This window comes from Papio anubis, chromosome 2 (genome assembly GCF_008728515.1).
Source record: "Papio anubis isolate 15944 chromosome 2, Panubis1.0, whole genome shotgun sequence".
In the NCBI taxonomy this organism is placed as follows: Eukaryota; Metazoa; Chordata; class Mammalia; order Primates; family Cercopithecidae; genus Papio; species Papio anubis.
The window spans coordinates 139,934,440-140,006,528 of record NC_044977.1 but is presented as its reverse complement, the minus strand read 5'-3'; the positions used below and the strand labels follow the sequence as shown (position 1 = coordinate 140,006,528).

General features: G+C 36.6%; 1 protein-coding gene and 1 long non-coding RNA gene across 2 annotated transcripts; one reads left to right on the top strand and one right to left on the bottom strand.

Annotated features, from left to right (window-relative positions):
* Positions 1 to 25,005: 25,005 nt before the first annotated feature.
* LOC116273815 lies at positions 25,006 to 63,757 on the bottom strand. The gene is made up of 2 exons (XR_004182253.1): positions 60,180 to 63,757; positions 25,006 to 25,722 (listed from the first exon to the last, which is right to left on the bottom strand). It is a non-coding gene; the product is annotated as an uncharacterized LOC116273815 (long non-coding RNA).
* Positions 35,397 to 46,462, top strand: SUCNR1 (succinate receptor 1). The gene is made up of 3 exons (XM_003894942.5): positions 35,397 to 35,565; positions 41,653 to 41,708; positions 42,364 to 46,462. Exons 2-3 carry the CDS (start codon positions 41,694 to 41,696, stop codon positions 43,324 to 43,326), a joined length of 978 nt encoding a protein of 325 aa, XP_003894991.2. The 5' UTR covers positions 35,397 to 35,565; positions 41,653 to 41,693; the 3' UTR covers positions 43,327 to 46,462.
* Positions 63,758 to 72,089: the final 8,332 nt, after the last annotated feature.

The following is a 72,089-nucleotide window of genomic DNA, read 5'->3' as shown; positions in this document are numbered from 1 at the left end:
AAAATTCAGAAAAAGGAAATAAAGGCAAATGTATTCAGTTGGAACGGAACTCCACCACCAGTTAGTGACTACAGAGTATGGATTGTTTTCTTTCATACGTTCTTAGTCTGCCCCCTTGTGGGCTCCAGAAAGCTGTTACCCAGCATAAGCTAACGTGATAAAGCTAGATAGATATCCAATAAAATCATGTTTTAATAATTCCTTTAATGTGGTTTAGAAAAATGCCTACACTTGCTTTAGCCGATCAAATAAAAGCATTTACAATTATAAATAAATATCTCAAAACCTAGACCTCTAAATAAATTGAAAAAAGATATTTCCTTTAATTCCTAAATTTTTTTTAAGAATGAAATTACTCGTCCTGGGCAACATAGGGAGAGTCTGTCTCTAAAACAATTAGCCAGGGATGGTGGCATAGTCCCAGCCTCTCAGCAGGCTGAAGGGGGAGGATCCTTTGAGCCAAGGAGTTTCAAGCCGCAGTGAACTGCCATCATTGTGCTACTGTGCTCCAGCCTGGGCTGAGAGACGGAGACTCCGTCTTTCAAAATAAAAGAAAAAGAAAATAAATTACTATATAAGCCTCATAGAAATTGGAACTATAAAGCAATTGTCAAGAAATGTTATCTGAAACAATCTGGCTGAGGCTTTTTTTTTTGCGCATTTATTTAATGTTCCATGTATAGAATGGAAAGCATTTATGGCTTCTTTGTAAAAATAAACTGCATTACTATTATCGGAGAGAGGAATAGGCACATTAACTACAGTATCTTCGTGTAACTGAAAATTGCTCCGATGGAGATACTGCAAGTTTGAAGATCTGAACTTCATTGCCAATGTCATTGTCATTCCTTGATTTGCCTAAACTTAAAATTTCAATATTTGTAGATTATAAAAGGTATCCTGTGATAACCATCTTCTGGCATATTTATAACTAATAGCTAAATATTGTTGATGTGTTTTAAATTAAATTCTTAAATTTTTAGCATTTAAATAGGCAATCGCTAGGTAACTATAATCAATATGCTTGATTTTGTTTTTTATTACGTATCCATATGTTTCATTTTATCTTCTACATTACACACAGTTCTTCTATGAATTCAGGCATACGTTGTTTTTCATTTTTGGCAGTACAATACACTTTTGGCTTTCCATGTTTAATTGGATGAGTAGATTCTTACACATAATAAGACAAAGAATAAACATTAACACTTTGTTTAATTATAATACCATTTTCTCGAGTAGTGTTCCAGGATTCAGTATGATCATAACCTTTAAGTAAAGTTCACTACATTGTTTCAAGATATAAAGCAAAGTAAAACCAGGTAGTACAAACTATGTTACATGCTCATACAGGCCCGCGGGTGTGTGCGCGCACACACACACACAATTTTCTTACCGAGACATCTCCCTATAACTCTTTGGTGATCCTGGACAAGGTTCCCTTGCCTCTTTGGATTTAGTGTTCTTACCTATGAAATGGTAGTATATCAATATTTTTTTGAACCGAGGTCTACAAATCCGCTTGTGTATCCACAAGTGGTCCAGGAGGATTTTAAAGTACAGTTTTCCCTCAGTATCTCTAGGGAATTGATTCCAGGACCTCTCACAAATACTAAAATCCACTGGTGCTCAAGTTCCTGTTATAAAATGGCATAGTATTTGCATATAATCCAAGGAAATCCTCCTCTGTAGATTATTTGTAAATCCTCCTCTATACAGTCATGCATCACTTAACCATAGGGATACATTCTGAGAAATGTCGTTAAGCAATTTTGTTGTTGTGTGAATTTCATAGAATGTGCTTACACAAACCTGGATACACGACTATACACCTAGGCTATATGGTATAGCCCTATCACTTCTAGACTGCAAACCTGTACAGCATATTAGTGTACTGAATACCACAGGCAATTGGAATACAATTGTATTTGTGTATCTAAACATATTTAAAGATAGCAAAGGCGATGCCATGCACTATAATGTTAAAATGGCTGTGATATCACTAGGCAGCAGAAATTTTTCAGCTTCATTAGCATATTATGGGGCCACCATTGTATATGTGGTCCATTGTTGACCAAAACATCAATATGTAGCACATAACTGTACTTTAAATCATCTCTAGATTACTTATAATACCTCATCCACTGTAAATGTTATGTAAATAGTTATTATACCATGTTGTTTAAGGAATACGACAAGAAAAAATGTCTGCATATGTTCAGTGCAGATACGATTTAAAAAAATGTATTTTTGATCCAGGATTGGTTGAATCCACAGATGTATAACTCATGACTATGAAGGGATGACTGTGCTTTTTTTTTATAATTACGGTAATATAAATATACACAAATTGTGGATAATTTAGATGACCACTTTATAACTGGGCACAGCCATGAAACCAAAACCTAAAGTCGAGGTTTTGAATTTTTAAAATTGAAAAATCTTTGTAGTCCTCATAGGTACTCTTGATAGTCCACAAGTGCCCAAATTTGAGAAACGTTTCTCAGATTCCTTTCAGTATTTAATATTGATTTAAAAATATGATGTTCACTTGCTTTAAATGAAGCTATCAGCAGAAAGCAGCACACTGAAAAAAAAAAAGACAAAATTGAATTTCCTCTATTGGGTTTGCGTACTCAACTTCTACAAGCATCTTGAAAGAAGTAGAGCGATTTAGAAGATAATGCGTGTGATGTCTAAAGTCAAGCAGTAACAATGTTTGTGAAGGAAAACCTCCAGGAAGCGCTTGCTAAAATTTCTAACAAAATGATGTTAATCTATAGTGCTCTTTGTCGGCATGTAACAGAAAAGATGTCATAAACTCTGAGAGAAAAGAAAAGCCAAAACATTAAAAGGATTCATGACATCAATGATACAGAAGCAAAGAATGTTAAGCATTTCAAGGAAATACACTCCACAAGCACAAAAGTCACTCCCTTGTGGTTTCAAAATAATTGAACTTATGCAAAAATGAAGTTATGAATGGACTGAACATTATTAAGAGCAATTTATCAAAAGAAAGGTTGCTGATCAGTTGCAGAATGAACATACTCTAAAGGTAAAGATGGTTCAGAGTATTTGGACTAATCAGTTGTAATAACTCAAAACAGAAGGAAATAGATGGCAAGTAGAAAGACTAATATCTGTTGAGCTTCTACTGTGTGTTTATTTTAATCAAATAATTACTAAGATCATCTACCAATAACAATCATGGGTTCAAACACTGTCTCCACTAACAAATAATTCTAAAGCCCACAAATCTGTAAAGATCACTAAAAACAAAAGCAGAATTCAAAAATTGTCAAATACAAAATTTCTAATTTTTAGGAGCCAATATAATTAGTTACCAATATTTATTTTTTGTTTGTTTTGGGGGTTTTTGTTTCATTTTATTTTTTGTTTTTTGGCTTTTGTTTTTGTTTTTGTTTTGAGACAAACAAAAACACTCTGTCACCCTGGCTAGAGTGCAGCAGTGCATTTATGGCTCAGCCTTATCCTCCCCAGACTCAGGTGATTCTCCCGTATCAGCCTCTGGAGTGGCTACAGGTGTGTGCCACCATGCCAGGCTAATTTTTCTTTTTTCTGTAGAGACCAGGGTTTTGCCGTGTTCCCCAGGCTGGTCTTGAACTCCTGGGCTCAAGGGATCCTCCCGACTCTGCCTCCCAAAGTGGCTGGATAACAGACTTTAGTCACCAGGCACAGTCAGTTACCAACACTTAATTACTATATTGATGCTACTTTTGCGATCTAATTATTTGAGTGTTATTTAATTTGATCTGATATGTTGAGTATAATAAAGACAATCATGAATCTGTTACCAAAATATCTAATGATTATACTTTTTCATTAAAGAAACTAATTTAAAATTCATAACTGAGTATTTGTCATAAAATACATCATTATCCTATAATTAATATGTCCTATAATTGTATCCTATAATCCTTTCTTTTTTAGCATGTATGTGTTCTTTCTAGACATATAACAGAGGGGATATGCTTTAATACTAAAATTATAACTTTAATTTTTTTAAAAAATTATATTTCTTTATGAATCAGTCTTTAAAGATTTCAGACTCTTTATGGCACCATATATTCATTTCTGAACAAACACACCAAAAATAAAAACAAAAACCCAGATAAACACCAGAACTGCCCATCTAAGTTAGATCTTGCCCCTTTCTCTCTCGCGAATAATGGAAAAATCACCAGCTTTCACAACTTTGCAGAAAAGGTCAAAAATAAACAAAAGAACAGGCCCTGTGTTTTATTATGATAACACAAATAAAAGAGAAAGCAAACATTTCTCCCTCTGCTTTCATGGTACACAAGATTAAAAGCAACAGCTGGTTTTGCCTTCCTAAAGCTATCTATCATGTTCACAATTGCCTAACACTGACTTAGAGATAAACTGAGCTGAAGGTATATGGAGAGAAGGGGACTATCATAATTGTGCCGTGACTTCTGGCTGACCGAATTCTGTGAAACCTACAGCACCCCTGATATTCTCCCTCACTTCAGAGCAGTGTCTCAACACTTTACTAATTAGTGTACTAGCTTTGTGATTTTGCCATATCTATGTGTCATTCATACTATTAATTTTCTTAATGTTTTCTATTATTATGAAATTAAATACACCTGTTCTTAAGAAGTCAACTTTATATTATATCATAAGTAGGAAAGCAGTGTCTCCTGTCATGAATGTAATAGAAACAAAATACTAATACATACTATCTGAATACTCTTGCCTAACAAAACTTTGAGCCTAAGGTCTCATATGTCTTTTATAAAGGATAACAGCAAGTGTTACAGAACACTAAAAACTTGAAATAATCAAATAAGAGTTTCTTCTTGATGTATTTCACATTGGTTGAAAGGTAATTGTGAAAAGGAAATGCAAGATGAGAATTTGGTAATAAAAAAGTCAGGATTGAAAATGTTTTAGATTCTTACATTTCCAGGCACTTACGAAAAATATCAATTTTATGTCAAGTTCCAAGACAACCCAGAATATCCCATCAGGCCTCCCCAAGGTTGGAGTGAAGTCTGCTGGAGGCATAATAGGTTTCATCCTCCACAGACTCAGCTCTCCATCTGTCCATATCATTCCTTTCCCCTGATATACGATTCTCTCACTATGTTTCCTTCAAGTTAATAGGCTGTTAAATGTACACTGGCTACTATATTAGAGTAACAGCAACTTATTGGGTATAAATAAAACTATGAGACTTGACAGAAATATAGTTTGGAATTTGCTGTTGTTTTCCAGGTTGACTTCCATCCAATACTAGGCTGAGGTCAGTTACGTTTATTTTGTTTGCTTGTTTTCTCCCCAGTTGTATCAATTATTGAGCATTTAAGATCCAATTTTGTTTGCCTCCACAGTTTGCCATTGATCAACATATAATTCAATTTCTAGAAGCAAGTGATAAAACTTAACCGATCCAACGATGCCCAAACCACATCAGTTAACACCACTTGGCTGAATATAATTCTTTTCATTCTCTAAGGCTCAACTCAAAAACATTCTCTTTTTACTTTTTCAATAAGAACTTTATTTCATTGTTGCAACACTCAATTTTTGTCCTCTTTTAAAAAATTATTTTAAAAGTTATTTTTATTTCATATTTCCCTGTAGTACCTATTACAATGTTTTGTATTAGAAACTAAATAATTGCTGAATTCATTTATGAATAAATAGATAGGAAGTGACTATATTTGAATCAAACTCTATTAAAGACTTCCCAAACAATTATGTTGATTACATTAAAGAGAATATATATCTTGTTTTTTGCATACAGTATATTGAATCTCTAATGAAAACAAGCTTTGAAAATATATTTAGGAGATTAACTTTGCATTTTAAAATCCAACATGTGGAATTTTTATAAAGATGACAGTATTTTGCATGGAAATGTACTCCCTCCCTCAAAGGAAGAATGGAGAAAGTCATTGCTTTATCGTGATTCCATTTAATAAAATTTATATCTGTCCTCAGAGAATTTATGTAACTAAGTATTTAATTTTTATGTATTAAAACTGACATAACTATGTCATATAATAGCAACTTATATTTAAATGCAGAGACCAAAACTTTTAGAGTTGTTTTATAAAAGCAGACCTAACAAATACTTTTAAAATGTTTGTCTTTTTAACTTAGCTATAATTTATTACTGAGTAAGATATAAATCAAAGTTAATCATTCTCTGTATTTTTATTGCTTCAAAAGGCATATCTGAAATGGTGAATTATTTTCTCATTAGAATTTTAATCAATTAGAAAAGTTCCATTTTATGATTTATTTATTTTTGTAGTCAATATTTAATCTGCTATTATGTGTTAGGCACTTCAAGTGAATAATGATTAATCAGCTTTGTCTTTTCTGTTTAGTTGGGACTCTTGTTTTTAAGTAAAAGAAACACGTTTAGTCATTTAAATAATAAAGCAGTTTAGTGGGGATTTGAGGGAATATGGGAGAGTAATTTCTAAAATACAGCAAAGCAGCTGATAGAAAACCAAAGGCAGAAACTGCATAGAGTCAGAGATCATGGAAAAGTGAAGGTAACAGCTATCAGTGACCCAAGGGCCTCTCTCTTAGAGGGTGATTCCCCTACCTTGCTCTGGATTTCTGATTTAAAATGGAATAAATGACACAGCAACAACTTTTACCTTATAGAAATCTTGATACATGCTTTGACTTCTGCTCTTGATGATGCCTCATTTTCTCAGTTACCCAGTTTGAAATTTCCAAAGAGAAATCTAATATCTAGGTTTACTTTTCCAAACCAGATTATTTGGAGATTCAGAGGTCAAACCATGAGAGCCCACCCTTAAACATCGTGCACAATAAGGACTTACTTGCTCAGCATGCCCTGCGGGTTAGCAGGATCTCTTAAGTGTGACTGAGATTTCTTGAATAGTTTCCTCCAAAAACTTCTGGTTTCTAGAGGTAGATAAGCACATCATTCAGAGTATTCTTTGCATATTCACAGGTAGAACCTAATTTCACTTTTTAGTTTTTTCAAATAATATGTTAATATAATCATATATGTTTTCTTATCTCACTTTACAAGTAAAAATCTTGTCAGATTACATGAAAATTCTACTTATGTTATATTTCTTTTTTTCTTTTTTCTTTTACTTTAAGTTCTGGGATACAAGTGCAGAACATGTGGGTTTGTTACATAGGTATACATGTGCCAGAGCGGTTTGCTGCACCTATCAAGCCATCATCTAGGTTTTAAGCCCCACGTGCATTAGCTCTTTGTCCCAATGTTCTCCCCCGCTTCTCATCCATGCCCCTTACTGGCCCAAGTGTCTGTTGTTACCTTCCCTGTGTCCATGTATTCTCATTGTTCGACTCCCACTTATGAGTGAGAACATGTGGTGTTTGGTTTTCTGTTCCTGTGTTAGTATGCTGAGGATGATGGCTTCCAGCTTCATCCTTGTCCCTGCAAAGGACATGAACTCATTCCTTTTTATGGCTGCATAGTATTCCATGGTGTATATTACCACATTTTCTTTATCCAGTCTATCATTGATGGGCATTTGGGTTGTTTCCATGTCTTTGTTATTGTAAATAGTGCCACAATAAACATTCATGTGTATGTGTCTTTATAGTAGAGTAGAATGATTTATAATCTCTCAGGTATATATCAGTAATGGATTGCTAGGTCAAATGGCATTTCTGGTTCTAGATCCTTGAAGAATCACCCCACTGTCTTTCACAATGGTGGAACTAATTTACATGCCCACCAACAGTATAAAAGCTTCCCTATTTCTCCACAGCATTGCCAGTATCTATTGTTTCTTGACCTTTTTAATAATCGCCATTCTGACTGGCATGAGATAATATCTGATTGTGGTTCTGATTTGCACTTCTCTAATGATCAGTGATATTGAGCTTTTTTCATATGTTTGTTGACTTCATAAATGTCTTCTTTTGAGAAGTGTCTATTCATATCCTTTGCCCACTTTTTGATGGGGTTGTTTGGGTTTTTTTCTTGTAAATTTGTTTAAGTTCTTTGTAGATTCTGAATATTAAACCTTTGTCAGGTGGGTAGATTGCAAAAATTTTCTCCTATTCTTTAGGTTGTCATTCACTCTGATGATAGTTTATTTTGCTGTGCATAAGTTATTTAATTAGATCCCATTTGTCAATTTTGGCTTTTGTTGCCATTGCTTTTCGTCATGAAGTCTTTGCCCATGCCTATGTCCTGAATGGTACTGCCTAGGTTTTCTTCTAGGGTTTTCATGGTTTTGGGTTTTACATTTAAGTCTTTAATCCATCTTGAGTTAATTTTTGTATTAGGTCTAAGGAAGGGGTCCAGTTTCAGTTTTCTGCATATGGCTAGCCAGGTTTCCCAGCACCATTTATTAAATAGGGAATCCTTTCCCCATTACTTGTTCTTGTCAGGTTTGTCAAAGATCAGATGGTTGTAGATGTGTGGTGTTATTTCTGAGGTCTCTGTTGTGTTCCATTGATCGATATGTCTGTTTGGGTAGCAGTACCATGTTGTTTTGGTTATTGTAGCCTTGTAGTATAGTTTGAAGTCAGGTAGCATGATGCCTCCAGCTTTGTTCATTTTGCTTAGGATTGTCTGGGCTATATGGGTTTTTTTTTTTTTTTCATTTAAATTTTAAAGGAGTTTTTTTCTAATTCTGTAAAGAATATTAAGGGTAGCTTGATGGGAATAGCATTGAATCTATAAATTACTTTGGGCAATATGGCCATTTTTATGATATTGATTCTTTCTAACCATGAAGATAGAATGTTTTTCTATTTATTTGTGTCCTCTCTTATTTCCTTGAGCAGTGGTTTGTAGTTCTCATTGAAGAGGTCTTTCACATCCCTTGTTAGCTGTATTCCTAGGTATTTTATTCTCTTTGTAGCAATTGTGATAGGGAGTTCATTTACAGTTTGACTCTCTGCTTGTCTATTGTTGGTGTATAGGAATGCTTGTGATTTATGCACATTCATTCTGTATCCTGAGACTTTGCCTAAACCGCTTATAAACTTAAGTAGTTTTTGGGCTGAATCAATGAGGTTTTCTAACTATAGAATCATGTCGGCAAACAGAGACAATTTGACTTCCTCTCTTCCTATTTGAATACTCTTTATTTCTTTCTCTGGCCTGATTGCCTTAGCCAGAACTTCCAATATCATGTCTATGAGGAGTGGTGAGAGAGGGCTTCCTTGTCTTGATCCGGTTTTCAAAAGGAATGCTTCCGGCTTTTGCCCATTTAGTATGTTATTGGCTGTAGGTTTGTCATAAATAGCTCTTATCATTTTGAGATACATTCCATCAGTACCTAGTTCATTGAGAGTTTTTAACATGAAGGGATGTTGAATGTTATCGAAGGCCTTTTCTGCATCTGTTGAGATAATCATGTGGTTTTTGTCATTGGTTCTAAGTGACAGATAATGTTTATTGATTTGTGTATGTTGCACCAGCCTTGCATCCCAGGATGAAGCCAAATTGATCATGCTGGATAAGCTTTTTGATGTGCTGCTGGATTCAGTTTGCCAGTATTTTATTGAGGATTTTCATATCAATGTTCATCAAGTATATTGGACTGATGTTTTATTTTTGTGTGTGTGTGTCTCTGCCAGGTTTTGGTATCGGGATGATGCTGGCCTCATAAAATGAGTTAGGGAGGAGTCCTTTTCAATTGTTTGGAATAGTTTCAGAGCGAATTGTACCAGCTTTTCTTTTTACCTCTAGTAGAACGCAGCTGTGAATCCGTCTGGTCCTGGACTTTTTTTGGTTGATAAGCTACTAATTACTGCCTCAATTTCAGAACGTATTATTGGTCTATTCATGGATTCAACTTCTTCCTGGTTTAGTCTTGGGCAGGTGTATGTGTCCAGGAATCTATCCATTTTATAAATTTTCTAGTTTATTTGCATAGAAGTGTTTATAGTATTCTCTGATGGTAGTTTGTATTTCTGTAGGGTCAGTGGTGATATCCACTTTATTATTTTTTATTGTGTCTATTTGATTATTCTCTCTTTTCTTCTTTATTAGTCTAGGATTCTTCTCTCTTTTCTTCTTTATTAGTCTAGTTAGTGGTCTATATATTTTGTTTTTTGTTTTCAATAAAAACAGCTCCTGGATTCATTGATTTTTTGAATTCTCTGTGTGTGTGTGTGTGTGTGTGTGTGTGTATGTGTGTCTGTATCTCTTTCAGTTCTGCTCTGATCTTAGTTAATTGTCTTCTGCTAGGTTTTGGATTTGTTTGTCTTGCTTCTCTAGCTCTTTTAATTGTGATGTTAGGATGTTGACTTGAGATTTTATAGCTTTCTGATCTGGATATTTAGTGCTATAAATTTCCCTCTTAACACTGCTTTAGCTGTCCCAGTGATTCTGATACTTTGTGTCTTTGTTCTCATTGTTTTCAAAGAACTTCTTAATTTCTGCCTAAATTGCATTATTTACCCATTATTCATTCAGAAGCAGGTTGTTCCATTTCCATGTAGTGGTGTGGTTTTGAGTGAATTTCTTAATCCTGAGTTCTAATTTGATTGCACTATGGTCTGAGAGACTGTTATGATTTCTGTTCTTTTGCATTTGCTGAGGAGTGTTTTACTTCCAAGTATGTGGTTGATTTTAGAATCAGTGCCATGTCCACTAAGAATGTATATTATCTTGATTTGTGGTGGAAAATTCTGTAGATGTCTATTAGGTCCACTCAATCCAGAGCTTAGTTCAAGTCCTGAATATCCTTGTTAATTTTCTGTCTCAGTGATCTAATATTGGCAGTGGGGAGTTAAAGTCTCCCGCTATTATTGTGTGGGAGGATAAGTCTCTTTTGTAAGTCTCTAAGTATGTTTTATGAATCTGGTCACTCCCATATTGGGTGCATATATATTTAGGATAGTTACCTCTACTTGTTGAATTGATCCCTTTATCATTATGTAATGCCCTTCTTTGTCTCTTTTGAACTTGGATGATTTAAAGTCTGTTTTGTCAGAGACTAGGATTGCAACCACTGATTTTTTATTTTATTTATTTTATTTATTTATTTATTTTGCTTTCCATTTGCTTGGCAAATTTTCCTTCATCCCTTATTTTAAGCCTATGTGTGTCTTTGCATGTGAGGTGGGGCTCCTGAACACATCCTGAGCACATCAATGGGTCTTGACTATCCAATTTGCCAGTCTGTGTCTTTTAATTTGGTATTTAGCACATTTACATTTAAGGTTAATATTTTATGTGTGAATTTGACCCTGTCATCAAGATGCTATCTGGTTATTTTGCACACTAGTTGATGCAGTTTCTTCATAGTGACATTGGTCTTTATATTTTGGTATTTTTGCAGTAGCTGGTACTGGATTTTCTTTTCCAAATTTAGGGCTTCCTTCAGCAGCTCTTTTAAGGCAGCTCTGATGAAATCTCTCAGCATTTGCTTGTCTGTAAAGGATTTTATTTCTCCTTCTCTTATGAAGCTTAGTTTGGCTGGATATGAAATTCTCGGTTGAAAATTATTTCCTTTAACAATGTTGAATATTGGCCCTCACTCTCTTCTGGTTTGGAGAGTTTCTGCTGAGAAGTCCACTGTCAGTCTGATGTGCTTCCCTTTGTAGGTGACCTGGTCTTTCTCTCTGGCTGCCCTTAGCATTTTTTCCTATATTTCAACTTTGGAGAATCTGATGATTATGTGTCGTGGGGTTGATCTTCTCATGGAGTATCTTAGTGGTGTTCTCTGTATTTCCTGAATTTGCATGTTGCCCTGTCTTGCTAGGTTGGGGAAGTTCTCTTGGATAATATCCTGAAGTGTGTTTTGTAACTTGGTTCCCTATCTCTTTCAGGTACTCCAGTCGATCATAGGCTTGGTTTTTTAACATAGCTCCATATTTCTCTGAGGTTTTGTTCATTTGTTTTCATTCTTTTTTCTCTAATCTTGTCTGCATGCCTTATTTCAGCAAGACAGTCTTTAAACTCTGGTATCCTTTTTTCTGCTTGGTCGATTCGGCTGCTGATACTTGTGTATGCTTCATGAAGTTCTCGTGCTGTGTTTCTCAGCTCCATCAGGTCATTTATGTTCTTCCTTAAATTGGTTATTCTAGTTAGCAGCTTTTTTAACCTTTTATCAAGGCTCTTAGCTTCTTTGCATTGGGTTAGAACATGCTCCTTTAGCTCAGTGGAGTTTATTATTACCCACCTTCTGAAGCCTACTTCTACCAATTTCTCCATTTCATCCACTGTTGAGTTCTGCACCCTTGCTGGAGAGGCATTGCAATCATTTGGAAGAGAAGATCCACTCTGACCTTTTGGGTTTTCAGTGTGTTCTCATAGATTCTTTCTCATTTTCATGAGTTTGTCTAATTTCAATCTTTGAGGCTGTTGACCCTTGGATGAGGTTTTTATGGGGACTTTTTTTTGTTGATGCTGTTGTTGCTTTCTGTTTGTTTTTCTTTCAGTGGTCAGGTCCCTCTTCTGTAAGGCAACTGCAGTTGGCTGGGGTTCACTTCAGGACCCATTCACCTGGTTCATTCTTGTGCCTGGAGATGCCACTCGAGGAGGCTGGAGAACAGCACAGTAAGGTGCTGGCTCCTTCCTCTGGGATCTCTGATCTCAAGGGGCACTGACCTGATGCCAGTAGGAATGCTCCTGTATACAGTGTCTGACAACCCCTGTTGGAAGGTCTTACCCAGTTGGGTAGCATGAGGAGCAGGACCCCTTTAATGAAGCACTTTGACTGTCCCTTGGTGGGGTGGGTGTGCTTCACTGGGGGGGAACCCATTCATCTGGGCTGCCCAGATTCCTTGGAACTAGCAGAGGAAAGACTAAGTCTCCTGGTCTGTGGAGACTGTGGCCACCTCTATTCACCCTAGGTGCTCAGGTCCAAGGAGCTCAGGAGATCAGACTTCTGTCCCAGAGACCCTGACTGGAGTTGTTGGAGTTCCTGCGGAGAGGCCCCACCCAGTGTGGAAGGATGAGTCAGGGTAAGGCCCGAAGAGGCACTCTGACCGCAGTCTGCCACAGCCGGTGTGTTGAGCTGTGGGGCATACTGGTTGGGACCAAGCCATCCAGCCCTCCCTGGCTCCACTAGGGGAAAAGCAAGGCCTGGAGCTATAGAGATGGCTGCTGCCCTTCCCCCACTCTGGGAGCTTAGTGTATGAGGCAGCTATCAGTCCCAGTGTTGGCTGCTGCCCCTCCCACAAGGAGCACAAATGGCTTAGACATCTGGCCGCCCCTCCCCCCAGGAATTCGACAGGCTTAAGCAGATTGTAGCTGACTGGCTGTTGAGAATCTGTGTGACTCTGTGGTTGGGACCCTAGGCATCGGTGGCATGAGCTCACGGATGGGATCTTCTGATCCACAGGTTTCACAGTTCTGTGGAAAAAGCAGTTTCCCAGGCTGGGTAGCATGCTCACTCACCACCTCCCTTGGCTGGAGGGTGGGTACTCCCCTGTCCTGTGTGGCTCTCAGGTGCGCCGCTGCACCACACTGCTCTTCCTTCCTCTCTGTGGGTTATGCCAGCGGCCTAGTCAATTTTGATGACAGAGCCTGGATACCTCCGTTGCCAGTGCAGGATTCACACGCTGTTATGGTTCTTTTCGGTGGGAGCCTCCATCATCACTGCTTCTAGTCAGCCATCTTGGTCTCGCTCCTCCTTAAGATATTTTTCTACACTTTGTTATAAAAAGTTTTAAACTGTTTTCTAAGATTTTATCTCAGTTTTATGTATCTACCTTCATAATATACCAGTGCTAATGTTTTTCTTTCAGTTATGCTCTAGTTAGGACTGAGAGCTAAGACCAGATGGTTTTTTCTCAATAAAGGGAACCAAGCAGCACACCATGATTTTTATATTTTGGAGAAATATTTGTAACATAATAGTTATTCATCTCTAGAAAGTTTAGAAAAATTCCATGCAGTTTATTTTTGAAGTTTGTTTTATTGTTCTTATCACATCCTCTATTTGATGCTGTCGTTTTTGCTATGTTGGGTTTTTTAAGTAGTTTTCCATTTCCAGTAGGAAATAAACTTTGTATTTCTTAAGTATGGTATTTTGCCTGTCTATTGTATAACCTTTTTCTACCTCTTATTTAATGACATATCATATCCTATCTTTTATTAATTAGGTGATTTTGTCTAGCCAGAGATTTAAATAACCTGATTTCATTAGCTTTCAGATTATGTTTACTTCTGCTCTTTTCTTATAGCCTCTTTCTGGGTTCCTTTTTGGCTCTTTATTATAGATAGAAACATGGTGGCAGTGTTTACCCTTTATCTGTCTTACAAATGGAAACACCTTGGTCAATACACTACTCCTTAAGGAAGATTTGGTGAAAAGGCCTACCTTCTGTGAAAGGTTATGTTTTTATTTTTAGTTTTTGTCATTTTTTTTCCAACATTTAATATGATGATTTTCAAACACTCAGAAAATTTGAGAGAATTTAATAGGAATACTCATATACCCACCACCTAGATGCACCTGCTTCATCAGTTAGTTGTCTATCTATTCTCTATCAATCGGTCCACCTTTTTTTTTTTTTTGAGAGTCTTGCTCTGTTGCCAGGCTAGAGTGCAGTGGTGGGATCTCCGCTCACTGCAACCTCCACCTCCTGGGTTCAAGCAATTTTCCTGCCTTATCTTCCCAAGTAGCTGGGATTACAGGCACCCAGCACCACACCTGGCTAACTTTTGTATTTTTAGTAGAGACGGGGTTTCACCATGCTGCCCAGGCTGGTCTAGAACTCCTGACCTCAGGTGATCCACCTGCCTCGGCCTCCCAAAGTGCTGGGATTATAAGCATGAGCCACCACTCCCGGCCCCATCTTTTTTTTTTGGACGTTGCAGACATCAGTACATTTAATCCTTAAACATTTTAGCATGCATTTTAGTAACCAGAGTACAGTATTTATTTTTGTTCCTGCTCTTTTTGAGGTAAATTTATATACAATGAAAGACAGAAATATTATATAAAATATATATCATATATAAAAATATATATATTCTTACATATAAATATATATCATATATAAAAATACATATATTCTTATATATCATATATATATATATATGGAGAGTTTATAAAGTATTAACTCAAACAATCACAAGGTCCCACAATAGGTCATCTGCAGGCTGAGGAGCAAGGAGGGCCAGTTTGAATTCCAAAACTGAAGAACTTGGACTCCAATGTTCAAGGGCAGGAAGCATCCAGCTCAGCAGAAAGATTTAGGCTGGGAGGCTAGGCCAGTCTCTCTTTTCACATTTTTCTGCCTGCTTATATTCTAGCCATGCTGGCAGCTGACTAGATTGTGCCCACCCAGATTAAGGCCATGTCTGCATTTCCCAGCCCACTGATTCAAATGTTAATCTCCTTTGACAACACCCTCACAGACACACCCAGGATCAATACTTTGTATCCTTCCATCCAATCAAGCTGACACTCAGTATTATGCATCACACTTAGGCAACCCAAACGCTATCTCCATCAAGTTACAGAACATTACTATCATCACCTCCCAAAAAGTTTTCTGGTCCCTCTTTCCAGTAAATCCCAGTCCCATGGCCACAGATCCAGCCTTTGCTCAAATGTTTCCACAATAAATTTGTGTTTCTATACTCAGAAATCTTTTAATTTGCCCTAGTTTTCATCACAAATCAAAGTGTTGTTTGATAAAATACTGTTAAATTTCAATAATAGGAGCAATGTTATAGTAGTTTATAGCCTAAAGCATTTCAAATGTCGTAAACTATCTGATTTGACACTCCCCTACCACCACCAAGCAAATTTCTTTTACAAATGAAGATCTGATTACAGATGAACATCTGAGGCTGGTAGAGGTGGAAAAACACATTTGAGTGCAGTCAGAACCTAATCCCAGATTTGAAGATTCTGAAGCCAATGCTCTTTTCTGTTGTTTCATATAGTGTAGTGTTCTAATTTTATTTTATTATGAAACAAGAATGCACAGATTGGCTGTGAAATATAGAAACATAAAGTTTCCTTTTTTTAACAGAATGAACCTACTTATTTTTCATCATAATATGCCAAAAATGAAATTTTACTCAGTAAAAATGAGACACATGATGTGAGGCAGCACATCACAGACACCTGTGCAGGTTTGATGGAAATGTTGTGTGGATGGACTGTCTTCACTGTGGTTTTGTACAGCACCTTGACCTATGCATTGCTAGTGAGGCATAACGCACTGGACATGTCACTATTGTTATGAAACATGTCATGCATTACAATGCGATATCAATAATTTATATATATATTTGAATCTGTTCCTAAGTTTTACAGAAACACTATAGCATTTATACTTCTGACTATTAAGATTATATTAAGAGCAACTTTCCTTGCCATAATATAAATAATGTTTATAAATGATTTTTATGAATAAAAAATGATTTTACTTTACAAATATCAGCTATTTTCCTGTGTCAACCCAAATAAACCTCTAGAGATGTCTACCAGTGGCTAAATTTTGTATTTTTGTAGAGCCAGAGTTTTGCCATGTTGCTGATGTTGGTCTCCAACTCCTGGCCTCAAGCAATCTGCCCACGTCTGCCTTCCAAAGTACTGAGATTATAGCCACGAGCCACTGTGCCTGGCCCAATTTGGTTAATACTGATTTTAGTTTAAAACATGGTAGATATTAAGTATATAAATGTTGAATTTGGCTTACAAGTAAATTTAATAAGCTACTCTCATTCAGCATATGATTGGAAGAGGTGATGCACCTTCCCCAAAGATCTGTGATTATTTTACTTTACACAGAGCATTGAGCAAATATAAATTTCTCTGCAACTTCAAGAAATGTCACTAGATGAGGATGAAGAAATTGCATCATATAAATCTCCAAGAGAAGGATAACAGAAATGGAGAAAACAGAATTCTACATATTTTTGGAATATAGTAAGACTTGAGAAAGCTAAAACAGCACATGCCTGTTAAAGGCTAGCAAAGATGGCCATAGAAAAACCCGATCATTTCAGGAGTTTGATATGCAAGGTATTTTGAAACTCAGTGGTATTCAGACAGTGGATAAGCTACTTAGGAAAAATCAATCAATGCTGTTAACTGTTGGCTTGGTTCCAATATTTTGCCAAAATGGGCATATCTGATGCCATGGTATTTAAAAGCAAGCAGTGCAAGTAACCTGGAGCTGTGGTGATGCAGCACATATGTTCTCAGTTAATTTTTTGTTATCTGTCTTTCATGGGCCTGTTGTCACCAAGACTGGTGACTACTTATTTATTTTAATTTATCCGGAAAATTCATATCCAATCTTCTGTAAATTTAATATCTTATGAACGTTTTCATCAAATCCCTATGTCTTTACACCCTGCCCCCTCCACCTAACCATTGTTTCTGTGTGTGTTGTTGTCCTGATCGCCTCTTCTTATAAATACTCCAGTCACATTGGATTAGGGCATACCCTAATGACCTCATTTTAACTTAGTTTTTCTTTAAAGATTCTCTCCAAATGCAATCACATTCTGATGTACTGGGGATGAAGAATTTTTTTTTTTTTTTTTTTTTTTGAGACGGAGTCTCGCTCGGTGGCCCAGGCTGGAGTGCAGTGGCCGGATCTCAGCTCACTGCAAGCTCCGCCTCCTGCGTTCACGCCGTTCTCCTGCCTCCCGAGTAGCTGGGACTAGAGGCGCCCGCCACCATGCCCGGCTAGTTTTTTGTATTTTTTTAGTAGAGACGCGGTTTCACCGTGTTAGCCAGCATGGCCTCGATCTCCTGATTTCGTGATCCGCCTGTCTCGGCCTCCCAAAGTGCTGTGATTACAGGCTTGAGCCACGGCGCCAGGCCGGGATTAAGAATTCAGCATGTGAATTTGGTGATGGTGGGGAATTCAGCCCCTAACAGGAAGAAAAGATAATCAATTCACCAATGAAAGTAGGTGTATTTCCACACATACAGGCCCTACTAAGTGCCCAGCACATTCAATAAAAAATACTTACCCTAAGGTATGCTAACATCAAACTTAAAACCCATAGGGGAAGAGAAACTAGATGCAAGGTGCAAAAAATGTTACTTGTAAAAGACTGAATGGCATTGAACTTTTTAATTATTATTAGAGATGAGGGTCTTACTATGTTGCGCAGGCTGTTGTCTTTTTTGTTTTGTTTTTTGACAAAGAGTCTCCCTCTGTCTCAAACTCCTAGTCTCAAGTGATACAACTGCCTTCCAAGTAGCTGAGACTACAGGCATGGACCGCTGCACCCAACATGGCATTGAACTTAACAAAGGTTTGAGAGCTTAAATACAATGAAAATTTCTTTTAAAATTCTGAAGTAGAATTATTTTCAATCAAACATTTACCTTCTGAGGTAATTATATATATATATGTGTGTGTGTGTGTATGTGTATGTGTGTGTGTATATATATTATATATATGTGTGTATGTGTGTGTGTGTATATATATATAAAAACATATATACATATATATACGTATATACACACACACACACACACACACACATACACACACATTGGTAGTTAGTTACAATACATTGGTAAATACTGAATGGAGATCTAACAAAAATTGCAATCTAATTTTGTGGGGATGATGAAAAAAGATGTTGTGTTTAAATATCTATAAGAGGGTATATACTTATCTTGAAAAGAAAGTCAAACAATAGCACCTAAATTTGAAAAATTAGCCGAGGTGGGTGGATCACCTGAGGTCAGGAGTTCGAGACCAGCCTGACCAACATGGTGAAACCCCATCTTTACTAAAAATACAAAAGTTAGCCTGACATGGTGGCAGGTGCCTGTAATCCCAGCTACTTGGGAGGCTGAGGCAGGAGAATCGCTAGAAGAGGTTGCAGTGAGTTGAAATCATGCCAATGTACTCCAGCCTGGGCAACAAGAGCAAAACTCTGTTCCCCAAAAAAATGTAATTATCAAATTTAGAATTAGGGAAATACATACTAGTGTTTTCTTATCTACATATACTCTATATATATCTACACATACTGTATATATACATATACATATATATACATATATATACACATATATACACACACACATATATATATAATCCTATTAAAACATATTTTGAAATAGTATCTGTGCAAAGTACTCTTCTGACTATGACCAGAGGCAGGGTACAATATAATATATGTGATATAATCCTTGGCATTAAAAATGTCTAGTCACATATCGTTATCAATTGTCTTAAACTCAACATTTTTTATTGTATAATTAGATATCTACATTAGTGGCACTAACATAAGTATTGGGATTTAGTAGCAGAAGATTTAGCTCCAGCTAATAATGTAGGATTTGAAACTTGAAGAATAGACAGAATTATGACAGGAAGTGAGGGAGAAAGAATTCCCCACTTGTTGGGAATTTTATCATGGATTAAAGAAAAAAAGAGTGTGTCATCCAACATGTATTTGAGACTCAGTATGCAAAAGAACAAACTTAGTTGGTTAGAAAGATGGAGGGTGATAGATTGGTTGGGCTTCTTGAAAGTTAAAGGATTTGTACTTAATCCTCATGTAGTAGGTAGCTGCTGAAAGTTTTTAAATAGGAGAATATATGATGAAAGGAGTTGCTTTAAGTTTCTTAAAATTTATTTTGAGGATAATTTGAGCTAGAAACGAGAATCTTACTTTTTTAATTAATACATGATTGCCTATATTTGGGGGACAAGTGATATTTTGATACATGCTTATGTGCAGTAATATGAGAAAATCTAAATCAAAATGAGAAAGTGGAAAAAATGTGTGTGTGAGTGTATTTGTGTGTGTGTATTTGTGTGTATTGAAAGGCAGATTCTTTCAGAATGCAAATATCATTCTATCACATTTTTACTTAAAACATTTCTGTTGTTTCCTCTGCCTTCATATTATGAATATGTTTAACTGTTCCCACATGGTCTTGCACTAGGCAGCCCTGTATATGAGAGCCCAGTCTCTCATAAATTGCTGTCCTTTAAGAGTGAATTTTAAAATGTTATTTTAACCTATGTTATTTCTTATATTCAGCCAATAGAAAAGCAGCACCATCAGAAACAAATTTATTATTTAAGGAATTAAATAGTACACTTAATAGAGTTTAAATATATCATGTTTTGACTGCAGAGTTGAGAGTTTAACATACAAGTTGTTTGGAATGTTACATTGTAGTTGATATAAAAACTTGGTCAAAGTTCTTATTTTTGTAAAATAAATAAAAATACACAATGCTTTAAATCAATACGATTTGCTGAAGTTTATCATATGTCCTTTGGAACTCCTAATTAATGTATCCAAGAGTTTAATTCTGAAACTTATAGAACAAAGAAAAATGCTTTTAAAAATATGAAACAGAAAAGGTAACCTAAGATGCAGTTTAATAGTATTTCCATTTAATTCAAGTAATATTTATTGGGCTCTATGTGCCCATAATATGAGAGGTGCTCTAGAACTTTAACAATGACAATATTGAACTTACTATATTCACACAGCAGAATGTGTTATTTGCCCTATTAAAAAGTGCTAAGAGAAGGCTGAGCTTTGAATTAGTTAAGAGGAGGAAAGGTTAAGAGCACGGTACAAAATAGTAGCCAATAAGACAATTATTAACACATTTCCTCTAGAAAATAAATAACAGAGTTCATAAATCAAGGTTCTGTAATGTTGAATGGAGAATAATTTGTATGTGCAGTTCCATCTGTGTGTGTAAATGTATTGCTGCAAAATGAATCAGAAAAGTGGGACATTATAAAACAGTTAATAGATTTCTATATGAATCTGGCCAAGAATCAACATCAAATAAATTGTATCTTGGGCCATCAATGTCATAAGAACAAATATGTGAGAATTATACACTTATTGCTCAAGTTTAGCTAACAGAAGCTCTACTCTAGTTAACATTTTCCACTCTTCCCCACCCACACATTCTATATACAAACATATGCATGAGGGCTTGGGCCACACAATTATCATGGGCAAACAGTTATAGAGAAAAAAAAGACTTTTCTAGTCTAGATATTGAGAAAGAGATTGCAATGATTAATCCAATTTGAAATAAGACCCAAGACGGATAGGGAAAAGTTGAGTTGACAGTATAAAACTAAAATTTTAAAAGAAAAAAAAAATACAATGACCTGCCCCTACTTATAAAATATTTTTAAATATGGGAAAGATTAATCAATTGTGCCTCTTTCTCTGTTTTATTTCTAGCTAGCAGTACTCATAAGTTTACTTTTTAAAAAGGTTAGATGTATTTAAATTCTCCTTTCAACAGCCCTTACAATATCGAGACCAAACAGTGAAGAGAGCCAGACATTCTGGATATCGGGGATGGTAAGAAACCCTGTCTGGAAAAGGGAATGGAGGCAAGAAATAACACAGACATAGAGTGGAGTAGGTGTTCATTTATCATTGTCCAGCTGTCTCCCTTGAAGTTAAGTAAGGTAAAATTAATCAGTAACTTGCCCATTAAAGAGTTAGCATTAGAAGTAAACTAACTACAGCAAGTCCAGATGTCCTGAATCTCCTGGTTACAAATACTCCAATTTCCTGTTAGGCTAGGCAGAAACTATGGTAGTGATATTTCTGGAAGCAGAGTGCCTAGAACAAAAACCCAGTTCTATCTTTTACTGTCTAGGTCACTTTGAGTACGTTACTTAAGCATGCTAAGTCTCTGTTTCCGTATCTATAAAACATGGATACTCTATTAAATTTGAACTTATTTTCAGAAGTTAAAATATTGCAAATAAAGTTCCAGCAAGTGAACGGCACTTAAGTCATAAAATCAAGTAATCATAACCATTTAAGAACTGATTGAATGTGCAGGGGAGATAGGGAAGAGAAATCAGTAGTGTCTGCTATCCTCTTAGATTAGGTAACCAGGTAAATGATGATGCCATTCATCAATAGAAGGGAAACAAAGAGGACAAGTATGGTGTGCATGTGAGCTGAGGAAGGGTGTGGAGAAGAGAAAGATGATTCTAGCTTTAGGCATATTGTGATTTAGGTGCCTGTTTATAAGGTGTACGTTTAACTACCTACTTCATCCATATCCCTTTTTAAGGAAAACTACATTCATATACCATATTACTCTATGCCCTGCCTACTACTTACTCAGAGCCCTTGAACAATTAGACCACTCATTCAAAAACTGGGAGTTAAGTCATTTAAGCTAAGAGGTGCTGAAGGAACATGCAGTCCTATTGGCTAAGAGAACCATCAGAAGCCCTGCAGAAATGAGTAAGCTAAGAAAGCCACTAGAGAAAGAACAATGAAGTAAATATTGCAATGATACACGAATGATAGATAGATAGATGGGGTGGGGGGTTATACAGACAGGTAGATTAGATAGATAGATAGACAGACACTAGTTTCCATTCATTAATTGCCAGCTTTTAAAATTCTAGCTTTTCAATTAAGTCTAAATGGAGTTATATTTGTGTTTTCATTTATACAATAAGCCTCTTTTGTGAAGAGATATGTCCTGACTATAATACTGTGGGTGAATCTATTTAGTTGGTATTTCTTATTTTCTATAATCCCAACAGACTCTAATACATTTATTACTACATATGGTCAACAAAAATCACAGATGATCAATTTTAGCAAGCTTGGTATGATGATATGGCAGAGAAGTTCATATCACAGTTATGAACTTTGAGCTTAGATATGCATGTTCCTCATAACAGAGTAGGCCTGACATGAAGGGCCATGTTTATTTCACAGATTAGAATTCTTTTTTTTTTTTTTTTTCAGACAGGGTCTCATTCTGTCACCCAGGCTGGAGTGCAGTGGTGCAATCTTGGCTCACTGCAACCTCTGACTCCCAGGCTCAAGTGATCCTCCTACCTTAGTGTTCTGAGTAACTGGGACTACAGGCATACACCACCTGGCTAATTTTTGTATTTTAATAAAGACAGGCTTTGATCATGTTGACCAGGCTGGTCTCAAACTCCTGACCTCAAGTGATCCACCTGCCTCGGCCTCCCAAAGTGCTGGAATTACAGGTGTGAGCCACTGTGACCCGCCAACAGATTAGAAAATTATATGTCACTGAGTCTAATCCCCCTACCAGAAACCCAAGAAATCGCATCACTAAGTAGACACTTTGCTTCTGAAAATACTTATAATATCATGCGATATAAAGTTTAATAAAGAAAGCACATCAAAGATATAAACTATAATGTTCTTGGAAACCAAGAGTCACAGAATGATTTTATATTATTCTAAGTCCCATATTTAGTATTCCCATGTCAATTAGTCTTTGAGAAAAGGTGAGAGTCTTCTATTAAAAGTCTAACTACATTTACACCCTCAGTTCAATTCCTCTGTGGGTGCAAACTGAGAATCAAGGAAAATTTTAAGACAGGGACTTGTTTGACTTACCTATCTTTCCCTCACAACCACTGGCATAGTACTTAGCCATAACAAGGATAATTCAACATATCATTAATTTTTTCATTAGTTATCAAATGCACACGAAAAGCAGTACCTTTCTATATCCCAATTTACTGGAGGTGGTATGTAGTAGGCTATAATTTACTAGACAAAGGTTAGTGTGTTTTGTAAGTAACACTCACTTTTAAGAAGTTTGCCAGGCCCAGCACGGTGACTCATGCCCGCAATCCCAGCACTTTGGGAGGCCTAGGCGGGCGGATCACAAGGTCAGGAGATCGAGACCATCCTGGCCAATATGAGTTAAGACCCCGTCTCTACTAAAAACAACAACAAAAAAGAACTTTGCCAATCAAACACACATAGTCTACAATATACGTCTTTGGTTCACGTACTTAGGCAAGACATTCCATCACTTGCCTTACTTGGAACTCAGATTTGTGAGAGTAACAGGAGTCTCAGCCTTCATGGTCTTGGAAGGAGAATATCACAGAGTGTGAGCTTGGGAATTTAAAGATATAAGAAGTTAGAGAACAGCCTCTCACAGGACATGAAGACATAGCAACTGTGAAGTACAGGAAGACAAACTTTGTTAAAGAAAAAATATAGAAAGAACATGAAAATGCAAGTGAATAAAAGATCTTTGAAACTTTTATGCAAAATTTCAATTATTGATTGATAATATTACTATGTGAATGCTATTATTAAGAAAAACTCAAAAGGCCATTCTACCAGTAACAATGGATCTTTATCTTGGTCATTAACAAAAGTTGCAATTTTTAGCCTGTAATATTGTATCTCAGAGATTTTTAAATCTCAGAGGAACTCTGCAGGTCCAAAAAGAAACATCATATTAATAATTAAGTTCATTCTATTTAGTATAATTAACTCTAATCCAGACTAGAAAAACATGCCCATGGGACTCCCCCACATAAGGCTTGACCTCTAGTACATGAGAACTGTGTAATGGCCTCTGTGCATAGACATGTAGATACTGTTTTAGAGAAAGGTTAATTAGGTATTTTGAAATATCTTGCTGATTTATTGTAGGTCTGATAACATTCTGTTTTATAACTAAATATGATCCTAATACAATTTTTGTAAGGAAAGGGCATTGAGAGGTTGGCTGGATATTCAATCCATGTTCTTGCTATTGGTCATTACATTACTGGCCTGAGCCACCCTGGCGAGAGGGCAGAAAAAATCAAAGCGTTTATTCCCTTTATGAATGAAAGAATGCCTGCAATATGACATAGGATAGTGGAATTTCTCTAGTTTAAGAAACACTTGGAATTAAACATGGGCTTAATTTAGTGCTTCAAGATAAAGACTACCAATTTTTCAAAATAAAACACCCATGTCTCCTGGTCCTGATAAGGCCACCATCATTTACTCCCTAAGATTTTGTCTGGACATACAGGGACAAAGAAGGATTCTTCTTTCTTAGATGGGCACATTTGTAAGCACAGAAATGCAACATCCCTTTTCTAGTTTGAGTCAGACCTATATAGCACTTATGAGGCATTTGTGGCCAGAGTTATCAGGCCAGCTCATTTTACATTTCATTTCTTTTTCCTCACAGTACTTTCACAGTTTGTAATGAAACACATTAAATTGGCAGACATTTAAGAACACAGCCATATAAATGATAATCAGTACATTAAACACTATTAAGATAATATTTTATTTGGTATTATGATTTCATCTAACAGCAACATGTAACTTTAAACTAAGGCAGGTGCGAATCTGGATGTACAAAATTTTCCTTCCAAAGATGGTGCAGCAGTCATTTATGTCATTGCATAAACAATACTCTTAAATTTCATGATTCAAATAGGCAACACAATTTCAAGTCATTTATCATCTAGTTCCTGAAAGGCAACAATAAGGCACCGAAGCAGAATTGTCACTTTAAACTTAATGATCTCAATCATAAGTCATGTTTTCTTATTTGACAGATATTTTATTATTCTATATTTAGCTTATAAATGTGTGAAGGAAACATGGAATAAAATAAATCAATACTCAACACATTTAATATAGCATTTTCTCCCTTTAGGCCTAGATAGGTGGTTTAAGTCTGTCTGTATTAAGAAATTTAAAACTTCATTGCAGTCTGAGATGAGAGAAAGGGTTGTCTTAGAATTTAACGAGGGGAATAGGATTAAATAATATGATTTCCTTCAGCTTAAAAGGGATGCCATGAAGAAGATTGAGGAGTGTGCTGCGTTGAGATACTGTAGAGAAGAGGAGGCAGGATTCTCTTTAAAGGTTCCCAAACCTTTAACAGGACTCCTTCTAATGTCCACAGCCATAATTGCACAGATGTACCGGAATCCTCTATCCAAATAGGAGACATTCCTTATTCCTTGCTTGTGAGTGCATACCTGTGAGAAAAAGGGACTAGAAACTTTTAGAACATATGCTATAGTGCTTCGTATCACTATTATTGTTTGTAACTTACTGCAAGGAGAGAACTTGAGTGAACTCACCAAAGGGACTAAATAATTTTTCAGCAATCATTTCTGCAAATACTTGTTTAATTACCAGTCATTCACAATATTGTTTGTTATTTTTTTTCAACTAGATACCCCCTTGCAGATAAGGCAGCGTACTCCTTTAAGTCATGTTCGTGTTCCCTAATGCTAGTACAGTTTCTGCCAAAGAGTAGTTTTAAAATGTGCACTTGTTGGAAAAGTTGTGTGTGTGTGTGTGCGCGCGCGCGCGTGCGTGCACGTGCGTTGGATGTGTTTGTCTTATATATATATTTCCCATAGGCAGTAATAATGACAAATGCAAGGATTTATGGAACGATGTACTGATAAATGTTTAACAACCAAGTCTTTGTAAAAAGTAGAGTCTGAGGAGAGAATGGTGCTGTTTTAAAGGGTTTGTCAATTTCCATAGTATAAATACCATCACTGTGGCCATGTTCAAGATATTACCTTGACCTCAACTAGCTTGAAAAGTTCCTGAAAATTTAACAATAAGTTATTATCAACTGGTGTAAGTGATGTGATGAACAGATGAGTGCATTTTTTTTTTGGTAGAAAAATTTATTTTCTTTTGTGTATATACCCAGTAATGGGATTGCTGGATTGATTGGTAGTTGTTTTAAGTTCTTCTAGAAATTGCTAAATTGTTTTCCACTGTGACTGAACTATTTGACCTTTCCACTAGCAGTGTATAAGCATTTCCTTTCTTTATGGCCTCACCAGCATCGGTTTTTTGACGTTTTAACAGTAGCCATCTTACTGGTGTGAGATGGTATCTCATTGTGGTTTTGACTTCCATTTTTCTGATGATTAGTGATGATGAGCATTTTTTTCCCTATGTTTGTTGGTCACTTGTATGTCTTCTTTTGAGAAGTATCTGTTCATGTCTTTTACCAACTTTTTAACAGGGTTATTTGTTCTTTGCTTGGGAAAAGAAAAATTCTTGACACTACACATTTTAAGAGGAAAGGTTCATATGGTAGAAACAAATAACTTATAATTAAATTAGAGCTCCTATATTAAGCCAAGATATACTAAGAATGGCATTGTTATTGGTAGGAACTTCCTGGAGAACTGTGTTGGAAAATATTTTGACGTTAAGTTTGAACACAGCAGCAACAACAGCATGACTGATAAATAATGTCCATAGACTCAAGCATGGGCAAAGGCAGCCCTTATGCCTGGTATTTAACATCCATGACCCAGCCTACAAATTTGCTTCATATATGAGAAAATCAAGGCTTAGATAATGACATGAGTTTTCAAGATGTCATATTACATTTTATTTCATTTACCAAATCAATAAAATGGGGAGACTGTCAGCCAGGAATTATGAAAAAGCTAAATAGATACTTGATATTCACTCAATCTTTTAAGAATTCAAACAATAACAAGAATCACATTGTGACTAGCTGAAGTGATATGGAAAGAAAAAGGAGATGTTCATGTGCTATGAGAACTTGTTGAGAATTATTAAAGGTTTTGAGTATAAAAAGGTTGTAAGTTTTCTGAGGTCAGGTTTTATGCTTATTCTTTTATTTCACATGTTGCCTTGGACATAGCTGGTGATCAATATGTGTTTTTTTGAATTGATTATTGAAAAGAAGGTAGGATGTGAGAGATAATGAAATATTGATGTCTGAGTTAAAACTATGGAAGAGAAATTAGAAGAGAAATATCAGATATTGCATTGTGAAGGGCTTTATTAAAATTATACTTTAAGTTCTACATGTGCAGAACGTGCAGGTTTGTTACATAGGTATACACGTTCCATGGTAGTTTGCTGCACCCATCAATCCGTCATCTACATTAGGTATTTCTCCTAATGCTATCCCTCCCCTTGCCCCCACCCCACAACAGGCCCCCATGTGGGATGTTCACCTCCCTGTGTCCTTGTGTTCTCATTGTTCAACTCTCACTTATGAGTGAGAACATGTGATGTTTGGTTTTCTGTTCCTGTGTTACTTTGCTGAGAATGATGGTTTCCAGCTTCATTCATGTCCCTGCAAAGGACATGAGCTCATTCTTTTTTATGGCTGTGTAGTATTCCATGGTGTATATGTGCCACATTTTCTTTATTCAGTATAAAATTGATGGGCATTTGGGTTGGTTCCAAGTCTTTGCTATTCTGAATAGTGCTGCCGTAAACGTACATGTGTATGTGTCTTTATAGTAAAATGATTTATAATCCTTTGGGTATATACCCAATAATGGGATTGCTGGGTCAAATGGTATTTCTTATTCTAGATTCTTGAAGAATCGCCACACTGGCTCCCACAATAGTTTAACTAATTTACACTCCCACCAACAGTGTAAAAGCATTCCTGTTTCTCCACATCCTCTCCAGCATCTGTTGTTTTCTGACTTTTAATGATTGCCATTCTAACTGGCATGAGATGGTATCACATTGTGGTTTTGATTTGCATTTCTCTAATGACCAGTGATGATGAACTTTTTTGTTCATGTTTGTTGGCTGCATAAATGTCTTCTTTTGAGAAGTGCCTGTTCATATCCTTCACCCACTTTTTGAGGGGTTGTTTGTTTTTTTCTCGTAAATTTGTTTAAGTTCCTTGTAGATTCTGAATATTAGCCTGTGAAGGGCTTTTCTAATCATGGCTTCTCCTCCTCCTTTCATAATGCTTGGTATTTAACATTCCAGAATCTAATGCTACTGAAAACAGTTTTGTTTTATTTTCCCTGTATTCTAATCTCTGCTACAAATTAGCATTTCACCAGTTCCTGATAGATAAACCTACATGTCTTTGAAAAATGTAGAGTGAAAAGTGGGGAAATAGTAGAATAAAAGGAAGGGCCATTTTCACTCAAAAAGTATGCTTCAAGTTTGAGGATGACAGGCTTTTTCAGTGACAAAACAAACTGATGCAGCTGTTGCATTTCACTGCAGCCACAGTGAACAAATGCAGACTTTTGTTTAAAGTAAATGGTCTTTTGGCAAAAGTTTCTGTGTTTCGAGGTCCTTTGACAGGGAGAAGACTTGTATCCCTTTCCCCAAGATGGGTGCGTGGTGGAAAGTCAAACTGCTGTATTCTCTCTCTCAAACTTGCTATTGTTTTTCTTTCCTTCTTCTTCTTCTTCTTTTTTTTTTTTTTTTCATGTTTTTTAGAGTAGACATTGCTAAGTCCTAGCCTGAGGATGGGTAAGAGTGACTTTCTCCTTTAACATCAGGAAGCAGCGTATACATACATACATACATACATATACATACCGCTGTCTAGGAGGGTTCTCTGCCACTCTCTGTTTCCCTAGGGTGAGCCCTAGCATTTCCATTGTGCACAAGACATTCTTCTTTGTTCCCAGGGTCAGCCTTCCCAGCCATATCCCCTGTAACCACTCAGAGGCTGATGTCCTTGTTCTGATGATGAGGGATCTAAAGTGAATGACTTATAAGCACTTTTCTAGATCTGACAGTCCACGCATACTGTTTTGACTGGCAATAATTCTTTCAAGTAGCACAAGTCATGTTAGGATTTAAAGTTAGATTAATCTGAAAAGATACAACGTATGGACACATAAATAATAAATATAGGATAGGGAGATATTTTTAAAGCAGAGAATGAAGTATTTCCTTAACCCTTTACATTGTTTATAAAATTGTCAGACTGCTACATTCTGAAAATTCTTTTTTTGCTTTATTACAAAATTAACTGAATGGTGAAGTCAAATTTTATCAGCTTTACGTAAACAAATCAGCATAAAATATGTTTAAATTTAATGAGTACATTAATTATTATATTATAGCGATAAAGATACTAATACAAAGAAATCATGCCACTAAGTGTGTTATTAACAGGGGCAGGTAATTTTCTTTAATTCATAACACAGTCACAAGCCACTTAGCTCGCTTAATGAACACATACTCTTGTACTCCAGGGAATTTTGAAAACCTCTCAATTCAATTACTAGGATGCTCAATGAGATTCAATCAGATTGACTTCTTGTTCTTATTTCAAGGACTAATAATATATTCAAGCAAGTAAGATGAAGATTGGTTAATTAGTAGCCAATTGAAAAAGTACATCAAGACGATAAACTAGCTGCTTTTTTGTTTTTATAAATAATGTAAAATATTCCAAGAATCAAGCAAATTTGTACAAAGTACAGTAAATATGACTGGAAGAGACTGAGTAGACGAGTAACCAATTAGCAAATTAATAAATTACTTTAATATTTTAGGCAAACTCTTTTTTAAAAAATAAAAAAAATGCCTTGATCAGATCAGCAACAGTTTAGAATGAAATGTGGCCTGGTGTGATGCCTCATGCCTGGATAGCAAAGTGCTATCCATTACTTTGGGAGGCTGAGGTGGAAAGGTTGCCTGAGCTCGGGATATCGAGACCAGGCTGGGCAGCACTTTCTCAACAAAAAAACTTAAAAAAAAAAAAATTAACCAGACATGGTGGTGTGCACCTGTAGTGCCAGTTACTCAGAAGGCTGAGGGCAGGAGGATCGCTTGAGCCCAGGAGATCAGGGCTGCAGTGAGTTATGGTCGCGCTACTGCACTCCAGCCTGGGTGACAGAACAAGACCCTGTCTCAAAAATAAATAAATAAATAAATAAATAAACTAAAAATACATATATAGAGAGAGAGGGAATGAAATCTGTCTCTAATTTTACACAAATGCCTGAATTTCATATACTGCTATTTCTATTCAAGGAAACAAAACAACATTATTTTTGTAGAGAAACACCTGTGATTAAGGTTCACTACATATTATTAAAAATGAATTAGCTGTGGCATTTGAGTATAAACTGAAAGATAAAAGGTGAATTTGCTGTATTTCTAGGTTAATTGTTAGTACTTCAAGGAACTTAGAATAATTTAGCTGTAGTCAGATGCTTTTAAAAAATAATGTGGTTTAATTTAGCAGAACAATTCCTTTGAGTTATGCCCAGTACCAATAGATATGACACATATTTTTCTTAACTGTATAATCAGAATAAAGTCAATAATGCAAAAATGTCCATTAATAATGTAACTCTTAAATGACAAGGATTTTCATATGAAAAGGAAGTAGGCTACTTAGTGCCTATTTTGAATAGACCATTTTCCCTGGCAAAGTAAATTTGGTTAATATAATTTGTTGATTTCTAGAAGCCGGAAGAATTTTGAGACACTCACAAATACCTTCTACTGTGTTTTTCCTTTTGCTGTTTGTCCTTTATTATTTTGCTACATAAAACCATTTGTTGGAAAATGAAATAACCATGTAATCTTACTTATATCTATCCAGAAACACCAAAATATCCTCCTCAATAATCTTGATTTGTTTCAACTTCTGGGGGTTGTTATTATTATTATTTCTCCTGACAGGTTTAGAGGAAAGTCCTCGAATTAGATTAATTGCCCTCCTCTTTGCTTGTGATCCTTGAAATTAGCATGACCCTTAAACCAGTTTGTTTTCCACGCAGACTTTTGGGTTGTTAAACGTGTCTTGTAAAAATTCCCAGAGATGTTGCCAGGAGAATCATTCTATAAATACTTTAACTATTTATTTTTAACATGCTTGATTTCTTATCTAAAATGCTCTATTCTTTTTAGTTGGAAGATTTAAATTATTAAATTTGATAATCAATAAGTTTTATAACTAATAATTAAATTTAGTTTTAGTTTTAAACTTATTTTATTAAACTATGTAAAATTACCATATATAAGGTAAAAATGTTCCAATATCAATAATTTCATGTTTCAATCTAATATTTTCATCTTTACCATGAGTGACTCAGGAGAATAATGGAGAAGGGTTTGGATTCAGGAGTCAAACAGACAAGGCTTCAAATTATATAGCAAAATCGTGTATTAGCTGTGTGTTTGTGGATCATTTATTTAATCTTTGTTAGACCTTGATTTCTTTGTGATATTAATAGTATCCACTGCATTAAATTATTGTGAATATTAAAAGAATCATTGTATACACTGTGTTGTTATAGTGAATGCTGAAAAAATGTTAGAATTTATTATTATTATTATTATTTTTTAGACAGGATCCCACTTTGCCACTCAGTCTGGAGTAAAGTGATGCCATCATGATTCACTATGGTCTTGATATCCTGGGCTTAAGTGATCCTCCCACCTCAGCCACCTGAGTAGCTGGACTACAGGGGTGTGCCACACTCCCGGCTAATTTTTTCGATTTTTAGTAGAAGAGGTCTTGCTATATTGCCCAGGTTGTTTTGAATTCCTGAGCTCAAGTGATCCTCCTGCTTTGGCCTCCCAAAGTGCTGGGATTATAGGTGTGAGCCACTGGACCCAGAAAGAGTTATTATTAGCATAGGATTTAATTAATATTTATATTATATTTCCCACCATTTTCTTTTTCCTCTTGAATTTCCCAATTAGTTTGCCTGGTTTACATGAACTGCTCTTCAATTTCAAGCCCACTGCATTTTCAAACATTATATAATTTGATACTATGAACATTATGAGTTTGATGGGTAGGAATTATTATCCCCCTTTTCCAAACAAAGAAATCAGGTAATGTGACTTTTTTCCAAAGATCACACAACTAGTAAAAGGCAAAACCAGGATAAGAACTCACTAATGTTTTTACCATGTGGGCTTTTATAAGGACCTTTTAAATGGATATTTCTGGGCAGCAAGTATTCTAACATCAATGGCATTGGATTACCATTATCATTTTAGAGAATGTCTTCTCTCATTTGTTATAAATTTCTATAATAGCCAACAATTATTTAGCAACTAATATGTACCTCATACTATACAACATATGTATATACTAGTACCTCATACTATATAGCATATGTACTTCTACTATATACATAACAACTCATAAGATTGATAACTCTCATTATCTCTGTTTTACAAACACAAAAACTGAAAGCTAGTAAGTAGTGAAGTCAATATTTGAAACAAAGCAGTTTGCCTCCAGGACCTATGCTCTTAAACACTGTGCTATACCACCTCTTAGCAAATAGTAGTGCAAGCTTTTAAAAAATACTTATTTTAAAAAATGTTCACCGTTGTACTTAACTCTTAACTTTTTTTTTCCTTTTTCTTTTTTTTTTTTTTTGAGACAGGGTCTCACTCTGTCTCCCAGGTTGGAAGGCAGTGGCACAAGCATGGCTCACTGCAGCCTTGGCCTCCCCAGGTTCGGGCAATCCTCAAGCCTCCTGAGTAGCTGAAACTAAAGGCACGCACCACCATGCCCCAGCTAATTTTTGCACTTTTTGTAAAGATAGGGTTTTGCTATTTTGCCCAGGCTGGTCTCCAATTCTTGGGCTCAAGGGATCTGCCTGCCTTGGTCTCCCAAATTACTGAAATTACAGGTGTGAGTCACCATGCCCGGCCAGTACTGCAAACTTTCACTGACTTTCAAACTTCCCTTGATTCTCAAGCAGTGCAGAATCTCAACATGTTATATGTGGGGGAAAAAAAAAAGAAAGACAAAACAAAAACTTTGCCCCCTCAAACTTTGATGTGCTATACTGAATAGAAATAGTTTCTGAGGAGGTTTCTACTCTCATAGGCAGAACTGGCTACATATCTAGTAGAGACCAGTGCAAAAGAAAAATATGGGGTCCCCTGTTAAGAAATTATGAAACATTTTAATCAAGAATGTGACAGTAGAGCATTAATTCAAGTGTGTGATCTTTTTGAGTGTGAGGCACTGTGAGACTACACAGTAGCATGCCATGAAACCTGCCCAGCTCACAGGGTCATAATCCTGAATCCAGCCTTGTTCCTGTGCAGCTATCCTTTTGCAGACCTGCATAAAGCTTTGTAGCAGAAATACTGGTGACCTTTTAGTAAGTCTTTCCCAGAAACACTCTAGTTTCTCAACTGAGAGCATTCTGAGGAAACAGGAAGTAGGACTTGGGAGGGATGCAAGGCTACCGGGCTCCAGTCTAAAGGACTTGTACTATGAAAAAGGAGAAGTGTAGACCAATTTTTGTCTTAGCAGCCAGAGTGAGATGGTAGTCAGGAAGTGGGGAGAAGAAAGAGGAAGCTCTTGGGAACTCCCACCACCCCACAAAGGGGGAATTACCCTTTTCTTCCATCAGAATGGCGGCAGAAACCTGTGAAATACATCCATTTGTCTTTGTTTCTTGGAAGGGGTTCATGTTAATTTATGTCTAAAATTAACAAGCCTGGCGTTGGTTATTCAAATGCTTTTTGCCCGTTTAAAAATATAGACAAAAATAATGTTTTAACCTTTCTTCCTTCTAAAAGTAGAAAAGAGATGCGTCACTGAAAAATACCTGTTATTAATTCTTAGACTTTGTTGTGCACAAAAGTATTGTCATTCAATTCTGTAGGCAGTCAAGAATCAGAGTCAGTGCTTTTAGAATCCAAGTATATAGGCTTAAGCTCTGGTCCCTGCCCTTATTGATTCTGCAATCTTGAGAAAGTTAATTCACCTCTCTGAGCCTTAGCTTTTTAATCTGCAAAATGAGAAAAATCTTAAATCATAACAACCTCAGAGGCTTACTATATGCATTTGATGCATAAAGGTACTTAGTGTAATATCTGCCTGGCACATCACAAGAACTCAACAAATTATAGATGTTTTTATTTCGTGTAAATACACATGTTTGTATACATAAATATTCATACATGTATAAATATATTTTACACATGTATATACTTTAAAGTGTGTAATATTTACACATATGTATGTCTATATGTATGTGTATATATACATACATATATTTTGAAGATTCTGAGTTTTAAGCTGTCAGATATTGGTGAGGGGAAATGCTTAGCTAGGAGGATGCCTGTAACAGAGCTTCTTTTTGGGCTTCTGCCTGTCATTGCTAACTCAATATTCAACTTACACAGCATTTAAATTGAATTACTGCTGCCTGCACAATTATGGGCTTTCTTAGTATAATTCCTACGCTTCACATCAAAAAGACTGAGTGTTTTCTTGAATCTAAACCTAATATAATGCTCAGAAAAAGCCAGGTATGCTTCCTGGCTGAGGTGGTGGTAATGTATTCCAGGTGTTTTGCAGAGCATCAATTGGGATATATAAATTGCCATCTATTAAGCTTATCTTACTTAGCATCTCTCCCCCTAATCCCTAGCCATCTGATATATCCGCTATGTGTTTCTTAATTTTAATCACAGAAAATAAAATGGAAAATAACTTGAAGCTCTAGTATCTTTTTGCTAGTATACCAACATAGCATGTATCCAGGTCTCCCTTTAAAATTTCAGTTTTATAGTTCCTTCAAAGTTATTGAAACCAGAAGTATCATTATTACATTCTCAATATAAAATTCACCAAGAAAATTAATTTTAAAAAAGAAGAAAAGCAGAGGCATCTGTATTCCCAATATAAACAGTATTTACCACATCTTACTGTTTAAATATGAAAATAAGGAATGCTTCTCTGTTCCTTTGGTAGTGGATAAAATAATTTCAACAGTGTTTTTTAAAAAATCTATCTCATAAATGTGGTTCCTGTGAAATGAGTTACTTGTTTTTTGTCATTCAATTGAGAAATTGAATGTGAAAATGAAATAAATGTGAATGTGAAAATAAAAGTCTCACAAAAATTCCCCTGCATGAACATCTCTGACTGGGAGGTTTGACTGAATAAATTATTCCTGGGCTTTTGAATTATTAATCTTGGCTGCAAGATATGCAAATAAGACTGCACTAACCATGTCCAACGGCACAGCACTGGGTCAGAAGGTATATCCTGCTGCTGGCAGAGTTCCTGTCAAGGGATCAGGTCTTTCAAGAGAATGGTAAGCTACATGGCAAATTGTGCCTCTCAGTGTATAAAGTAAGGCCAGATTTCCTTCTAAAGGTGGCCTGTGAGTAATTAAGGTTTTCAGTATTAAGTGTTTAAATTAATTCTATATAAATAGATGTAAAACAGCAAAAGAATTGAAACAAAAAGTCATTTTTATCTCTACATTTATTTTTCAACAAATTAACTGTCTTTTTTTAGTTGTCAAATACTAATTTTATTTTATTTAAAGGGATTTATTATACTTGCTAACATCTCAGCAACTTATATTTCTACAAAATAGTAATTGGATTTACTTAAATAAAGATAACTACTTATGGGGAAAAATTAAAGTTCCTAAATGATTTGAAACAATCATGTGTGTGTGTGTACACACACACACACACACACACACACACACATATATATTTTTCTTTTTCTTTTCTTTTTTTTTTTTTGAGACAGAGTTTCACTCTTGTGAGTGCAATGGTGTGATCTCGGCTCACTGCAACCTCTGCCTCTGGGGTTCAAGCAATTCTCCTGCCTCAGCCTCCCAAGTAGGTTACAGGTGCCCACCACCACGCCTGGCTAATTTATTTTGTATTTTTTAGTAGAGACGGAGTTTCACCATGTTGGTCAGGCTGGTCTCGAACTCCTGACCTCAGGAGATCCACCCACCTCAGCCTCTCCAAGTGTTGGGATTCCAGGTGTGAGCCACTGCTCTGGGACATCATATTTTTATGTTTAGAAAATAATGTATTTGGGGGAATTTTCAGGCATCCTAAAAATTAAATTTAACATTTATGTGCATAAAAATGATATTATCTAATAACATAATTTACTTAGGAAAAATGAAAAATTGCAGAAACCATTTCTACTATACCTTCCATAACTTTTCAAATGTGTATGGTATTCTTAAAGAAATTAATACACAATTTGTGCCATACTATTACTTTTTAATGTCTTAATTTCTGGTGTAATGTATGAAATACATAAAAATAAAGTTACAAATGTTAAATTATTATATCTTGTCAGTGTGAATACATATTTTTGCTCAAATTGTTTAGTAATCAAAAAAGTAATTTGTTAAAAAAAATTCTCATGTTACCATGTAAATTCGCCTTAAGGTAGCACTTAAAAGTAAACATTTTACAAGTGTTATTTGTTTAATTGTGAAGACTATAAAAACAAACAATTAAAAAACTAAGAAAGTATCAAATATATATATTTTAAAGTAAATTTCAGAAATGCAGATTTTCAAAAGACCAAATTTTTTAAGTAAAAAACATTTTCAAATTAAAAATTAGTATTATTGATCTGCTTATGTGAGTAAATTAGATATTGTTTCTAGTTCAATAATTCTAAGTTTTAGATATATTTTTAGACTTGAAACTAATGATTTCACTTTAATTTCTGCTCTTAAAAAAAAAAAACCTGTTCAAAATAATTCATCCAAATCAGTTACAATCTATCACTATTTCCATTTCCTAAAAATTAAGAATATAACTACTAGATAGCAGAAGAGAGAATATGAATTTTTCATGAGGGAATTTTCTCTGTAATTGGGAGCCTTGCTTAAAGGAGCAACTTACTTCATATGTTTATAGAATTGTGATACCACACTAAAAACATACCCAACTACAAATATATCCAATTTGAAATATAGTACCTTCAAAATTGTGTATCCTGGTGAAGTTAAGTTGGTCTGCAAATGTTGGACAGCTCGTATTTATAAAATCATAACCTATTAGAATTATGAACTTAGAAAAAAGAATGAAACAAATGTATCATAAAAGATTATAAAGCATCATAAAAATATAATCTCATTTTTATAAATATAAATTCAGGTAAATATTAAAGTGTAGAACAGTACCCAAATATTAGGAGTGGTCTGTTTACAGACAATTTTTATTTCTTATTTTTGCCTATTTGATTTTATGAGTGTTACACAATTAACAATAATTTTATACACACATTTTAAAAAGCTGTTTCAAAAAAATGAAGAAACAACTCTATGAGAAGCAAGACAAATATGATAATTTAGCCATTCATTTTTCTTATTTCAGATCTACTCCTTCCCTATTTCTCCATCAATCCCCAATCTTCTGGACTACTGTAAAGCAGAAGGCTCCTTAACTTTTATGTGACCCGTCACTTGCCTAAATGATAGTTGCAGGAAATTGGACTCTAGTTGCACAAGTCTTTATGGCTATATTTTCCTTCCATTGTAGTCAAATCTTTCTGCTGTGCACAATACATAAGCTATTAACATTTCCAGTGGTGACTAGGCAGAAAGATAAACCTTATGACCAGAAAAAAAGGAAATGCAAAAGTGAAACAAATTTCCTGTGTCAAGGAAACTTTCTTGAAACAAATTCAAGAAAATTTGAATTTGTGCACCAGCTTTTTGAGCACCCCCAAAATAATAAAAGTTCAGAAATAAGGCCTGAAATGGTCCAACATTTAAAACTTGGGCAAAGAAGGATTAAGCCACGAAAGAGCCTGAAAATGGAGAAAGGAGGAAAACAAGGAGATTGTTGTGTCATAGAAGATAGGAAGAGTGTTTCCAGAAAGTGTGGATTTAAAAGCTACTGAGAATAAAGAACAATAGTAAAAACTGACCATTGAGCTAAAAAAATGAAGTTTGTTAATAATATTTTAAAGTCTATTGACATTTTTGCTATATTTCTAGAAGTTTAAAGTTTTTAATATTATCAAATAGATGCCAATTTTGAGAGAAAAAAATGATAGGAAATTTAGGTAAAAGGAGAAAGGACATAATAAAAACTACCTGCAGTCTCATCATTTGAAATAAAACTATTAATACTTTGATGCATGTCTTTCTAGACTTCTTATGCTTATTGATTTCAGGTGTCATTTCTTAATTAAAGGCTTCAATTTTAAAATTTATCATGGAAGATATACATTTAATTTTGCCTTATTCAAATGTGTTTCTAAACTACAGCTACTATTACTACAATTACCAATTTTTAATACTTATCATATTATATATTGTGTTGACTTTCATAGTGAAATAAGCGATGAGCTTAATCTGATGGTCTTGTTACTTATCTGGCCTTGGAGAAAATATTTATTAAAATGCTTATAAATAGTCAGGTGTTTATATTCATCTCTTCACTCAACAAAGATTTATAGACCACCTACTATCTGCTTGTCACTGTGCCAGATATGGACAATAAAAATGAGTAAGACAAAGTTATAAAAAATTCTAAGAAGTTTAGTATACAATGAAAGCATAAATGGGAGGATCTAGTTTAGACTGAGGGTCAGACAGCCTACCTTGGGAAACCTACACTTGAACAGAGGTATGAAAGAAGTATAGATATAAGACAAATATACGATGGGCCAGGAATCACAGGACAAAAACAGCAGTGAAAAGAGAGTCAGATAGAGGGACTGCACATGAAGAAGGCTCTCTGTGCATTCAAGGAGCAGGAAGAAAGATGAGTTAGGAGGAGAGTAATGCCAAGCAAAATTGAAGTGGGTACAGGGGCTAGATCATGCAGACCTTGATGTCGCCATTAAGGATTTTAGACTATATTCCTTGGATAGTGGAAAGTTAATTAAGGGTTTTGATCAAGAAAAGCTATATGACCAGATTTTGAGTTGTAGTTTTTCATGACTGTTTAGGTATAATGGTAAACATGAATTGATGAGGGCCAGAGAGGATGTGAAGAGACAATAGGATAATGTGACATAGTGCAAAATAGAGATGAGAATAGCTTGGACGAGAATGATAATGAAAGCTATGGAGCAGTAATGGCAGATTTGAGAAACATCCAGACATTACAGTCAACAAACGTGTAGTTTATTCATTATTGGCATTGAGTTTTAGATGACCTGGAGGATATTGCTTAGATTTTGGGGTGAGCACCTGGGTACATGGCAGAACCATTTACTGAAATAGGTGGATATGCTGTAGGCTTGGTAAGGAACTTGGAGAATTTAGTATAGGATTTCTAGAGGCAGAGAAACCTGAGAAAAATCAATCAATGGCAATAAACAACTACAGTTTGTTAGGCAGATACAAGCCGGGCTGGAAATCTGGGAGTTGTTGATGTATAGCTGGTCATCAAACCTCAACAGTGAATAACATCATTTAGGTCAATCTGTAGAAAGATGGAGCCCAGAAATTAGCTTTGAGGAACTCAACATTTAATGCTTGAGCCAAGAAGACTTGAGCCCCAAAAGTGCCTGCAAAGAACAAGCAGGGAGAAACAAGGGAAACTAGCATATTGCCATGTCTCAGAAGTCAAAGGAAGAGTGTTTCCGGAAGACAGCCTATGAAAAACAACTGATAAATAAAATAAGATTAGTGAAAAATGATTATTGGAATGAGCAATGTGGAGGCTACTTGGAGGACTGGTAGGTCTGCAGCCAAATTGGAGTAAATTGAAAGGGAATGGGGTGTCGAGATGTCAAAACACTTAGTGAGATGACTCTTTTCAGAAATCAAACTATGAAGAGGAGAGGAACATGTGAAACTAGGGAGAGTTGTTTATGTTGCTCCTTATTTTAAGACTGAAAAGATGAGAGTGTTTAAATTCTGATGGAAAAGAGGAGATGAAGACTGAAGATGAGGTGAAGAATGCCGAAGAGTCAGAAAAGAGGAAATAATGGTACCATAGGAATACTGAGAATTTGGGAATGAGTTGGATCTAGAGTAAGCTCAACAAATGGTCTCTATCTCAATGAACTAGGAGGTAAAACCATTTGCTAATAATGAGTAAGGTAGAGTAAATGAGAAAAGTTTTAAGCGATTAAAAAATATGGAATGGAGAAATATAGGAATATGCTGGCAATATGAGAGAGCAGTAGAATTAGGTGACCTCAAAGACAGAGAGAAACCAATCTGCTTTATTCTTCAGCAGCATTCATGTGTCTGCTGCTTGAGAAAGTTCCCATGCAGCTTTGTCTGGAATTGGACTTAGTGGCAGGTTGCCATAGAAGGATTAGAGAGACTCAGAAAAATGTATAATGTTTTAAAGTAAGTGATTAAAAATAACTTTTCAAAATGTTAAACTCATCATATCTACAACTCTGTGACTTATTTTCATAAATACAACACTCAAAACAACAATGATCTTTAACTTAAGTAAACCACTTGAATTTGACAAAAATACAGGAGTTTTCCAGATGCCTTATCATAACAAATTATACTGAATTTTGCATACTTATAAAAAGCAATTTAGGTGCATTTATTCTTATTATGTTCTATTTACCAAAATTCTATATTGAAAGAATTGTTTGCAACTAATACTCAGAAGCCTACTTGACAAGGAGGTTTTTAGAACATTTTGTTTTCAACCTTGGGTTTCCTCACTAGAAATAAGTAACATTTAATGTTTAACAATGGCAATCCAGTACATTTTTCAGATAATTAAAGTTATTGAAATACCCTATCCAATCACAATCTGGCCTCGTGACAAGAGGAAAAAATGGTAGGTTAGCAAGACACTTGAGGTTTGAGTGAGTCAGGTTGCTTATTTCCATGGTACATATTCAGAAGGCATTGCAATAAAGGTCTTTTACTAAGTATACGACCTAGGCAAGTGCCATGGTCTTAATATTGGTGTCTTCTCAAACTGTATGTTGGAACCTAATAGTATTAAGAGATGGAGCCTTTTGGAAAGTGATGAAGCCATGAAGACTTTGCCTTCATGAATATGATTGGTATCCTGTGAAAGAAGTTTAAGGGAGCTGCCTTGCCCCTTCTGACATTGTTGTGAGGACACAACAGCCACTATTTTTGAAGCAGAGGCTGACTTTTCATCAGACACCAAATCTGCTGACACCTTGATCTTGGACTTTGCAGCCGATAGAACTGTGAGAAATAAATTTCTATTTTATATAAATTACCCAGTCTGAGGCATATCATCTTTCAATAAATAATGACCAATGTTAATATTACTAAGATTTTCAGTTTCATATTTTGAATTTTTAAAAATTAAGTTTTAAAACTGAAGTTGTATCATAGTTCATGAATTTAATACAATATGCAGAATTATTTAGCAATATGGAAACAAGTAAAAGCTTAAAATAGTAAGACTGACGTTCTAAAAATTCTTATTTCCCTTTCTAGGTTATGGTTTAACTCAGAAGAATTTGTTGAGCAACTACAATATGCTGGGGACTGTGGTATGTTTACAGACACAAAAGTGAATTCAAAATCTTCTCTTCAATTATTTTATCACACTTTCCTTTTGTTTCTTTGCTATTTGTCAAGCCCTCTATGTGTGTTTCCACCTTAATGCCTTCACATGTGCTCTTTCTTATGCCTGGAACACTTCCTGCAAAAATAGATATGTCTCTTTCACTTTCTTCATTGAGGTTTTTGTTTAAATGTCATCCTGTATAAAAGCCTCACCCTTATCACCACATATAAAAAATAACTCACTGCCACCCTCCATCCCAAAACTTTCTAACATTTACCTTCTCATATGTTTTTATGCATAGCACTTATTATCAGTATCGTTCATTGTTTAGTTCCTGATTCTTCCCAAGAGAGTATAAATTGTTAGAGATTAGGAACTTTGATTTATTCACCACTGTTATCTCCCATGCCTGAAATTATATTCAGCACATAGTTGAAAGGTATTCAAAAATATTTGTTAAAATAATACATTAATGACATATATGTATATATGTATATGTATGTATGCTTTCCTTACCAATGTAACCCACTTTCTATAGTTCACCATTCAAGTGTTTTTCATTATTATTATGTTCTGCACAGTTTTGTCATTAGTCACAGTCTAGTGTTTAATCCTTATATTTTCTTTCTCTTTTTAAGGCATGGAATGCAACTTGCGAAAACTGGCTGGCAGCAGAGGCTGCCCTGGAAAAGTATTACCTTTCCATTTTTTATGGGATTGAGTTCGTTGTGGGAATCCTTGGAAATACCATTGTTGTTTATGGCTACATCTTCTCTCTGAAGAATTGGAACAGCAGTAATGTCTATCTCTTTAACCTCTCTATCTCTGACTTCGCTTTTCTGTGTACCCTCCCCATGCTGATAAGGAGTTATGCCAATGGAAACTGGATATATGGAGACGTGCTCTGCATAAGCAACCGATATGTGCTCCATGCCAACCTCTATACCAGCATTCTCTTTCTCACCTTTATCAGCATAGATCGATACTTGGTAATTAAGTATCCTTTCCGAGAACACCTTCTGCAAAAGAAAGAGTTTGCTATTTTAATCTCCTTGGCCATTTGGGTTTTAGTAACGTTAGAGTTACTGCCCATACTTCCCATTATAAATCCTGTTATAACTGACAATGGCACCACCTGTAATGATTTTGCAAGTTCTGGAGACCCCAACTACAACCTCATTTACAGCATGTGTCTAACACTGTTGGGGTTCCTTATTCCTCTTTTTGTAATGTGTTTCTTTTATTATAAGATTGCTGTCTTCCTAAAGCAGAGGAGTAGACAGGTTGCTCCTGCTCTACCCCTTGAAAAGCCTCTCAACTTGGTCATCATGGCAGTGGTAATCTTCTCCGTGCTTTTTACACCCTATCATGTCATGCGGAATGTGAGGATCGCTTCACGCCTGGGGAGCTGGAAGCAGTATCAATGCGCTCAGGTTGTCATCCACTCCTTTTACATTGTGACACGACCGTTAGCTTTTCTGAACAGTGTCATCAACCCTGTCTTCTATTTTCTTTTGGGAGATCACTTCAGGGACATGCTGATGAATCAACTGAGACACAACTTTAAATCCCTTACCTCCCTTACCTCCAGAGAAAAGTGAGGTGTTTGTGAAACAGATTGTTTTACAAATGCATCTGTAAGCCAGTTACAGTTTGCTTTAACTCGTAAATATCAATCAGAGAGTGTCACAGATTTAACCTTCATCTAAAGACAAGTTGTACCCAGAGTATGCGAAAAGAATGGGACGACAAGAATGTACTGGTTTCTTCTCCTAAGAACTGAAAGGAGTTGGATTGCCTCATGTTTGGGCATGTAACTCCAAAATACTAGGTGTTTTAAGGCTTTCTCACTCAGTGCAAAAATGGAAGATATATAAAGCAACAAGTTGTCTGCATTTGATCATTGGTCAGATTGTAAAAAAAAAAAAAAAAAAATTGTTTTGGCAACATTCTCTATGTTATTCTTATTCATATGATCCTAGAACTTTATGTGAGAACTGAATAGCAGAAGATGTATTATTAAACATTTTTCAGAAGTTGTGCTGTTAAGCAAATTTAAAGTCAACAGTAATAATGATTAAGAAAGCAATATAAGAAAGAAATATAATGAGTTCAAGGATATCTATCTGATATATTTTTTATATTCATCATGAATTGGGGTAGTCTTTTAATATATCTATCCTTTTTTGTTGTATGGTTTATAGTAGAAAGAATCTTACTTTAAATTAAAAAGAACCTAAAGAGATAATTCAACAAAAGTAGAGAATATGTTTGAGCTTGTCGGGAAATTTAGATACTAAAATACTAGAGAGATACACCAAGGATATTTGAATAATAATAATAAAAAAAAAGATTTGTAGAACACAACGTGCCTATCGGGAAACCCAAAGCAAAACAGAGCAAAAGTGAGTACATCATTTTAAATAATGATTTTGCCATCTGGCATTTTATTATCATAATTTGACCACCAGTGCATGAAAATATATTAAAGTTCATTAGCCTTCTGCTCTTGATTTAATAGTGAACTTTAAAATATATTAATATCATAAACCAGCAAATGAGGACAAATAAACTGATAATAGTAGATTCATTGGGATAGTTTTCCCTTTTGGAGGGAAAGTCATAATTTTTTTCCATGATCCCCCTTTTTTTGTAAACACTGGAATAATTTACAAGGATAACTTTATTGCAGCAAGAGTGAATCACATCTGGAGTGAGCCTTGTTTTTGTGCAACATTACTGTAAGACCATTGGAGTAAATGTTTCAAACAAAATGTACTTTATGAAATTATAGAACATAAAAATATTTATGTGCTTATTAATCTGTATTATCCCAAGAGGGTTAATGAGGCACCATATCATGCACAAAACAAATGCAGGGAAAAAAATGGGTGCTGCATTAGCTTTTTAAAGTCAAAGAAGTATCACATAATAATTCCCTGATATGCAACATAAAGTATCTATGGCCACATATCTAAGTTCCTTTCCTTGATGTCATTAGCTATAAGGAGTGAGTAATGTGAAGGATAAAATAAGCATTATGAATACAGAGACATAAAATTCCACTGTCCTTCCTTTTCTGAAATACTCTGGGAGGTATTCTGATATTTTTTAATCCATCAATTTTCCCAGTTAATATCTCTAGACCTCAAACAACTGAAATATTATAAAAATGCATTAGTCACAAAAGATTTATTTTCTTACATTGCACTAGGCTTCAAGATATTTTCTGCCATGCCTTGCCTTTAGTATCAATATTATAAAAATTTCACTGTAATTTTATAACTGCCTAATAACAAACTGAAAACAGAACTTCTGAGTTTCCTCATCAGAAAGGGCCACAGAAAAGGCCTTAGGAAAGAAAGATTCACTTACTTCTGCAAACTTGGCAATCTGTAATTTAACTTTAATTTGTATTTTATGCATGAATTTTACTTGTAAAGATGAAATTAAATTTGTTTCCCCTACACCCCAACTCCAAGAAGTCACAGGAATGGACTCTTTCTAATAGTGCAGTGAAATATTTTTTCAAACCATAAACACACACACACATATATATACCTTGTAAACAAGAGGTTAAGACATTTTATAGCACATTTAAAAATTATTTCCTTCCTCAAATCTATCATGTGATAACTTAATCCTAAACAGACTTTAGGGCCATAAACTAAAATTATAAGAGCTATTTCATTTGCTTTTTGTACTGGGTAATTATAAGAATCACAAACAATAAATCATGGAAATCCTTTCTGGGTTTGTGGCTTTTAAGGAAATAATATTGAACTTTTGTATTTTGTCTTTTAATTGGCTCCCTGGTATCTTCAGAATGATGTCTAAACTATTTGGTCCAGATTCTTCCATCTGGACCCATCTACTCTTCTTACGTTATCGCCTATCACTGTTGTCACAAACCATACCCTATAGCTAAAGATTGCTACTTTAGTTTATTATATTCAGAACTTTCTTCACTTTGTACCCCTATTGCTCATCTTGGTTCCATCATACCTGAATATATAGTAATTCTAAACATCTTTCAAGGTTCATCTCATCTGTCATTCCTTGTTGAAGCTTGCCGTTATATCCTCTCTTCCCGAAATCTAAAAGTAAAACTTTCTACCACTGGGGCTTCAGATGCTTTTAATACTACTTATTTGAATTTCATTATTTTTATTACAGTTATTTAGATTTAAGTCAACTCCAAGGTCTGTGAGTTGGAAATTATACCTAATTATTATTGTCTTCCTAGCAGAGTACTTTTAAAATTATGGTTTATTATAAGTGAATGTCTTACAGAACAAACTCAGAGTCAATGCTTCTTTTGAATGTGTGTAATCAAGCTATTTTTTGTCATCATTACTTTAATAAGTAACATTATTTTCTATGAAGAATAGAGTGCATATACATAAACCCATGTACCAGTTGCCATTGCACTGCCTCTCACATTTTCCTCTAGACTTTTGAGCATAGTTTTAATGACTGTTTGAAATCTCTGTCTCCTCGTTCCAAATCTGGGTCATCTTGGAGTTGGTCTTCATTGGTGTCTTTTCTCTTAAGTATGGGTCATAATTTTCCTGTTTCTCTATATGTCTAGTAAATTAGAATTTTATTCTAGATGATGAATAATGTGTGGCAGAGATTCTGGATTCTGTTACATTCCATCAAAGAGTATTGATATTTTTGTATATACATTTAGAAATGTACATGTATACAATAATAAAAATAATTTTTTTCTCAGAACTGCCTACAATCATGAAGGGTTTCTTCTTTATGTGCTTATAACAATGTAGACAAGGGGACTTCCAGGCAAGATGGTCAAATAGGAACAGCTCTGGTCTGCAGCTCCTAGTGAGACCAATGCAGAAGGTGGGTGATATCTGCATTTCCAACTGAGGTACCCGGTTCATATCACTGGGACTGGTTAGACAGGGGGTGCAGCCCACAGAGGGTGAACAGAAGCAGGGTGGGGTGTCAACTCACCCTGGAAGTGCAAGGGGTTGGGAACTCCCTCCCCTAGCCAAGGAAAGCCATGAGGGAACTTGAAGTGAGGGATGGTGCTATCTGGCCCAGATACTACACATTTCCCAAGGTCTTTGAAACCAACAGAACAGGAGATTCCCTTGGGTGCCTACACCACAAGGGCCCTGGGTTTCATGCACAAAACTGGGTGGTCGTTAGGGCAGACACTGCGCTAGCTGCAGGAATTTTTTTTCTTCATACCCCAGGGATGCATGGGACACCAGTGAGACAGAACTGTTCATGCTGGAAAGGGGGCTGATGACAGGGAGCCATGTGGTCTTGCCCAGCAGATCCCACCTGCATGGAGCCCAGCAAGCCAAGATCCACTGGCTTGAAATTCTCCCTAGCAGCCCAGCAGTCAGATGTCAACCTGGGATGCTCAAGCTTAGGGGAGGAGTGTCCACCATTAATGAGGCTTGAGTAGGCAGTTTTCTCCTCACAGTGTAAACAAAGCTACCAGGAAGTTCAGACCGGGTGGAGCCCACCGCAGTGCCACAAAGCCATTGTAGCCAGACTGCCTCTCCAGATTCCTCCTCTCTGGGCAGGCTATCTCTGAATGAAAGGCCGCAGCCCCAGTCAGGGGCTTGTAGATAAAACTCCCATCTCCTGGGGACAGACACCTGGGGGAAGGGGCAGCTGTGGGCACAGCTTCAGCAGACTTAAACATTCCTGCCTCCTGGCTCTGAAGAGAGCAGCAGATCTCCCAGCACAGCACCAGAGCTCTGTTAAGAGACAGATCACTTCTTCAAGTGGGTCTCTGACCCCTTGCCTCCAGAGGGCGTGAAACCTCCCAGACAGATAGCTCATTCAGGAGAGTTCCAGCATCTGGCAGGTGTCCTCTGGGATGAAGCTTCCAGAGGAAGGAACAGGCAGCAATCCTCACCGTTCTGCAGCCTCCACTGGTGATACCTAGGCAAACAGGGTCTAGAGTGAACCTCTAGCAAGCTCCAGCAGACCTGCAGTAGAGGGGCCTGTTAGAAGGAAAACTAACAAATAGAAAGGAATAGCATCAATATCAACAAAAAGGACATCCACACAGAAATCCCATCAGAAGGTCACCAACATCAAAGACCAAAGGTAGATACATCCACAAAAGGGAGGAAAAACCAGTGCAAAAAGGCTGAAAATTCCAAAAACCAGAATGCCTCTTCTCCTCCAAAGGATCACAACTCCTCACCAGCAAGGGAACAAAACTTGACAGAGAATGAGTTTGACAAACTGACAGAAGTAAGCTTCAGAATATGGGTAATAACAAATTCCTCCAAGCTAAAGCAGCATGTTCTAACCCAATGCAAGGAAGCTAGGATCTTGATAAAAAAATTACAGAAACTGCTAACTAGAATAACCAGTTTAGAGAGGAACATAAATGACCTGATGGAGTTGAAAAACACACCATGGGAACTTCATGAAGCATACACTAGTATCAAGAGCAGAATTGATCAAGTGGGAGAAAGGATATCAGAGATTGAAGATCAACTTAATGAAATAAAGCATGAACACTAGATTAGAGAAAAAAGAGTGAAAAGGAAGGAGAAAAACATCCAAGAAATGTGGGACTATGTGAAAAGACCAAACCTACATTTGATTGGTGTACCTGAAAGTGACAGGCAGAATGGAACCAAGCTGGAAAACAAACTTCAGGATATTAACCAAGAAGGAGAACTTCCCCAACATAGCGAGACAGGCCAACATCCAAATTCAGGAAATACAGAGAACACCATAAAGATACTCCTCGAGGAGAACAACCCCAAAACACATGATCATCAGGTTCACCAAGGTTGAAATGAAGAAAAAAAAATGTTAAGAGCAGCCAGAGATAAAGGTCGAGTTACCCACAAAGAAAATCCCATCAGACAAACAGCAGATCTCTCTGCAGAAACCCTACAAAGCAGGAGAGTGGGGGCCAATATTCAACATTTTTAAAGAAAATAATTTTCAACCCAGAATTTCATGTCCAGCCAAACTAACCTTCATAAGTAAAGGAGAAATAAAATCCTTTACAGACAAGCAAATGCTGAGGGATTTTGTCACCACAACGCCTGCCTTAAAAGAGCTCCTGAGGGAAGCACTAAATACACAAAGGAAAAATCTGTACCAGCCACTGCATAAACAAAGCAAAATGTAAAGACCATTGATACTATGAAGAAACTGCATCAACAAATGGGCAAAATAACCAGCTAGCATCATAATGACAAGATCAAATTCAGACGTAACATTAAATGTAATGGGCTAAATGTCCCAATTAGAAAGCACAGAATGGCAAATTGAATAAAGAGTCAAGACCCATCGGTGTGCTGTATTCAAAAGATGCATCTCGTGTGCAAAGACACATAGGCTCAAAATAAAGGGATGGAGGAAGATTTACCAAGCAAATGGGAAGCAAAAAAAAGAAAAAAAAAAAAAAAAAAAGCAGAGGTTGCAATCTTACTCTCCGATAAATCAGACTTTAAACCAACAAAGAACCAAAAAGACAAAGAAGGGCATTACATAATGGTAAAGGGATGAATGCAACAGAAGAGCTAACAATCCTAAATATATATGCACCCAATACAGGAGCACGCAGATTCATAAAGCAAATTCTTAGAGACGTACAAAGAGACTTAGACTCCCACATAATACTAGTGGGAAACCTTAACACCCCACTGTCAATATTAGACAGATCAACGAGACAGAAAATTAACAAGGATATTCAGGACTTGAACTCAGCTCTGGACCAAGTAGACCTAATAGACATCTACAGAACTTTCCACCCCAAGTCAACAGAATATACATTCTTCTCAGCACCACATAGAACTTATTCTAAAGTTGACCACATAATTGGAAGTGAAACACTCCTCAGCAAATGCAAAAGAGTGGAAATCATAACAAACAGTCCCTCAGACCACAGTGAAATCAAATTAGAACTCAGGATTAAGAAACTCACGTAAAACTGCACAACTATATGGAAACTGAACAACATGACCCTGAATGACTACTGGGTAAATAAATAAATTAAGGCAGAAATAAATCAGTTATTTGAAACCAATGAGAACAAAGACACAAGATACCAGAATCTCTGGGACACAGCTAAAGCACTGTTTAGAGAGAGATTTATAGCACTAAATGCCCACAGGAGAAAGCAGGAAAGATCTAAAATTGACACCCTAACATCACAATTGAAAGAACTAGAGAAGCAAAAGCAAACAAATTTAAAAGCTAACAGATGACCAGAAATAACTAAGATCAGAGCATAACAGAAGGTAACAGAGACACGAAAAATCCTTCAAAAAATCAAAGAATCCAGTAGCAGGAATTTTGCAAAGATTAACAAAAGAGATAGACTGCTAGCCAGACTAATAAAGAAGAAAAGAGAGAAGAATCAAATAGACACAATAAAAAATGATAAAGGGGAGATCAGCACTGATCCTACAGAAATACAAACTACCATCAGAGAATACCATGAACACCTCTATGCAAATAAACTAGAAAATCTAGAAGAAATGGATACATTCCTGGACACATACACCCTCCCAAGACTAAACCAGGAAAAAGTTGAATCCCTGAATAGACTGATAACAAGTTCTGAAATTGAGGCAGTAATTAATAACCTACCAATCAAAAAAAGTCCAGGACCAGATGGATTTACAGGCAAATTTTACCAGAGATACAAGGAGGAGCTGGTACCATTCCTTCTGAAATTTTTCTAAACAATAGAAAAAGAGAGACTCCTCCATCACTCATTTTATGAGGCCAGCATCATCCTGATACCAAAATCTGGCAAAGACTCAACAAAAAAAGAAAATTTCAGGCCAATATCCCTGATGAACATCGATGTAAAAATCCTCGTTAAAATACTGGCAAACCAAATCCAGCAGCACATCAAAAAGTGTATCCACCATGATTAAGCTGACTTCATCCCTGGGATGCAAGGCTGGTTCAACATACACAAATCAATAGATGTAATCCACCACATAAACAGAACCAATGACAAAAACCACGTGATTATCTCAATAGATGCAGAAAAAGCCTTTGATAAAATTCATCATCCTTTCATGCTAACAACATTCAATAAACTAGATATTGATGGAACATATCTCAAAATAATAAGAGCTATTTATGACAAACCCACAGCCAATATACTAAATGGGCAAAAGCTGGAAGCATTCCCTTTGAACCCAGCATGAGACAAGGATGCACTCTCTCATCACTCCTATTCAACAAAGTATTGCAAGTTCTGGCCAGGGTAGTTAGGAAAGAGAAAGAAATAAAGTGTATTCAAATAGGAAGAGAGGAAGTCAAATTATCTCTGTATGAAGGTGACAGAATTGTATATTTTTAAAACCCCATCATCTCAGCCCAAAAACTCCTTAAGCTGATAGGCAACTTCAGCAGTCTCAGGACACAAAATTAATGTGCAAAAATCACAAGCATTCCTATACACCAATAATAAACAAAAAGAGAGCCAAATCATGAGCAAACCCTGATTCACAATTGCTACAAAGAGAATAAAATACCTAAGAATACAACTTACAAGGGATATGAAGGACCTCTTCAAGGAGGACTACAAACCACTTCTCAATGCAATAAGAGAGGACATAAACAAATGGAAAAATATTCCATGCTCATGGATAGGAAGAATCAATATCATGAAAATGGCCATACTGCCCAAAGTAATTTGTAGATTCAATGGTATTCCCATCAAGCTAGCATTGACTTTCTTCACAGAATTAGAAAAAAACTACTTTAAAGTTCATACGGAACCTAAAAAGAGCCCACATTGCCAAGACAATCCTAAGCAAAAAGAACAAAGCTGGAGGCATCATGCTACCTGACTTCAAACTATACTACAAGGCTACAATAGCCAAAACAGCATGACACTGGTATTGAAACAGAGATATAAACCAATAGAACAGAAGAGAGGCCTCAGAAATAACACCACACATCTTCAACCATCTGATCTTTGACAAATCTGACACAAACAAGCAACAGGGAAAGGATTCCCTATTTAATAAATGTTGTTGGGAAAACTGGCTAGCCATATGCAGAAAACTGAAACTGTACCTTTTTCTTACACTTTATACAAAAATTAATTCAAGATGGATTAAAGACTTAAATGTTAGACTTAAAACTATAAAAACCCTAGAAGAAAACCTAGGCAATACCATTAAGGACATAGGTATGGGCAAAGATTTCATGTCTGAAACACAAAAAGCAATTGCAATACAAGCCAAAATTGACAAATGGGATCTAATTAAGCTAAAGAATTTCTGCACGGTGAAAGAAACTATCACCACAGTCAACAGGCAACCTACAGAATGGGAGAAAATTTTTGCAATCTATCCATCTGACAAAGGGCTAATATCCAGAATCTACAAGGAACTTAAACAAATTTACAAGAAAAAAACAACCCCCTATCAAAAAGTGGGCAAAGAATATGAACAGACACTTTTCAAAAGAAGACATTTACACAGCCACCAAACATATGAAAAAAAGCTCATCATCACTGGTCATCAGAGAAATGCAAATCAAAACCACAATGAGATACTGTCTCATGCCAGTGGGAATGGCGATCATTAAAAAGTCAAGAAACAACAGATGCTGGAGACGATGTGGAGAAATAGCAATGCATTTACCCTGTCGGTGGGAGTGTAAATTAGTTCAACCACTGTGGAAGACAGTGTGGCGATTCCTCAAGGATCCAGAACCAGAAATACCATTTGACCCAGCAATCCTGTTATTGAGTATATACCCAAAGGATTACAAATCATTCTACTGTAAAGACACATGCACACCTATATTTATTGCAGCACTATTCACAATAGCAAAGACTTGGAACCAACACAAATGCCCATGAATTTTAAACTGGATAAAGAAAATGTGGCATGTAGACACTATGGAATACTATGCAGACAGAAAAAAGAATGAGTTCATGTCCTTTGAGGGATATGTACAAAGATGGAAACCATCATTCTCAGCAAACTAACACAAGAACAGAAAACAAAACACCACACGTTCTCACTCATAAGTGAGAGCTGAACAATAAGAACATATGGGCACAGGGAAGGGAAAGTCACACACTGGAGCCTGTTGTGGAGTGGGGGGTAAGGCGAGGGATAGCATTAGGAGAAATACCTAACGTAGATGGTGGATTGATATGCACAGCAAACCGCCATGGAACGTGTATACCTATGTAACAAACCTGCACGTTCTGCACATATATCCCAGAACTTAAAGTATAATTTTATATATATATACAGTTCTACTTCTTAAAAAAAAAAAAAAAAGTGTAGATGAGGCTTTAGATTTCCCAGTGGCCATATCTATGGCTACATTTACATGTTCAAATTAGTGGGAAAACCCCACTTTGGTCTAGAATTGGACCAAAGATTGGAAAACCCCACTTTCCAATCCAAGACCACCGTAACAAATCAGGTGCTTCGATTTCCATTGGCTTCAGATTCCCAAAGGAATCTGAGACATAGAAATATGATCAGTCAGGATTCAGGTACCAAATTCCATTCTAAACCTTCAACACAAATAGCACTTGGGTAGAACTTAAAAATGCACCAGACTCTGTTACTCTAGCCCTTCATATATTTTTAACTCATTCAACTCTCACCAAACCCTATGAAAATTAGACATGATGAAACCAAGGCACAGATAATTTAATGGTTTGATCAAAGCAGATAGCCTGATTTTACAGACCATGCTCTTAACCACCAGGCGGTAAATCACAATTGCATGGAAGCTGATATACATTCAAGAGTCATTCTTGTAATGTATTTAAGGATGTTTATTTTATAGTTTATCATATGATTTGATCCCAGTGACATCTTATAACACAGCTTTAATGAAGGCAGCTCCAGGATGATGTGAGAATGTGTATCAGAATAGGCTCTTGAATCACAGTCACAGTCTGTTTACATGTGCAAGATTCTTCTATAATTTGATTTTTTTCTAATCTTGAACTTTGTCTTATGGAATTCTATGGATATGAAATATGAAACCTATAGATAGCGTTCATACAGTATACAATAAATTTGAGAATATGTAAATTTTCAGAATAGAAATTTATCTAAATAATGCCTAGGTATAATATGTTTATAGAAAGCTGACTGCTTCAGTGATGCAATAATAAATCCTATGGCACAAAACAGTACATGTTACAGTAAGATTCTCAGACAGAGACAATGAGTCTTGGTCATATTTTGTCTAAATATCAATAATATGGAGAATATTTTATTAGGAAATTTGCTCTTTGGTAACTTTCTATTGAAAGAAATATTGTATTCAAATACAAACTTTGCTAGAATATTAATTCTAACTGTAAAAATAGTTAATTTGATTAGATTTCTAAAGATAGAAAATTATTATCCTTTCCACGTCACATTTAAATCTACATAGACCAATACTTGAAAGATAAAATGCTACATGGATATGTGTGTATAGTTCACATAAAGAAAAGGAAGAAGAAATGTGCTGTACAAAATTATTAGCTTTGTTACAGTAACTCAGGCCTGTCTCTTGGTTGTATTATTAGCTCCAGTGTACTGATGAGGAAAAAAGCTTTAAGAGATCTAGTAGCTGGGTGCACTGATTCATGGCTGTAATCCAAGCACTTTGAGAGGCTGAGGCAGGAGGATCACTCAAGCCCAAGAGTTCAAGTCCTGCCTGGGCAAGAAATCAAGGCCCCATCTTTACAGAAAATACAAAAGACAGAGATGTAGTAAAGGAGTCCTCAAGGCAAGTGTCAGAGTTGGCTTTGAAATCTAGATCCATCTGGCTTTAAAGAAAAATAAACTCTCTGTAACAATCTCTTTTGAAATGAAATCAAAGTCATCATCCAAAAGTTTAAGCCACAGATACATAAAAAAGAAAAGTATTTATAAACCATAGAGGAGCATCATTTTCTTTTTTTCCTTTTTTTGTTCTCTTTTTTTTCTTTCTTTTTTTTTTTTTTTTTTTTTTCTTTTGAGACAGCCTCGTTTTGTCACCCAGGCTGGATGGAGTGCAGTGACACCATCTCTGCTCACAGCAGCCTCTGCCTTCAGGGTTCAAGGGATTCTCCTGCCTCAGCCTCCCAAGTAGCTGGGATAACAGGTGCTCGCCACCATTCCCAGCTAATTTTTGTATTTTTAGTAGAGACGGGGTTTCACCACATTGATCAGGATAGTCTTGAACTCCTGGCCTAAGGTGATCCACCAACCTTGGCCTCCCAAAGTGCTAGGATTACAGGTGTGAGCCACTGTGCCTGGCCTGGAGCATCATTTTCAATGGGAAAACACTGATATAGGGAGAAGAAATGTTTTTCCTTCTGAAAATGTAGTTTTTCTCATTTAAGATTTAACTTTTTGACAATATAGTTTGAAATTAATTTAATGAATCCTAATTTCAGAGCTTTCCATCCAAAGTGTTGTAAGTCAAAATATACAAAAGTGCATATTTTAAAAACCTTCATTCAAGCTCATTTGTGGTAAACTTCAAAATTATTATCATAGGGTGAAAGAAGGAGAGGGCAGGTGTTGAAACCGCTGATGTCTCAGCTTACATTGTACACACTTCCTGTGGTTTTTTAACGGGTCAAAACTAAGCAATAAATATGGTGTGTTTGAAAATTGGCACATCCTACCAGACTTATATGTGTACACAGTACACTGTTAACTCAACTTTAATATTCATTGTATCCACAGTGGGGATAAATACTTGTGTTGGGTGACCATGGGGCAGAGCAGCCTTTGCTTTGTGTGTATGAAGTGTTCTCTGGAAGGTGAACTCATCCCAATAAAAATGTGAGTCAAACAGGCAAGTTCAGCCTTATCTTATATAAGAATAAAGCCTCAGATAGAGAAGATGGGCAATTCTGAGTGCAACACAATGGAGCAAACTGATTGTTGAAAATGTTTGTCTTTGGCAATCTCAGGAAAATGCCATGGAAAAGAACCTGGAGTAGAAGAGGGGAAGGAAGCATGAGTACGTGATTGTAAATGAGACACATCCCAGGGGCCTTACATAAATATATACCTGGGTAGAACTGTAGACATGCTGAAGAGGTGGAGCCTAAGTAAGAAAGAGCATTGGTGTTCCACAATTCCATCTGAGTTCCCAAATTGGTGGACTTGGAAAATTCTTGACATACACAGAAAATTTTGCTGTTTTCTTTGTCCATGATCTATTACAACTGAACATCTGAGACAGGGTCAGTTATAAAAAAATGAAGGTTTATTTAGTTCATGATTTTGAAGGCCGAGAAGTCTAGAATCATGGCATCAACATCTGTTGAGGGCCTTCTTGCTCCATCATAACCCAGCAGAAGGGATCACAAAGTAAGAGAGCAAGAGCATGTGTGTCATGTATGTCAGCTCAGATCTCGCTTCCTTTATTTATGAAGCTGCCAGTGCTATCATGGGGATTCTGCCTTGATGACTTTATCTAATGCTGACTACTTTCAAAGATCCCGTCTTCAATCAAGAATTTGGAGATTAAGTCTCAACACATGAAATTTAGAAAACATATTCAAACCAGATAATTCAAAGCATTATGTATAGACAGAAATATACACATATTTAGTACATTTTAAAAGAAAGTGAGGCTCACTACATCAATCATACAGTCATTTAGTTCCTACGTCACATTTGCTCATTAGACTTTGTCTATATCCAGGACTAGTGAGAAGTAAATTAAGTTGCTGAGATGTCTTTTTGGTTCTAAACACATTCAAAATAAAATGATTTTAAGTGAGTAGAATTGCTTGGCAGCTTGCCACTTCTGTAACAATTCTACTTTTTTTAACAAATATTCTTTGGATGCTCAGCATTTGACAGAAAATTTTGCTGTTGGTTAAACTATAAATAGCAAATATTTTCTGCCATTAATTAACTCACGGTCTTTTAGGGAAATCAGGTGTGTAAATACACATACATAAAGTGGTCGGTGAAAAAAAGAGATATGCCCAGGTTGCAAAAGAACAGGAAGAGAGGTCGCAATTCTTGCTCATTATGACAGGGGACGATTTGGAAGTGATACTAATTCTACTAGGGCTGGCATGGAGGGAGCACAGCAATAGAGATGGAGCTGAAGCATAAAGGTGGAAGGTGGACATTTGAAGGCAAACCAATGAGGGAGCAATTTTTGTATCACTGTGCCTTTTCAGATGAGATAACTGGTAGTTAGTAGAAAAGCAATATATATATGTAATACTGTTCAGCTTGCAATGCACTATAGCTGGAACTGTTCAAGAGTTTTCAAAAGATGACTTTTTTTTTTCTTTTCATAAGGAAGGTTTAAGCAAAGACAGAAAACAAAATCTGATAAATTTTTAAATAATTAATTTTACATACTCTGTCCTGCCAGCTTTCTTTGAATGCCCTGCCAACACTGTCGTCCTTATTCCAATTCCAGCCATCTCTTAAATATTAGCATTCTCAGCTCCATTTTCTTTTCACTCTTTTTTCCCTCAGAAAATGTTATTCTCGTACATGGATTTACATCTTATTTCTGAGTCTGAATTGATTTCTATGCTACCTGCAGAGGTTTTCACCTGCCTTTCTGTGCAACTCTATATGAAGATAAATTCATGGGTTCAAAAGAGGGAGCTCAGTGTCTCACTCAACAAATTTTGTACCTTCTGCACATTCTCTCAGAACAAAAATGCCATTTCTTTTGCTTCCTCTCCCTCAAGTCTATATCCCCTTATTTGTCTAGCCTCTAATTTAGTTTTTCTATTCTTACTTCATTTCCTCATCATGTTTCACCTGGATCATCTATTTTTTAATCAAATAAACATTCATGGGTATTTATTTATCTAATATCTCTCCATGGTTTGGGAATTGTGCTTAGAACTAGGGCAGCACATGAGAAAAAAAAAAAAAAAAAAGAAACAAATAAGTGATCCAAAAAGTAAAAGAAACAAACAGAGAATTTAAAAAATATGAAAAATTCTTGAATGGGGCACAAGAAAGGCTTCTATAGCCCGTATGATGCCTTTGTAAGAATTAGTGAAAACATACCCTATGGAGAATGTAACCCCATGACAGGTGCAAGGCTTGGCTTGCAGAGCGCTGACCAGTTTCCAGGCCCACTCTCCCCTCAGTTGGGCATGGACTGTACAACCTCTGTGAACCTTCAAGCATAGGTTACCATGGCCGCCCAGTGAAGGGATGCTTTATGTAATTTCAGGATATGCAGAAGTTTGATTTTATCTCTAAATCTCATCTCAACATTTTATAGATATCTGTCAGTAAAAATAAATATTTTTGAAATGTTTTTTATCACTCAAGTAGTGTACATTGTACCCAATAGGTAGCTTTTCATCCCTCCTACCCTGTCCCCAACGTTTATTATAACACTCTGTATGCCCATAGCTTAGTTTCCAGTTATAAGGGAGTCATGCAGTATTTGGTTTTCAATTCCTGAGTGACTTCACTTAGAATAATGACCTCTAGTTCCATCCAAGTTACTCTAAAAGACATTTCATTATTTTCATGGCTGAGTAGTATTCTACAGTATATATATATATACGTATACACACACACACACACACATATATAAAATCACATTTTCTTTATTCACTCATCAGTTGATGGGCACTCAGGCTGATTCCACATCTTTGCAACTGTGCAACATGCTGTGATAAACATATACATGCAGGTGTCTTTTTGATATAAACACTAAATACCTTTATTAAAGAAGGCCCAAAATGGCAGGAGAAACATTTCGTATAAAACAATAATTATCAGGATAGTCACTTGCTATTGAGTACCTATATTGCATCTTATGTTGTAAATATATTCATATATTTAATCCCTAAAGCAACCTTTAAAGTAAAGTATTACTACTCTCATCTCCAGATGAGGCAGTGAAGTGTCTGAGGGATCTAATAAACTGTTCAAGTTACACACATGAAAATTTGATGTACACTCATTCTGATTCCAAAGGCCAGGTTTTTTAGATCTTTGCACTGCTCTTATACAAGCAACAAATGAAAGAGGTTCAAGGAAAGAGAAATTTCACTCAATATATTGAGGAAAAGGGTAAATTTTGCAATAGACTGAATGGTTATGTCCTCTCAAAATTCATGTGCTGAAACCTAATCTCCAAGTGATGGTATTAGGATGTAGAACATTTGGGAAGTGATTATGTCATGAGGGTGGGATGGGATTAGTGTACTTATAAAAGAGGCTCCAGACAGTTCCATCATCCTTTCCATCATGTGACAACACAGTGAGCAAATGGCTGGCTGGCTGTGAACCAGGAAGTAGGCCCTCAGCAGACACAGAATCTCTCAGCACCTTGATCTTGGACTTCCCAGCCTCCAGAACTGTGAGAAATACATTTCTGTTGCTCATAAGCCACCAATTCTATGGTACTTTGTTATAGAAACCTGAATGGACTTAGATACTATTTAAAACACTTGGAAAGATTGTCATAAAGAAGAAGAATTAGCTTTGGTCTGTGTTGCTTTACAGGTCACAACTTAGCCAGTTGGTAGAAGGGAATTGATGTGATGTTCAGCTCCACACAATAACAAACTTTGTGTTCCTATGACTGTCTGAAAACTGCATGAGCTATCTTGAAAAGTAATGTACTCCCCATCATTGTCTATGTCCCGAATTGTTGGAGGTGCTGTAAAGAGCGTGTAAATCTTAGACTGGCCTGAATGACTTCTAGGTTCCCTTCTGCTTGAAGATTCTATGTCTGCAAGTACTGCTGGAAGCACAACAGAGGCTTGTACATAAATTAATTCCCAATTTTCATGCACCTGAGGTCAGTTTGAACCATTATTTTTTTAAAAAAAGGCCATGCGTGGTGGCTTATGCCTGTAATCTCAGGACTTTGGGAGGCCGAGACAGGCAGATAACAAGGTCAGGAGATCGAGACCATCCTGGCTAACACGATGAAATCCCATCTCTACTAAAAATACAAAAAACTAGCAGGGCGTGGTGGCATTTGCTTGTAGTCTCAGTGTCTTGGGAGGCTGAGGCAGGAGAATTGCTTGAATCCCAGAGGCAGAGATTGCAGTGAGCCCAGATCATGCCACTGAACTGCAGCCTGGGAGACAGAGCAAGACTGTCTCAAACAAACAAACAAACAAACAAAAAAGCCTTCTCATTTCTGTTCAAATTGCCATTGATCTATTCAAATTGCCTTAGCTATTTACACTACTTAAAATGCTACACATGGAATATTAACTAACATTTACTGAGTGCTTACTACTTGCAGGATTTAATGGTTTTAATAGCTCCACAAACACTAAAACTTTGTATCCTCTTAACAAATTCATGAGGTAGGTATTATTATCTTCATTTGACAGATGAGAACATCAAGGCAATTTGATGGTAAATATCCTGCTAAGAATTACAGAGTTAATAAATGAAGGAGAAACATAGTAGGAATGTACATTTCGGCAAAGTCATCTTCTCTCCCCTTCCTCCATTAAATCAGCATACTTAGGTTCACTCACCAACGTGCTGAGTTTCTCCTTTAAGCAACTTTTTACCAGATACTTGTGCTGTATCTTCCAGGGTGAGTTATCTGCATTTGTTAGAGTTCAAAATTCTAACCTTAGGGAGAACAAAGATGGTATGAGATTACAGGCAGGAGTTAATTTTTTCTTTTACTTTCTCTACACCATAAAATTTATAACAGGTTAGCATTTAGACAATTTATTATATATAAATCTAGCTCTGACTGTCAAGTTCCTTTTCACTGCTATGTTCATAAGACTTGACGATATTTATTAAATCTCTCAAGTCATCTTTCCTTTTCATCATTCTTCAGCACTCTGTTTAAAATAGCCAAAGCTTAGGCAAGTTAATTTAAAGATTTGCTGTCCAGAAGTTACAGTAAATTTTTTTTAACCAAAAATAGTGTGAGTAATGACCTGTTGTTGACATATCTTTCCTCCAGACTTTCTTTGCTACATTAACTCTTCAAGGTCATAACTAATGACTTTCTCATGACCTTGAATTTCCTGGATTTGTTTACTCAGAGCAACTGAACGGGTCATTTTTATACATATCTGAGAATCTCAGTAATTATAACTGTCTCTATTGACAGTGCCAAATATTAGAAATAAAATTGGTAAAGAATATTGAAAAATGTGGAGATATAAACACATTTTTACCATATGTGCTACTACATGAAGCAATGCCACAGGCAATACTAATCAAAGTGAAATACAAATGCAAATTAAATAACGTGACATTTTAATAACAAATTTCCCTTCCTTGAACATGCCTTACCCCAAAATTAAAATTAATTTGCATTCTTAAAAAAAGCAACAACAACAGACTGGTGGAGCCAGCAGCATACACGATAGGAAATGGCCTCAGGATCTGTAATTTATCTTGAGTAGCACACACACACTCTCTCTCTCTCTCTCATGAAAATCAAGAAAGAATGCTATATTTATTTTTCTTGGTTTATATATCATATATCTTACTTTATTTATCATTACATAGGTCAAAATAAAACAAGTTTTATACGCATTTAAAACCCTAGCTTTAGGCACCATACCAAGAGAATGGTTGACAGTGACTCACAGGCATAAGGCTCAATTCAAGACAGAAAGCACCAAGTCACAATACTGAAAGATAGCCAAGAGTCGGGGAATCTAGGAAATATCAGAAACCAGAAGATAGGTATATGGTTATGAGTCAGAAAGCAATCTACTGTTACCTCCATAGGCACCACTGCAGTGAGAGAACTGGAAGAAATCAGGCAGTATTCTGTTGTAGGAGCAAAGGGCAGTACCATGCCCCATATCAAATCGAGGCTCTCTCCAGTACCTTTACGTAACTGGGAGCAAGTTATTAAACCTTTTCAAACCCATATTCCTCAGATATTAAATAGGGAAAATAATTCTCCTTTGAAGGTTGTTGTGAAGATTAAAGGAGAAAACGAGTCTCAAGTGCTAGACACATCTTGTAAACTTAATAATGGTTATTTTCTTTTACCAAGACCAAACCAAAGAAGCAAAATGAGTCCGCATTGGAATAGTAGCTTCAACAACTTAGCATGAGATATTTTACAATCTCATAGCCACTTTTACTCAATTCAGAAAGCAACTCAGCTGAAAGTAGCTCTTGTCTTCTTGGAACACAATGTTGACAGTGAGATCTGGAGGATGGGGATGCTTCGACCTATGAAGGGAATGAATATTTTATAGGTTATCTATTGCATATATTGTTCTCATTAGCTGACGGACTGCTCTCAATTCCCTGAGGCAACGCTATTATATCAAAAATGAGGTTGTGAGAGCTAACTGAAACATTCAAAATTAAGTGAAAGGCAGAGCTGGAATTGAAGGAGTTGTTCTCAAGGTATGTTACACAGCCTCTAACATGGATAACTAAAAACTATTAGCTACTTTTATAGAATCATAGACACACAAAGTTTTAGAAACAAAAGTTACAGAAATAATCCCTCAATTCCAAACATATCAGTAACAAACAAAAGGAATATTTAGTTAAAAATATTACTTTGAAACTCGTAAGACCTAGTAACTAAAAGTTTTCAAGGTTCAAAAAAACTAAAAAACTTAAATGTGTTCTGCATACAAATTAATTGTTAAGACTCTGCCCAAACTAAAGCTATATCTTCACTTTGGTTCTTCTCTTGATAAACCTTTCTTTTAATTCAGATATCAAGATTTCTGAATTTTAAAAGAAAGTCTGCATCTGAAAGGGGCAGAATTCTGTCACTGACAGTTCAGTGACCTTATTAGAGAAAGTGTAGATAGGACTCCTGATATCTGCTGACTTGATCAGGGTCAAGGCCTCTGGAGCTCAGCAGCAGCCCTGACTTCCTCTTATAGGTGGAAACTTACCACCCCAGGCCCAGCTCAGCCCAAGTCCCAACCTCAGCCTCAGCTCAGCCCCAGGCTCACCCAGCCTAAGTCCCAGGCCCAGTCCCAAACCCAGGACCAGGCTCAGGCCTCGATCTTGTCTCACTCAGCCTCAGCCCCAGGCCAAGACCCAGATCCAGCATCAGAACAAGCCCCAGTTCCAAGCTCAGACCCAGCCCCAGCTCCAGCTTCAGACCCAGCCCCAGCTCCAGCTTCAGACCCAGACCCAGATGCAGGCTCACACACACGCTCCACAGCCTGTCTCCTGCGCTCAGGCCTCTTTTCTTTGCCCTATGCCCTTAGGATTCATATCTATACTACAGCAAGCACTACCTGCTTTTAAGAGAGAAATAAAATGGTGTGAAGTAGGGATATAGATAAATTATGACAGTAAGAGAAATCTGACATAGTTGACTCCATCTTCCTTCTAACTACCAAGCTATCCTTGGTCATTCCTGGGGATAGACCAAGCTGACTTTGGGAGAAATTTAGTTTACAGTTTAACCTTAAAGCAAGGATGATAGTAGCCCTTCCCAAAACTAAATCACCTTTGTAAAACAAACGAAAGGCCACAAGGTTAGCATTCCGAGAAAGGCCTGAACTCTGCTGAAATGTGGGCGTAGTTTCTGTAATCCCTATTGCTCAGGAGTCATGTGTCCAGAGGTTGTAAGATTTGTGACTTCCCCAATTACTCCTATAGATAAGATCACTGTTTCAGAACCTAAAGCTGTTTTTTTGAGATGTCTTTCAGACTGACCCCACCCAGACTCCTGGCTCTTGACTCAACCAACCCTGTGAACTCAGTACACAAGGACTGTTTTCCACACCCTTATGATTTCATCCCCAGTCAATCAACATTCCCCATTCCCTAGTCCCCTGCCCATCAACTATCCTTGAAAATAGCTACCCTCTGAGCCTTGGGGAAGATTGATTTGAGTAACAACTCTGCCTCCTACAAGGCATGGCTGGCCTCGCATCAACTAAACTCTTTCTTTTGGTCCTAGAGAATTGACTTTGTCTCTGCAGAGAGCAGGATGAACTCATCTGGCAACCATAATTTTTAAAAATCTAGTAAAATAAGGCAAGTCTTCCATTTTCAGCAAATTGTGGTAGAGGGAACACCACTGTCTTTTTGTTCTCTGTATTTTTCTTTTCTTTTCTTTTCTTTTTTGAGATGCAGTCTCATTCTGTCTCTCAAGCTGGAGTACGGTGGCGTGATCTCAGCTCACTGCAACCTCCACCTCACAGGTTCACGAGATTCTCCTACCTCAGTCTCCTGACTGGCTGGGGTTACAGGTGCGCAACACCATGCCTGGCTAATTTTCCTATTTTTAGTAGAGATGGTGCCTGGCTAATTTTCATACTTTTAGTAGAGATGGGGTCTCACCATGTTGGCCAGGCTGGTCTCAAAGTCTTGACCTCAAATGATATACCCGTCTTGACCTCCCAAAGTGCTGGGATTACAGGCATGAGCCACCAAGCCCAGCCTTCTCTGTATTTCTTTTCTACATGTGAAAACTTCATGACTAAACTTTCCTTATGGATGTTACATTGTTTTTAACTCAGCTTTCTACCTGACTCTCTACGTAGGTAGTAGCCATTTTCATGAGCCTGGCCATCCAGACAGAATATGTAGTTTATACCACTCCAGTGACACCAATTATTTTCTGCTTTATTTATTGCACAGTTTTGGGATCCATGGAGGTGATGAGGGAGGCTGAAAGCTCCCATTCCCAAGCACACAAACCTTGAAGGTTCAGTCCTATGCTGTGTGAGGCTCCTCTTCCTTGCCTGTGGTAAAACTCCTCTCTTTTGACTGAGTAAACTACCCTTAAATCATCATATGTTCTTCCTCTTCAGTTGTTAAACTCAAAGTTTGGTGATCTTTGCATTTAGAAATGTGTTATGTAAATATCTTTTATTTCTCATAACTCTGGCTCTTGTTCTAATAAACTTTAGTTTAGTTTTCATTATATATATATATATATATATATATATATGAATTGACTTCTTTTTTTCAACTCTATCAATTCCTCTCTCAAGGCAATTCATGCCCACACTACATGATGAGCATCAAGACTTTTTGGGAAGATGGTAGAAAGCTACAGATATCACCCCCCAAGTTTATTCTATCACATTTGTCCCTCAATTTCTCCTTTAAAGAATATTTATTTTAATCCATTTCTAACTGTTAGAATTCGGGATCTATTGTCTCTGTTTAGAGTTCATTGCTCTAAAACCTCTCCCATGGCTAGCTAAGATTTTGTGGATAAAAAGGTTTTCTCACCTCCCTCCACTGGAGTTCACTGTGTATTTATGCAAAAGGCTCTCTTTCCTCCTATTGCTATACCACCAAACTTTCCTACTTTATCCCAACCTCAGGATGTTTAGCCTGGGCTGGGCTTTGCAAAAAGATTAAGATCATTTATTTTTTGGTTTTTAAGTCGGGAGTTCATTTGGGTTGATGGCTCAGCTCAACTCTCCCACATACTCTGTTTTGATAACACTTATGATTAGAGATATCACAGCCAGAATTGGCTTTCTTGCACTTAAAAGAGGTTCAGTGTATCTAGATGCAGTTCTACAACATAAACATTAAAATCAGCTTGTGTCCCTCTCCTTTTGCCCAGGACATCTTTCACTTCCAAAGAAAAGTTTGCTCTAAGCAAACTTACAAATTACCAGCCATGTTACAGGTGTGTATGGTGTGGGGAATCTTTGATATTCTGATTAGATCATACAGGTAGAGTTTGAATTTTCAATCACAGTCAGTGGTGCAAAAGTGGACATTTTACAATGTCATCATCATCAGTAACCTTACTCTCCACTTCTCCACCCTTCCCCCTGCTCTCCAGTTTCTACTAAAGGTCCTGAATATAATCTGAACGATTAAAACTAAACTCAGTTGCTTATGAGATTTTCTTTGTTTCTTATGAGTAAGTAGCCAATTCCAGATTACTTTCATTCCCTTCACCTTTTTTCCTCTAGGAGATGACATAAATTATTTTGGGAGAGGGGGTTCAATTTCCATCGGTATACACTGAGGAGCAGGTGCTTCTCTTTCTTTTTCTCACTTTCTCTGGTCCTATGGTGGAGGTCTATTGCTATGTGTTCAGCCTCCAGCCTGCCTGTGCCCACTGCCACAGCATCCACATACCCCTCTACTTTCCCTCTGCCGTGACTAAGCAGGCCACTCTACATCCTGCTTATTTTACCTGTAGAGTCTGTCCAAACCACTAATCAGCTCTCTTGTGCCTCTCTCAAAGACACAGAAAACTTTCTGAAATTCTTCTGTGCTAGTGCAAAATTGTGAGAAACTTGAAATAGGTTGTACTCTCCATCTCTGATTAAACATCTCTGACTCTACTCTTCAATTTCTAGACAATGATGACTTTGGTTGACTTTATATTGAGATTTACCTTCAAGACTTGTGCTCCCTCAGGCTTCAAGAAAACTTCTATCCTTTATTTCAAGACCTCTGCCAAATCTATCTGGGCTCTGCATTTTACACCATCCAGAGCTTGGCTGGGAGTGAGGGTAGGAAACAATGTGCCATCTCAGTTACTGTCAGTTTCTAAACTCTATCCTCTTGGCCTCTGCTAATGCTCTTCCCTTTCACTTATTAAACCTCATCGCCACTGGTGTGGGAAAATACTCTTATCTCAGGATGCATTTTCCCCCCACCAACTTTATCCTCAGGACTCCATCTTCAGCAGTCTCAAGAGGCTTAGCCTTTTGTAGCTCAAAAGTCCTTTGTGTTCTCAAAAAGCTTGGCTCTTATAAGACTTGGCTTTCAAAATGCCTGGCTCAAGAGTTTTAACAGATTTCCTAGGAACTCAATTGATTTCCTCTTTCTCAGCTGCATTTGCCCTCCCTGGAGAGGATAAAAGCCATTTAACTTGATGGGTGGAGATCTGAGCAAAAACCTAAAAGTGTAAAAAGAACAAAACAGTTATTATCTCCTCCAGGTTTCATCCCACAAGAAACAGAGTGTCAGGTACTTGGTAGCTGCTCAAAAAAGTATAGTTTCCCCAAATTTTCCTCACACTATTAAATAAGACGACTGCATTATTCTTAAGATCTCTAAAGCTTATAATAAGAGTCAAATGTTCATTTCTTTCCTAAACATTCTCCCAGAAAATGGGGAATATCGTTTTCTACTAGATGGTCATGTATCCTAATCACAACTCCTAAGCTTATAAACAAACAAATTAAAAGCAATATCAACACAGAAAAAGAAAAAAATGCATATTCTAGATATTACAACTGAAAACACAGTAACTTCAAATCCTACCACGTCCGGTATATAGTTTGTGTGATCTATAGTTAGTTGACGGCTACAAGGGCTACAGCACATAGATAATATGGTCTCTTTTGAGGTGTGGTCTACTTCCTTTTGTCCGTTATCCCCTTGTATTGATCAGTTTTTATTATTCTTACTTATAGCATTCTAAACCATGCGAGAGTAGCTGTTTATCTCCTGTAGTGCTATGTATTTCCAGTAATCATCCAGAACAACAAAAACTGTATCTGGTTTGTATTATTTAGGATTGAAGCTCAGTTGCAGTCACAAAGGGTTCAAACAATACTGTGGTTCAAAGGAGTTTGTTTCTTACACTACAGTCTAGCAAGAAACAGGCAGAGCACGACTGGTAAGTAACTCTGTTCCATGAGGATGCAGGGGAGAAGGGAAAGCTTCTCTTTGCCCTCTGAAGGTTCACTGAAAAATCAACTCACAAAAAGGCAGAATAATTGGAGAAAAGGCAAACAAATGTTATTAACGTGTACACAGGGAGAACCACAGAGTGACTACCCACACCCCCATCTGTTTCAGAAGCTTATATACAGTCCTGGCAAATCAGGTTATGGAAGGCGGGAGAAGAGGAATGAGATCGAGAAGATTTCTAGGGAAAATTAATGAATCAGGGAACAGACATTAATTTGCACATTATCTTGTGAAAGGGTCTGCTCAAGCGTGGCTACATTCCTGGTCTTACAGAGAACAGGGGAGAAAATTGTTCCTTTTGGTGGATCTGGATCTTACTTAGGCAGATAAAAGATTTGGGGAGACAATGGTGGGGGAAGGTCAGAGAGACCTTGAGGCTTCTTCAGTCCAGCATGTCAAAGCGCCATGCTTTAGGGTATGGTTTCTGACATACAACAAGGTCATTCAGGGACACAGCTTTCTTCTGAGAACTAAAAATAGAATTCTACACCCACCCCCCAAACCCCCAACCAACTGATTGGGCTCACCCTTAGCCAAGGGGACTCTAGAGAAACCTTAAAAACTGAGTTCCTGGCCATCCATAACTAGACAGGCGGTTGGATATGCCTAATTACAGCCCCTCCGTTTTGTGGTTTAGACATACAACTGAGTAGTGTTAATGTAAAAATAGAGATGATAAGATAGACAGAATGGGCTCTTTCTGACAAAAAGACACCAAGTTATAAACAAGACATAAGACCATTGCAGGCAAACGTTACATCATTCACCCCTACACTTAAAGAATAAACTATGTTCTCACTGCCACAAGGATTTCCTTTTTCTCTAGCAGCTAAATAAGCACTGGCCTTGAGATAAACAGTATTGAAACAATTGTAGCTCATCCACCTCCAGGCACTGACTCACTGATCCCCCTGTTCCACAAGCCTTAACTGTAGCTTTGATTAGACCAGAGACTGATTTCAGTAACTTTCTCCTGATAAGAGACCACCCACGTGGACAAGTTCTGGCTTATTTACTGAGGCTTTGCACTGAATGCCTTCATGTCCCCACTTCACATTTTGACATATAGGGCCTAACTGTCATGCATTTAAATGTTAAGTCTCCACCCCAAAGTGAACATGGGACAAATGTACATACATGTGTATGTTTGTTCAGTTTGCATGCGTTAAGACCCCCTTCATGAATATTCAGAGCTGTAAACCATTGGATATGTTTGATCAAGGCATTCTGTACAAATTCCTGTTTCATCCTTCCCTCCCTCAAAGTGCCTGCCAATGGCCTCTGCCAGGGGCTATGCTTTCCAGCCTGTCAGAATGGCCACCTTGCAAGCTGTAACCCTTTATAAGAAATAAAATCTCCTTTCCAAATTTATACATACTGTGATTTATAGATTTTTTTTTAGTTGACTCTTCTATCTGATTGCTTCACCAGCCTATGCAATTACATCCATATGTAAAAGGATAAATATTATTTACATCCTTTGATACAGTTTGGATACTTGTCCCTGTCCAAATCTTATGTTGAATTGTAAACCCTAATGCTAGAGATGGGGCCTGGTGGACATTGTTTGGATCATGGGAGGGGATCCCTCTAGGTTTGGTGCTGTCTTTACTATAGTGAGTGAGTTCTCCAGAGATCTGGTCATTGAAAAGTGTGTGGCACCTCCCCGCCACCCTACTCTCCCTCTTGCTCCTGCTTTTATCGTGTGATGTGCCTGTTCCTCCTTTACCTTCCACCATCATTGTCAGCTTCCTAAGGCCTCCCTAGAAGTTGTGCAGATGCCAGTACCATGCTCCCTGTAAAGCCTGCAGAATTGTGAGCCAATTAAACCTTTCTTTCTCTCTTTCTTTCTTTCTTTCCTTTCTTTCTTCTTTCTTTATTCTTTCTTTCTCTTTCTTTCTTTCTCTTTCTTTCCTTCTCTTTCTTTCCTTCTTTCCTTCTTTCTTTCTTTCTCTTTCTTTCTTTCTTTCTTTCTTTCTTTCTTTCTTTCTTTCTTTCTTTCTTTCTTTCTTTCTTTCTTCTTTCTTTTTTTATTAGTGGTGATGCAGGGGAATGCAGGTGTTTGCTTTTACTTTCCTGCCTTCTGCTTTTTGAAACCTCTTTTCTTTCTAAATTTCCCAGTCTCAAGTATTTCACCATTGCAATGCAAGAATGGTTGAATATGCCCTCCAAATCCACGTTATAAGTTTCAGGAAGGAGAGAAGGGAGAGTACAAAAGGCCTCCTCTTTTAACCACATGAAGCACATATCCATTCCACTCCTTTGCATTTGCTAGGATTTAGTGCCACCATCAATCCTGACTGCAAGTGAAAATGAGACATAGAGTCTCTAATTGGTAGCCAAGGCTCCAGCTAAAACTCAGGATGTTCTATAACTAAAAGAAATAAGAAGAAGGTTTCTGTAGCAGGACAAATAGAAGCCTCTGGCCCCAGCTGTTGGTGTTAACAACTGAAGTCCAGAGGTTTTCTTCCTGCTTCACTCAGCAAGAAAAAGTCTGAGCATAAAAAACTCTAGTATTTGTCACCCTGGTACTATTGACGCTTTGGGTCAGATAATTCTTTATTGCTGGGCTGGAGGATATTCTGGACATTGTTATATATTTAGCAGTGTCCCTGGCCTCTACTCACTACATGCTAGGGAGACCTCCTAACTTCAGTTGTGACAACAAGAAATGTCTTCAGATATTGCCAAATTTCCCCTGGGATAAAACTGGTTCTAGTTGAGAACCACTACTCTATGTATAAGATGCTATCCCAGGGAGTCTATTCTTTCAAGGAATCTTCCCTTTGTTTTTAAATATGGTATCCCTGAATACCAGAATCTTCCGTAAGAGTCAAGTTAATCCTATTCCCCTATCATTTTGATTCATTCAACAAATAATCTATTAAAAACACACTAAATACAAGACTTCATGCTGATGGAAGAGAAGATATGGAGAGGAATTAGGAACCACATCCTTAGAGCTTCATAGTTTCACAAAGAAGGTAATACATGCAAAGCATTATATGGACTGTAATACATATAATAGCAATAATACAAGACTGAAAGTGAGACATGTCCCTCATATTACTAACTTCTTTAGAATGTTCCTAAGTCCAGTGTGGGTTAATGCACAGATTTTATTTTATTTGCTGTTGGGATGATTAACACATAAACCTTGTGTTTTTCCTACATTTGCATCTTAAGATGTTCATCTTTAACCCTCTGGAAACTGGTCTCATTAATCCAGGTATTCCCTCACTGCTGTTACATATTGATTGGTAAAATAAAAAGATGTGGTTGTCTGAAGATCTACTTAAGGCTATAATGATTCATATTTTAGTCTGGGGTCATTGGTTGTAAGTTACAGAGACTCACATAGAGTATATTAGGTAAAATCTAAAAACCTATTAAAAGAGCATAGGGTCTATTTTTCACTATATATAGACCTTTAAAATATAAAACAAAATCCTTTCATCTAGTAGCAGGATAATTTTTTTAACTGACTGTAAATGTTAATTACTGTAAGAAACTTCCATCTTTCCTTTAATTGTTATCACTTTAGAAAATCTAATCAGTATCTTTACACTAATTTTACTTGTCTTGTTAGATGAGTTAGTAAGGCTGGTAAAGAATTTATAATAACCAGGTCTTATTAAAAATCTAATTCCTTTAGGTATCTAAATTTCTTGGTTTTTTCTCTTCTACCCCAGATGTCTATATTTTGAAGAATTACATTTTGGAAGTACAGTGGACATGAAATTACTCTTTTCCACTCTGCCTCACTCACCCTTGACAAATCTGCCCATGCCCTGTAATTAGAGATTCTGCTCCCAGATAAACTCCTAAATGAACAAGGACCACATGCTATGTTCTGAATGTAGATTTTCTTTCAAAATTCTTATGTTGCAACCTAATACTCAGCGTGGTACTATTAAGAAGTAGGGCCTTTATGAAGTGATTAGGATAAAATTGATGTTCTTATAAAAAGAAGGTGGAGGACGCCTCTAGCGACTTCTGCCATTGGCATAGTGTATAAAACATAAGACTTCACAGGACACAGAATCTTAATTTTGAGCTTCCCAGACTCTAGAACTATGAGCAATTCATTTCTGTTGTTTATAAATTATTCTGTCTAAGGTATTTTATGGTAGCAGCCTGAACAGACTAAGCTACCACACAATCCATCTCTTTAGCCACAGCAGATAGAATAGAATGAGAGTTTAATACCAGAGCAATAATAGGGCAATTAATTAGTTTCACTCTCAAAGGAAGTTCTTGAAGATTAAATAAAGATGATCCCATGACAAAAATTTTCTGCTATGTAATCAGCAAAGAAGATGTCAATCTAAAGGATATAGTAAAATAAGAGAGTTCTTAGGGGACCAGACATAAATCTCTAGAAGTTTGAATGTATATGTAAATGTAGTGACTCAAACTGTTTCTTACCCTGAAGACTGAGAAGATTAAAAGCTTGCTAGATTAGTCCATATCAGCTATATCAGATATAAGAAGTGAAAGCAATGCAACTTTTATTAGCCTGGCAAAGAGATGTGAGTTTTTCATTGATCAAGGGGAATTAGGCTTGAACCATTTTACTAGTCCTCAGTCCAGAGACCCATCACCTCAGTAAGATGATCATAGGAGCAAGTTGGAGCTGCTGAGTGGCTCAAAAACATCTGCTTGAAAACACAAGACCCAGACAACTCAGCATCAAGGAGACTTCCTACAGGTCCTCCAAGGAACTCATACTTGTTGTCCATGCGGGCCACTGTTAGGAGGCTTGTTACCTACATGACGTCAAAGACCAGGGACTACAG